Source organism: Gossypium arboreum, chromosome 11, assembly GCF_025698485.1.
Source record: "Gossypium arboreum isolate Shixiya-1 chromosome 11, ASM2569848v2, whole genome shotgun sequence".
In the NCBI taxonomy this organism is placed as follows: Eukaryota; Viridiplantae; Streptophyta; class Magnoliopsida; order Malvales; family Malvaceae; genus Gossypium; species Gossypium arboreum.
In genome coordinates this window covers 98922719-98994807 of record NC_069080.1, presented here as the reverse complement: position 1 = coordinate 98994807, position 72089 = coordinate 98922719, and the positions used below count along the sequence as shown (strand labels likewise).

The following is a 72089-nucleotide window of genomic DNA, read 5'->3' as shown; positions in this document are numbered from 1 at the left end:
CATGTGGTGTTTGGCGATCTCCTCTCCAAAAGGTGTGTAATTGTATACCCAATTGTGCTACTGTCAAAACACTGCATAAAGGTGTGCATTCACACCACTATGTTACTGTGAATTGGAAAAAGCTGAAAAGCCGAAACTCTGACATTTGACGCCTCACAAGTGTGCAATCACTCGTGGGGTAAACTGTGCCCATAGATCATGGGCGACAGATTGTAGAGGCCACTACGAGCGTTCTTATGGGCTTGGGTCGTTATGGGCCTCGTTAAGTCGAGATGGGCCTTGTGGGCCCAATGGGCTCATGGGCCCCACACGGATAACCTATTCAGTAAGTGAAAAATAATGGAGCAGACCATGGGATTCGCATAGCCGCGACTAAAATTGGGTTGTTTGGGGCATACGAGCGTCTGAGCCCAATTGGGCCGAGTAATGGGTTTTGGGCCTATTACACCATTTTATCCATACGGGTTATCTGAGTCGTTCAAGATGACTATAGACCATTTGAAGGGTCATTATCTGTACCGAGACCCTAAAATTAGTTAAATGACCAAAATATCCCTAAGGGGTAAAATTACTATTTTACCCTAATGGGTGGAAAAGAAAATTATGCCCTAGGGGTAGGTTGATTGATGAGTGTATGATATACATATAATTGTATCTGAATATGAAACCTTGCATACACGTAATATTATGACATGACATTCTGCACTGAGGTTGGGATAATGATTTGGAGGAAGTACTACACTAGTGGATTTGCCTTGTTCTTTCTATTCTGGTGACTTAGTCAAGTATTCTGATATTAGTGGGTACACCACGTTTACTGTTATTAGCACCTTCACTGCGATATTGGTGTGTTGGTTGGGTGGGTTGATTTAATCCCCACATGGTGTGTTGGCTGGTACAGGTGGTGTGCTGGTTGGATTGGGATGGGTTGCATATCTGCACTGTACTAATACTGTTTTGGGCTTAGGCTCGTACTGTCACTATATAGGGCTAAGGCCCAGACTTTACTATTACTGAATAGGGCTCAGGCCCAGACCGTTATTGTATGCACTTTTTACACTTTTTACTGTATGTCTGATAGAGGATTACACACTGAGTTTTCGTAAACTCACCTTTTCTTTTAACTATACAGGTAATCCCTAGCCTTAGACGATTTGGAGCCACGAGGGACTCAGAGGTGGCCACACGATCGTAGATGATTTAATTATGACTTAATTTATTCAAAGATTTAATATTTGGGTTTTAATTATGTAATAAGTCCATTTAGGGAATTTTTAACTTTTGTTGGTCATTTAATTTCGTATTTTAAACTGCTAGAGTAGGAACATCGAGTTTTCAAAATAATAACGGTTTCAAAGAAAAACATGCATTTTAACTTTAAGGTTTTCAACTAGAGAAGTTTTCGCGGTTTTAATTGATTTAAGAAATCAATGATATCAAATGCTTTGATAAGTAATTTCAGCTGTAATAATGAAATTTACTAAGTTTTCTCAAACATTAAAAGCCAAATGAGTTTTAACTGAAAACGGGTTTTCACCAACAATTTCAAAGATTTGGACCGCACATCGAAGTAACACGTCAGATTCGGCTGTAACATCTAGGCCAGGTTTAGAGTGTTACATGGACACATACCTGTGTGGCTAAGCCATGTGGCCCCAAAATTCACCCAAAACCCTAATTCCCAAACCCACACACCCGTGTACCTAAGGGACTTGACCGTGTGAAGGAAATTCGACAAAAATTCCCAAATCGCACCCAAATTTTACCTAAAACCCTAATTCCCAAGTCCACACGGCCATATGCCATGCCACACGCCCGTGTGGCTGTCGGAGAGGTAACGAAACCACTCTAAAATATCTTTGAAACCACCATTTTAACCACCAAACTTGTCCCTAACCTTTGCCCTATCAATAACCACCAAAAAATGATAATTTCTTATCACTTCCATCGACTAAAAACCCAAAATCAATGGGTTAGCATTCAATCAAGAAAAGCCAAAAATAAATGTTGGCAAACAAAATAAATAGAAAAGTAAACTGTAAACAAGGTTCAAATCCCACACCTGCTATGTGATTGAAGATGAAGACAGAGAAGTGAAATTCCACAATCAGTCAGCAACCGATTTCATAGAAAACAAAGAGAGCCAAAAAGAGAAAATCGAAGAAAAAGAACAAAAATAGAAAAGAACGTGAAAAAAATAGAAAAAGCAAAATAAAAATAAAAACATATAATAATAAACCCATAACAAGATAATTATTTAACTTAAAAACAAAAAGAAATAAATAAAATGTTTTTCCAAAATGCCCATATAAAGATTCGAACTCAGAACCTTGAGGTATGCTAACACTTACTCAACCACCAAACCAGCAAGCCTATTATGCCACTTAAATGCGAGCTAAACTCATACGTACAGCCTCCTCACTGTCCCTATGCTCAAATCCCAAAACTTTTAGGGCTAAAATTCGAAGTGTTACAACTCACCCCTCCTTAAAGAAATTTCGTCCCCGAAATTTCCAAGTAATAGAATAGTGGTATAACACGAATTGCACCACTACGCTCCTGCTGCGCACTCTACTCCCAAAACACTACCATACCAAACTTGAATTTAGACCATCAGACACACACCCAAAACACCTAACCACTGAAGCAGATACACATACTATATACACAATTCCTATACTTAAATCAATGCATCTAAACATACCTGACTCAAAATCACAGAGGACAATCTCGAACCTGATGATCTTTAGATCTGTACCTAGAGACACGCTCCTGACTTCCTGCAACAGTCGCCTGCATAACTCCTCTTTCTATGCTCGCAAGACGGTACATTCACACCACTACCAGAACCACCAGTACTATCACTCAGACGCGTCTTAACACACTTTGCAGAATAAGGCTTCAACCTTAGAGAACTGTGATCTCTCTTCTTTCCACAATCCACGCATCTAGTCTGAAGTGTTTCACTGATCTCTCCTATCCTAGCCTCAAACACTCCTTTTAGCACTTCCTTTACTAATCGGGTCAGTGCCTCAGTACCAAGTTCTAGGTTATCGCCACCCAAAGTCGGCGGACTCACACTGTCTTCTAACTCCTAAAAAGTCACGCATTCCGGAGGAGCAGAAGACTCATCATGATCACGCGCACCTTCGAAAGTCATATCTAGCATAAGGCTAACTTAGGAGACTTACAATATTAGAACATAAAAACAACTGTAATAACAAAGTCTAAATTTCTAATTACACAGTTCCAAATTTTACTTGGACCAGCATCGGGGTCTCAGACAGTTCACATTTTCAAAACATTTTCAAAAGCACACTGATTAAACTTTTTGTGGTAAAGTTTTTTCCAAAATTTCTTTTTAAACCAACACGTACACACATGAAAACGTAGGAGCATAGGCTAAGTTTTTGTAAACTTGGCTCTGATACTACTAATATAACACCTCAAACCCAGCCTAGAAGTTTAGACCGAATTCGGAATGCTACATTGATCACCAAAGTGATCGTGAGAAAATCTTACAAAAATCAGTCACTCTTAATTCAATTTTTGAAAACATTAATATAAAGTATTTAAAACCAGGATAATTAAAACAATTAAATCTTAAAGCCAAAATAGTACCATAGAATTAAAACTACACATTTCAACTGAATAACAAAATAAAAATTTGAAATCACAAACTAATGGCTTATACTACTTGAGTCCTCCGCATACCGAGCCCGGCATCCAAAATTCTGAAATGCACCTGAAAGGGGAAATAGAAGAGGGGGTAAGCTATACGACCTTAGTGTGAGATTAAACCAACTAGCTATCGAGGTAGAAACAGATACAGTAAACTTGAAAACGTTCAGCAGTGAACCGTACTTACAGAGCGACTATAACAAAATAGACCATATGGAACTTTACAGTTATATGGCTCTGTTAGACCTAATAATGGTAATTTTCAGTAGTCACAAACAGGGCCTAAGCACTTTTCTAGAATCAGAATCGATTGGGCCTTAGCCTATCACAAAAGGTTCCTTTAGACAGAAGTGTCTTTCAGTCAAACAATACAATCAGGCTTCTCAGTCAATCAGACAGTTAAATATTTTAGTCAAATAGTGAACAGATACTACAGTCACAGAATCACACAGATGCATATGAGTGCAAATGAGTTATAAAATAACCCACCCATCCAACCAACACACCATATCCGTCCAACCCTACTCATCCCATGGGGATTTAATCGACCCACCTATCCCTGCACTCTGAATAGGACCTTGAAAAGCCCATCCAACCTTAAACACCACAGAACGTCATCCCGAGTTACCTGACAATGATGATCATCAACATTGTCCTTGACCCTTAGGGAATTGGGACTGCCCACTGATCGCGTGATTTCGTGATAAGTTTTAAATATTTATAATTACTCGTTCTTGAACTAACTATTATGGCGATGTAGGCAAGTGTACCTATTGAACAGTAGTATAGTTTTAGCAAGACCGGATTGTCGAACCCAAAGGAACTAAAAGTACTAGTAATGACTGTCTTTTTATTATCTAGCCTAAGAATAAAGAGGTTTTGTTTTAATTGACTAATTATCTAAACTAAGAATGCACAGAGAAAACAATTGGAGAATTGCTTTTGGGAAAATTCGATTGACTTAAGACAATACCTAAGGAAAAATCCACCTAGACTTTACTTGTTATTCTGGCTTCGAATCAGACTATTTATTCATTCAAGTTATTCTATAGAGATCCCTAAGTTATGTTATTATCCCTATTCAAGACTAATAACGTCTAATCCCTATATTGAATAACTGAGACTTTTCTCTAATTAACACTCTAGGGTTGTATTAACTCGATTTATGGATCCCCTTATTAGGTTTCACCCTAATCTGGCAAAATCTTATCACCCTACGTCTAGGCGCGCAATCAACTATGCTTAATTATGACAAATGTACTCTTAACCATGGTCTATTCCTCCTCTGAATAAGAGCATGTCTTGAATCAGTATCCTGGGATATCAAAACAAGAATTAAGAACACATAATTAAGAACAAGTTAAATATTTATCATACGATTCAGAAAATAATAACAAGATTCGTCTTAGGTTTTATTCCCCTTAGGTATTTAGGGGTTTTAGTTCATAACTAAATAAGAAAAAATCTCGAAGAATAAAGAATACAAAACATAAAGAAAACCCAAAACTCCGAAGGGAAATTGAGGAGAGATCTTCACCTTGATGATGAATCCGCTCGAGATGGATTAATCGGCTTTCTTGGAGTAATTCCTTACTCCCTTTCCACCGCCTCCTTTTCTTCCTCCTCTAGGGTGTATTTATAGGCTTTGGAATGCCTAAAAACCCTCAAAATTGGCCTTTTCTGAATTGGACTCAATTTGGGCTCGGCAGGGACATGCCTGTGGCACACGCCCGTGTTTGATTACTTTAGGCCGTGTTCGAGTCGCTAAATTGACACTAGTGTGGTCTGCCCGTGTGAGGAGATCCAGGCTATGTTGATTTCGTACTTTGGCCCATTTTCTTTGTTGTTGGCCCGTTTCTCGTTCCTTTCGCTCTCTTATGCTCTCTTAAGTATAAAACATGTAATTAAAGCATTAGGAACATCGAATTCACCAATTCTAATGAGAAATCCTCCATAAAATGCATTAAACATGGGGTAAAAATATGTATAATTTACGGTTTATCAAATACCCCCACACTTAAGCATTTGCTTGTCCTCAAGCAAAAATTTTCATCTCATAATCAAAATAAATTCTTCTCAACTTATAATTTCTTTCGATAATATCTCACATTAATCCATAAGTAATCATACATTGAGAATTTAACTAAAAGAACATAAAAGTTCCAAACATTCCAAGTTGAGCATTTTGTTCATGCAAACATAGGTGTATCCCCTCATTTAAGTAATTACCTTTGATTCAGAATATCATAGATTTTTACATCCTCGCTAAAGGTTCACTCAAATCACTCGAGGTGTTTAAGAACAATAAATGAAGCACTCAATAGTCAATAATGAAAAGTCATTACCATAGGCTTGCATGAAAATCAAATCTCCACCACTATAATTTAAGATGATACATCAATCAAAAGGTCTTTAGAGGGTTGTAATGAGGCTTAGTTAAGGGGTGTGGTCACAAGCTGAAAGAAAGGGTTAGAATCGAGATTGAATTGAAAAATTACCTAACTAGAAAAAGAGTTAATCATTACTTACGTACAACAGAGCTTCTTCTCAGGCTATGGAATTTAACTTTTGAAGCTTGCAAATAGAAGATCACTACTAATATGTATACATTTTTTTTAAGAACAAGTTAAATAATCAAACAAGACATAGCTAATCAATTTCTTCAACTCAAATCTTGAAAAAAATGGGAATCAAATTAATTTAAGGGATTTCAACAATAATGGGTTAAGGGTTAATATTGAGGTTAATACAAGGAATGGCTTGTTGGCTTAAGGGGGTTTACTAAGGGTTAATCGTGGAGGTAGGCTTTTCATGGAATAAGTGGGTTAATCCTAAGCGCCTTAATCATTTTGACATATCAAATCAAATGGTGTGGTCTCGACATGCATAATCAAGCAAGTTCTAGAATAACAGTTCAATACTGACGCACTCAAAGCAATAATAAAAGTGAGCATGAAAGAATTAATAGATGCTCGAAAGGCTCAAAAATCTCACAAAAATTATGGATTTTTGATGTTAAGACTTGTGAATTCTAATTCAAAGTAATACCTAGACTTGGGGAAACAACCTATAATTTTAAATTCTTAAAAATCAACTTATCATGCTTGATTCTCTAATGTCTTAAAGTTTAAACAATCAATGCATAAACCCCTATGTTTTAATTCAAGATATATCAATCAAAATAATAAATTAATTAAAATTTAGCCTAAATATGAAATGAAAGCTTTTCAAGAGAACAAGGCAATCATTCAGGGATTTTTCTTGATAATGAAATAAATACCCCCTACACTTAAGATGTACATTGCCCTCAATGTACAAAGATGATATTAGAGTATAAAAAATTAAGATAGGGAGAGAAGTGAAGTTTCTGTATTAAGAACGGATGATATTCTTGGATTGACGAGATCGAGTATTCGAGATAACTTTGGATGGCAAGCTTGACTCTGAAGGTAAGCCAATTTTTAAACGGAAAACAAATGAATATTAAAAACAAATGAATCTTAAAAACTTAATGAAAGAAAAATAAAATAAGATAATTATTCTAATTTTTCAAGTGGCATGGCCGGTGCATATGCCCTTGTGGTTCGTGTCCCATCCGTGTTCGTCGCGAATTGTGATGTCGTCACACGGCCTTCTCACACGCCCGTGTGTATAGGCCGTGTGGCTACATGATTGTGTCGCACGACAGTGTCTGACATGGTTCGCTTCTCCCACGATCGTATAGGTTTTCGCACGCCCGTGTCATTTTGATAGTGTTGTCCACGGGCGCTAGACACGAGCATGTTGCACGCCCGTGTTTATTTGGCAGATTCGACCACGGCCATGTGGTAAGGCCGTCGCGTTTTATCGTAGCCCATGTTTGGGGAAACCTTCTACCCTATTTTCACACGGCCATAAGCACGCCCGTGTGCTGGGCCGTGTCTCTATGAAAACACCTATATTCAAGATTTCCATTAGTAAGTTAGGAGTTAAAAACCAAAATTTAAAGAAATTAATATTGTTAGTGCTCGGGTTGCCTCCCGAGAAGCGCTTATTTATAGTCTAAGCTCTACTTACCTCTCCAGTGAATGGTCATGGTGGTTTAAGGAGTTTATACTCCTCATTCCTACTATCAATCTCATAAAAATAAGGTTTTAATCAGGTGTTGTCTACCTTAAAAGTGCCAAACTTGGGATGACTCACCTCCACCGTAAATATTGAGTACCGTAAGAGGGATTTCCTCATTCGGTGTGGTACTGACAATGTGGGGATCTGCGGCATCTAATAAGACCTTATCCCTAACCTTAAGTTGATTTGGAGAGGTATCGGGCTTGTTTTGGCGTAGTTTTAGTTTGTCGGGTGTTCTTGGTTTGTGTTTCCGCCATTCATCGAGTTCCTCGATTTGTAGTCTTCAATCTTCATGAACAGGTCCTTTACTATTGCTTGAGAATAACTTGAGTGCTTCCTTCAGACTCATTTTCTGCAAAGTAGGTTGCCCCATATTGTTAGTTTCAGTAGAATGATTTAAATGATCACCTTCAATTCCTGATGTGTTGCGAAAATTGCGAGCTTGAAGGGTGATTGTTTCGTCTCCCACCTGGAGTGTGAGTTCACCTGTGCCAACATCAATGATGGTTTTCGCAGTTGCTAAAAAGGGCCTTCTTAGAATTAAGGGAGTGTTGCTATCCTATTCTATTTCTAGAACAATAAAGTGAATGAGAAATAAAAATTTATCGATTTTAACTAGCACATCTTCAATAATACCTCTAGGGAATCTTATAGTTTTATCAGCTAATTGAATGCTCATCCTAGTCTGTTTAGGTTTCCTGAGACCTAGTTGTTTAAACATTTTGTAAGGCATGACGTTGATACTAGCCCCTAGATCAGCTAATGGATGATTAATATCTAAACTACCAATTAAACAAGGAGTAGTAAAACTCCTTGGGTCTTTTAGTTTGTTGGGTAGTTTATTTTGGAGAATGGCCAAGCAAACTGCGTTTAGCTCCACATGTGACCCCTCTTTCGACCTCCACTTATTTGCTAAAAACTCTTTTAAGAATTTCATTGCGTTCGGCATCTGCGATAGAGCTTCAATAAATAGTAAGTTAATATGTAATTTTTTTAAGAGTTTAAGGAATTTACCAAATTGTTCACCGGAGTGGTCTTTCCTTGTTGTGTTGGGGTATGGTACAAGAGGTTTATATTCAACATTTACTAATTTGTTTGTATTTTGATCTACCTCACCTTGACCTTTGCTTACCACAGTTTCTTGTCACGGTTCTGGTTCAGGTCCTTCGTCATCTTGAATATTAATTGTGTTGAGTTGTTCCCTTGGTTTAGGTTCAGTATTACTTGGCAAACTACTATGTGGTCATTTGGAGATTAGTTTGGAAAGCTGGCCTATCTGAGTTTTGAGCCCTTAGATTAACGCTTGTTGATTTTTAAGTGCTGTCTCAGTGTTCTAAAAATGGGTTTCTAACACTAATATAAACTTTGAGAGCATCTCTTCAAGGTTTGGCTTCTTTTCCTGTTTGTAGGGTGGTTGTTGGTAGCCTAGAGGATGTTGTGGTCTTTGATTTCCTTGACTACCCCACGAGAAATTGGGGTGGTTCCTCCAACCTGCATTATAAGTGTTACTATATGGATTTTTTTGAGGTCGAGGATTATTACCCATGTAGTTTAATTGCTCGTTATCCATGTTGTAGCCATAAGGTTGATATTCCAAATGGTTTGTTCCACCCCCACTTGCTTCGCACTACATTACTGGGTGAACCTGTGAAGAATTAAGAAAACCACCAATCTTTTTATTTTTGAGTTCTACTTGATTAGAGAGCATGGTAACCGAATCGACGTTATAAACGTCGGCTGTTTTTGTTGGCTTTATTCTCATGACTTGCCATTGATAGTTATTCAGTGACATCTCCTCTATAAACTCATAGGCATCTTTCGGTGTTTTATTGTTGATGGTTCTGCCAGCAGCTGTATCAACCATTTTTCGAGTCGAAGGATTCAAACCATTGTGAAATGTTTGTACTTGGAGCCAAAGCGGTAACCCATGGTGGGGGCACCCTCTCAAGAGGTCCTTGTATCTTTCCCATGCATCGTAGAGTGTTTCTAAATCTATCTGCATAAAAGAAGAGATATCATTACGTAAATTTATCCGTTTTAGCCGGCGAAAAATATTTTAGTAAAAATTTTTTGGTCATTTGTTCCCAAGTAGTAATTGACCCTCATGGTAACAAGTTTAACCACAATTTAGCTTTGTTCCTCAATGAAAAAGGGAATAACCGAAGACAAATGGCATCATCAGAAATGCCATTGATTTTACATGTATCGCAAAATTCCAGAAAGTTTGCTAAGTGAGCGTTGGGATCTTCATCCTGCAAACCATCGAACTGAACAAATTGTTGTATCATCTGAATAGTGTTAGGTTTTAATTCAAAAGTATTTGCAGCTACAGCAGGTCTAACTATGCTAGATTCAGTTCCTGTTAAAGAAGGTTTAGCATAATCATACATAGTGCGTGGAGTAGGATTTTGATTAACTGCAATTGCAGGAGGTAGCTAATTGCCTTGGTTTTTAGCCATCTCTTCAGTTGGGGGTTGAGTATCGTCTTCTTGCTCGTTCTCTGTGTATTGTAAGCTCCCTTTTATTTCTCTTTGATTTCTGTGATCTATATGATCGATTTCTTCGTCAAAAAGTAATGGTCCCAACGGGTTTCTTCTAGTCATAAACTATAAAAACCTGCCAAGAGAAAGAAAGAGTAGGTTAATAAATAATAATAAAAAAATTAAATTGCAAGAAAAATAAATGGCTAAAGTACTAAAAATTAAGCGCTCCTAATATCTTAGTTCCCCGATAATGGCGCCAAAAACCTGATCGCGTGATTTCGTGATAGGTTTTAAATATTTATAATTACTCGTTCTTGAACTAACTATTATCGTGATGTAGGCAAGTGTACCTATCGAACAGTAGTATAGTTTTAGCAAGACCGGATTGTCGAACCCAAAGGAACTAAAAGTACTAGTAATGACTGTCTTTTTATTATCTAGCCTAAGAATAAAGAGGTTTTGTTTTAATTGACTAATTATCTAAACTAAGAACGCATAGAGAAAAGAATTGGGGAATTGCTTTTGGGAAAAATCGATTAACTTAAGACAATACCTAAAGAAAAATCCACCTAGACTTTACTTGTTATTCTGGCTCCGAATCGGATGATTTATTCATTCAACTTGCTCCATAGAGATCCCTAAGTTATGTTATTATCTCTATTCAAGACTAATAACGTCTAATCCCTAGATTGAATAACCGAGACTTTTCTCTAATTAACACTCTAGGGTTGCATTAACTCAATCTATAGATCCCCTTATTAGGGTTCACCCTAACACCTTGTCACCCTATGTCTAGGCGAGCAATCAACTCCACTTAATTATGACAAATGTACTCTTAGACAGGGTCTATTCCTCCTCTGAATAAGAGTATGTCTTGAATCAGTATCTAGAATTAAGAACACATAATTAAGAACAAGTTAAATATTTATCATACGATTCAGAAAATAATAACAAGATTCGTCTTAGGTTTTATTCCCCTTAGGTATTTAGGGGTTTTAGTTCATAACTAAATAAGAAAAAATCTCAGAAGAATAAAGAATACAAAACATAAAGAAAACCCAAAACTCCTGAAGGGAAATTGAGGAGAGATCTTCAGCCTTGATGATGAATCCGGCTTCTGAGATGGATTAATCGGCTTTCTTGGAGTAATTCCTTACTCCCTTTCCACCGTCTCCCTTTTCTTCCTCCTCTAGGGTGTATTTATAGGCTTTGGAATGCCTAAAAACCCTCAAAATTGGCCTTTTCTGAATTGGACTCAATTTGGGCTCGGCAGGGACATGCCTGTGGCACACGCCCGTGTTTGATTACTTTAGGCCGTGTTCGAGCCTGCCAAATTGACACGGCCGTGTGGTCTGCCCGTGTGAGGAGATCCAGACTATGTTGATTTCGTACTTTGGCCCATTTTCTTTGTTGTTGGCCCGTTTCTCGTTCCTTTCGCTCTCCTATGCTCTCCTAAGTATAAAACATGTAATTAAAGCATTAGGAACATCGAATTCACCAATTCTAATGAGAAATCCTCCATAAAATGCATTAAACATGGGGTAAAAATATGTATAATTTACGGTTTATCACCCACGACCCTCTTGGTATTAGGACTATCAGTAAGCTATACGGTGTCGTGTAGAAGACCATGGTACAGACATGCACTATAACTGCCAGATCAGATAAGTTACGTAGCAATGTTAGCGTATAAGTTGTACTATGCTATACGGTGAACCGCGGTACAGATGTGCAGTATAACTGCCAGATCAGATAATGGTACATAGCGTAGCTAACGTACACGCAGTACAGTACAAGGCGGTAAACCGCTATACCGTAATCAGTAATGTCTACAACCCTTAGGGTATTGGGAGCGCCCATGACCCTCTGGGTATTAGGGGCTATCAGAATGCAGATAAACTGCCAAATCATAAATCTCCCTTCTCTTCAACATCCCACCCCAAAAGCTTTGTATGCAGATGTATGTAAAAGGACGCTCCAACTCAGAATACCAGTTCCAGAGATTTAATCAGAACAACCATTCACATTCAGTCAGTCAATACAGAATCAGGCATGTGCACACACTCATAACTCGAATTCAGTATCAAGCTTGTCACACAACCAATCACATATGACACACATATCAAGTCCAGATCAGAGTCATAATTACCTTCAGTAAAGCTTAGTCGAGGGTTGGCACCCACAGAGTCACAATTACACTTAAATCAACATAATACAATAATTTCGCAAGTTAGAACCATATGGCCGTGTGCCTCGGCCGTGTGGAATTGCCTACGCCGTGTAGGGGTCTACACGCTCATGTGGAGGCCTCACACGCCCGTGTGAAGGCCCCATATGCCAGTGTGGAGGGGGTACACGCCCGTGTGAACAGCCCATGTAACTCACTGTCCAAAAATGCTAAAAGTTAAAAACAGAGGAGACACGACCTTGTGGAGTTCTCACACGCCCGTGTGGCCTCAAAATTCTCCCAAAACCCTAATTCCCAAACCCACACTGTCGTTTACCCAAGGGACATGGCCGTGTGAAGGAAATTCGACGAAAATCCCCAAATTGTACCCAAATTTTACCTGAAACCCTAATTCCCAAATCCACACGGCCGTGTGCCATGGCACACGCCCGTGTGGCCATCGAGAAGGTCACGAAACCACCCCAAAATAGCCCCGAGACGACTGTTTTAGCCACCAAACTTGTCTCTAACCTTTTCCCTATCAAAAACCACCAAAAAGTGATGATTTCTCATCACTTTCATCGACTAAAAACTCAAAATCAATGGGTTAGCATTCAATTATGAAAAGCCGAAAACAAATTCAAACAAAATAAACAGAAAAGGAAACTGTAAACAAGGTTCAAATCCCACACCTGATATGTGATCGAAGATAACGACAGAGTAGCGAAATTCCACAATAAGTCAGCAACTCATTTCATAGAAAACAAAGAGAGCCAAAAAGAAAAAATCGAAGAAGAAGAACAAAAAAAGAAAAAAAACATGAAAAAAATGGAAAAATAAAAATAAAAATAAAAAATATAATAATAAACCAATAACATGATAATTGTTTTACTTGAAAACAAAAACAAAAAAATAAAATGTTTTTCCAAAATGCCCATACAAAGACTCGAACTCAGAACCTTTAGGTATGCTAACATTTTCTCAACCACCAGACTAGCAGGCCTATTCTGCCACTTAAATGCTTAGCCAAACTCATACGTGCAGCCTCCTCACTGTCTATATGCTCAAATCCCAAAACTTCTAGGCCTAAAATTTGGGGCGTTACATAGCAATGTTGAACATAACTCAAATAGACCAAAGATACTTTCGTCTATTAGCATGTTTAGCTTATGTTCTCATACGATAAGAATTCCTTCTAAAATTTAACAGTCACATATACTTCTAAGGATAAATATGCACATAGAATGTCCAGAAGAAGTCATAGTAACTACCCGACTATAAACACTGCACTTAGCCATTAGTATAATTCAAACATTATTCAACTGTCTAATTCTATCATTATTAAGTCAATATTATCCCGTCAATAACAAAAATCAATTCAAAAGAACTTTCAGTTAATACCTTTCTTTAGATATCATACCTGAATATTTTTATTTCATCGAATTCAACTTATTCGTTAACAGCGACTTTACCTAATTTGAATAGTCTTCAGAACTTTTCAATATCTTTTTTATTACTATCTTCATTTGCTAGTTCATTCACTTCTCTAACCACATTATTAATCTTTCGAACACGGACTTCTGTAATTCCACACTCATAGGCTTATTCAACCCAAATCTTACAGATTTCATTGTAACATTTTACAGATAAGGGGTTGAGGGTAGTAAAGCCCCCATTTTAACTCTCTTATACATGCACTTAACACATACTATCACAAGTAGTCAGTTCATTTCTAATTTCACATTCTCAAAACATTTAATAAACATTTACTTTTAATCACTTTTGTTTTTAACACATAGTTCATATGCCAACACAAATCACTAATTCATAATCAAAGCATTTCATATAATAATCATAATCCAAATATCATTACCCATATGCTCATATAATTATAACATTTATCAATAACAATATGTCATACTCTTTGATCCATACCTTTATGAGTTTCAACTCATAATAAACACATTTCCATTCAAACATTTGAGTACACATTCTGTACTATCAGAATTAACTCAGTTGGAAAGCTTATCTATCTCATCAAAACAATTTTCATCAGAGCTGGGAGATATCACACTATCGCAGGTTAAATGTGGCATGTATTGCTAAACTCACATAAGCTATGTTAGTCCTAGAACCAACTAAATTGTAGCTCTGAAACCAACCAAATGTAACACCCCTCACTTGTATCCATCGTCGGACTAGGGTTAATAGGCATTACTGGACATATCGGAACATCTTGCAAACATTTTGCAATCAAAAGTCATGCATTGTCATATCATAGTCAAACATCAACATTAAGCCCCTTTCTTAGGTCAATGAGACCATAACATACATTAGGAAGAGGTTGGGACTAAATCGAACACATACAATTTTTTTTTGAAATTTAACAATTTTTCTAAGTTACGAAGGTCATACACCCGTGTGAGCAAATCGTGTGCCTCACATGGCATTAGACACGCCCGTGTTTCTAGGTCGTGGTAAAACAGGGCATACATACTGACTTATCCACACGGCCACAAGACATGCCCGTGTGTTTAGCCCGTGGTCGAAACTGACTTGGCCACACGCCTGGAACACGCCTGTGTGTGCGACTGTATGGTCTACTCAGGCTCATTACGAAATGACCCTCAAGCAACATGGCAGAGACACACGCCCGTGTAGGCAAAAAATAAGCCATTTACAAGGCCAATATGCTACCAATTTGGGTCCTCCCTACTATTCCAAAATCAAGCATCATATATGCAACATTTTCAGTCAAATTCAACTCCAAACATGTAACAATGAATTCATAATATCATCAACCAATTTCATGCTCATTCTCTATATCAAAGCATACTAAAATCACATGCTAAACATTACCAAATTTCCAACTATAAACCTAACAAAATGATCATTTCACTTGGCCATATACATATATATATCTCTAAACATATCACATTATTTGCCTTTTCAAACTGTATTCAAATAACTAATGCATCATCAATGTTATACTCATCATTTTACCTATAGGAATATGAACCATAAGTCGAAAATACATCTAATATTTCACCTCAATGTTCAAGCCAAATCATATAACAAATTACACCATACATACAACCCATGAATCATACTTCCCAAAATGAACTCAATACATAACCAAATATACACAATATTAGCATCATAATTAAACCATTTTCGCATGGCTATATATATACTCAACTCACAATAATCCATATCAAAACTAGCCTATACATGTCACATAACCAAAACTCAAAGCTTTTATTTACCGAAGCAATAACCGGATAGTATGATGACATCTCCTACAACTTCCAGCCCGAGCAAGTTTTTGAAACTCTATAGATATAGAAAAAAACACACAGAGTAAGCGTTGAATGCTTAGTAAGCAATAAGCAAATAAATCATTTTAATAATATCTATAAACCAATGTCACTAAACTGAATTTATCAAATCACAATCATATATACATTTATTGTACTCGTAAATTCATATAACCACATTAAATAACTCTGCTTGTCTTATTTATCAATGAACGCATAACCATGCTTTCAAATTCGAAAAACAACTGTTAACTTAATCATATAAGTCAGACTTGCATATATTCATGACATCACCAATCAAACTATGTTCATTTGTTACAAATGATACATAAGATTATATCAACTTCTTTATAAACACTTCTAAACTCGAACATCCATAATTCCCTTATTCACATAAACCAAATTTGCATATATGAACCATGTAGCCAACTCAACCATTTTAATTTCATTAACTGTTCAAGTTTTCGAACCAAGAAATCATACATCAAAGCCATGTTTCATATTTTATATATCTCATATCCGAAACATAGAACCACAATTTCATATAACGAGCATATATAAGACATCATTGATTTATATCCATTCCTGTCATTTGTTGTCATATATTTCAAATATGGTCATATGATATATACTCACCTTTCTTTTTTGAATTTCATAACAAATCCCACTTACCTAAATCAGATACAATTTCACATGGTTATTCATTTCTCGGAATGCCCGTTGAACCGTTCGAAATCAATAAGGATACTCAGATAACTCATAAGATCATACAATGCCAAAGTCCCAGATGTGGTCTTACATGTAATCAAATATCGATGTCACTGTCCCAGATAGGGTCTTACACGAAATCATATACGATGCTAATGTCCCAGACATGGTCTTACGCGTAAATCACAAATCGATGCCAACATCCTAGAGGTGGTCTTACATAATAACGCATATCGAAATCCTATGTCGTGACATATGTATCCTAACTATTCCTATGGTTCATACGGGGCTTTTCAGACATTGTCACATTATCAGAACTTTCTCCGATCCAAATTCTATTTCCTCATTTCTTGATCTAATTCAATGCAAATTATACTTATTTAATCATATACTCAATCAAATTCATCCAAAAACACATAAATGGGATAATTACACTTTTGTCCGTGACATTTCACATTTTTCGCAATTTAGTCCCTATTTCACAAAACACAAAATATTCAAAATTTGATCACACCCATACTTGGCCGAATTTCACTAAGGTCCCTAGCAGCCCATATCTTTCATTTATTTCACATTTTGACCCCTAAATTTATAAAATTTACAATTTAATCCCAAATAGGCATTTTTACTAAAAATCACTTAATTAAATATGAAAATCTATTAACACATATTTATTTGTCATCATCAAACACAAAAACCTCAAGCTATCAACAATGGATAATCACAAATTCTTCATAAATTCTAAAAAATAAAGCATGGGCTAGCTAATTTACGAAGCAACGATCTTAAAAACATAAAATTATCAAAAACCGAGTAAAATACATACTGAAATTGAGCTTCAAAAGTGCCAAACATTCAAAGTTTCATCCATGGCTTTATTTTTTCCAACATTCAGCCAAAAATATGACAATGCGTGGCCAATTTATGAATTGTTTTATTTAATCACATATTAATACATAATTTACTATTCTAACCTTTATATTGAAAACAAATTTCAACAATACCAAGTCCCATAAATGTCCACTAACAATTAAATGGTATAATTACCATTTGAGTACTCAAGCAATTAAAATCTATAGTCATTTAATGCATTTAACTTATAGAATTCAACTTTTATGCTTTACGCGATTAAGTCCTTTTTATAAAATCGAGCACACAAACGATAAAATTTTCATTCGAAAATTTCACACATAACAATTCACATACTTTAAGCATGGAATATAATATTAAAATATTTTTCTAACTCGAATTCGTGGTCCCAAAACCACTGTTCCGACTAGGGTCTAAATTGGGCTGTTACAAGAAGCGTTGGAGAAAAGGAATAGTGGGCCTATAGGTTGCTTCCATTGTGATGACCCACATATGATTAATGACTGTCCAAAGAAGGTCACACTCTCTGCTATGGAAGCAAAAATGGAGTCAAATGCAGAGGATAACAATCTGGGTTTGGTACTAGGGGATGTCGAAGATAAGACGAGTCATGGGTTGATGTTTGTAGGCATCATTGTGGTTGGCAGAAAATTGGATGTGCTTGTAACAACCCGTTTTCAGTGAAATCAGAATAGTGGTTTTGGGATCACAAATCTCAGGTCAAATAATTTATTTTAATATTATTTTGTGATCAGCATGATAGTATTATAGTATAAAAATTTCGTTAAAAAAATTTACCGTTTGTATGCTCGATTTGATAAAAAAGACTAAATCGAGTGAAGTGAAAAAGCTGTGTTCTATTAGTTAAAGGTATTAAATAGCTATAGAAATTTAAAGTGGAAGTCCTTATATGGCAATTAGTCCATTAAATGTGATAGTGAAAGATGTTGGCTTGACAATTGTGTATTACTAAATTATGTAAAGGGTCTTTGGTATTTAAGAATATAAAGACAAAATTTAATAAATGAAAGCAAAGTTATCATCTTTTCTTTCTTTCTTCAACTGACTGTGAAGAGGAAAGAAGCCATTTTTGGCTGAGCAGCATTCGGCCAAGCTTCTACTGTCCCATTAGTTATGATTTTTGTCCTGTTTTTGATAATTTTTATGTTTTTAAGATCGTTGCAACTAGACCTAGCTAGCCCGTACATTTGATTTTGAAACTATTAAAGTATTTGAGTTTTTCCATTGATGAATATGTTAAGGTTTTGAAGTTTAATGGTAGAAAAATAATGGTTGTTGTTAGATAAACAACATTTGTAAAGAAATTTTTGATGAAATTATTAATTGGGGATTAAATTGAGAAATATGAAAATTATGTGTTAAATAAGTGAAATTATGAAATTTATGGGCTGTTGTAGGCTTATAAGATATTTGGCTAGGCTTGAGTGATTAAATTTAATGAATTTCATTTTACGAGCCTATGGACTAAATTGCAAAGAATTAAAAGTATAGGGGTAAAATGGTAGTTTTACCAAAAAGTGTGTTGTACTAAATTGAATGTGTTTTGTATTGAATTGAGTTAAATTCATTCGTTTAGATCTGGTTAGACATCATACGGAGTAAGATCGAGGCAAAACGAAAATCTTGGATTTAATTACTTTCAAATCTACGTAAACTAATTGAGGTAGGTTTGTATAACTAAATTTCGTATTATATGCTTTACTTGAAATGCATGTATGTGAATGATTTAATTACTACTTATAATTATTGAACGAATAATTGATGTTGTACGAAAAATACCGAGCCTCGTTTGAACCTTAAGAATTCGTAGGATACAAATGACAATGTCATTAGAGTTACCGATTTGGTTGAGGTCCTGCATATATTGCGGACTCACCACAGCTCACATGAGCTTATCGTTATTCAGCTCAAAGGAGCTTACCGATTATCGCTCTTATGAGCATATACAAATAAGACTATAACTGGCTTATGGCACTGTGAACGTAAGACCATGGTTGGACCATGGTAGTGTTTATATTTAAAACCATAGCTTGCTATGGCATTCTGATGATAAGACCACAACTAGGTTGTGGCACAACAAATGTCAAAGATGAATTGATGGATTATAGTTCAATACGTTTACTGTGTACTACCCGAGTATCTTACGATATTCTAAGTGGTTCAAATGGCAATGTTCTGATATGATCTAACATGAGTTCAATACGAACTATTTCAGGTATAGATATGGATTATATGGAAAATGGTATATATATATATATGAGACACGGATATACGATATGTATGTTACATGTACATGGAACTTAATAATTGTTAAATTCATACACAATTCTATTACGAATGTAATGGCCTAAATTCAAAGTTATCAGAACAGTGGTTTTGTAACCACAAATCCGACTTAAAGAGAAATTTATTTCAATATTTTTGCATAAAAAATTGATATGATAGGAAAATCATATGAAAATATTGATAGAAAAATTTTACCGATTTAGTGGTTAGTTAGAAAAATAAATTATTGAAGAAATTGGGTAAAAATAAGGTATCGGGACCTTTATTTAGTAAAACAGAGTCGAAAATAATTTTATAAATATTTATGAAATGTTAGTAATGTGGTATTAAAATTTCGTTAGGAAATTTTAATGTTTGGGTAGTTAATTAAATAAAAAGGACTAAATTGTAATAGGTGTAAAAGTTGCTAGAATGATTAAATAGCTTAAGAGTCTAATGAGAAAGGATTTAAAAGGAAATTAGACCCAAAATTTATTTGGGCTGGACGGCAAGGGCATGAAATCAGCAGGAAAATTGATAAATTAAGGGTAAAATTGGAATAGTGCAAAATTAACTAAATAAAACTAGGACTAAATAGGAAATATCTAGATTTCTCTTCATTTCTCTTCAATTCCAGCAGCTAAAAATGCCATAGAAGGGTTCTCTAAGCTGGTATTTCATAATTTTGGACCAAGTGAGTTAATCCTTTCCTTTTTCTTGTAATGTTTGTGTTTCTAAGACTTTTACAACTAGGTCCTACTATTAAATTCATTAGTTTTTGATTTCATGGATGAAATTGAAAGTCACCATGGTTGAGTGCTGTAATTTTATGATGAAATAGAATGAAATTAAAGCTTTAATTTGTTTATGAGATGATTTTATTAGGTAATTTCAATAGAAATTGATTTTTAGGATCTAATTGTAAAAATGCTTAGAATTAAAGTCTATTGCTGAAATTATGATTCGTAAAGGTTGTAAACAAGTTTAAGGTGATAGAATAAAATGTTAATTGAGAAAAATCAGTTCAATTCAGAGGCTAATTGAGTAGGGACAAAATTATCATTTATTAAAAACTTAGGGGAAAAATGATAATAAACAGCTTGCACAAAAACAGTTTGGACAGCAGCAGTAGACTAACTTTGAAAAATCACCATAAAAATTGAATTAGAAGATGAACAAAATATGGAATTAAAGCTTATTGAGTCTAGTTTCTCATAGAAGAAAGAGTGTAAGCAATGGATTTGTAAATTTTGAGATATAATGAATTTTGTGAGACAAGGTCAGAATGAATTTGGGTTCCCCTGTTCTGACTTTTAAAAATCATAAAAAATTGAATAAAATAATTAGGAGCTTAAATTTATATTTATAAGATCCTGAATGAGTCCATTTTTAAGATAAATAAACGAGAACATCATTTGAATTCTGTATGAAGAGATAATTAATTTTTAGTGAAGAAGGGTCAGAACTGTCAGACAGCAGAGCAGGGGTGACTTTAAAGAATAAACTATACTTATTGGCTATACCAAAAATTCTAAAAATTTTATGGTAAGAACATATATGAGTCTAGTTTTAGGGAAAATTAACGGATCTTAATTTTGAGTCCTGTAGCTCGAGTTATAAATAATTTAGTGACTATGACTCAAATAGACAGCTTTGAATAAACTATAAATAATAATAGTTGAATTATAGAGAATGTTGCATATGAACATGAAATGTATTAAATTGATAATTAAATTTATTTATTTAGATCCAGAAGATTCAAATACGAAGCTAGATCGAGGAAAGGAAAAATTTCAGAATTAGTAGTTTTTTTTTTGTTTACAAACAAGTATAAATGTAAGTTTATGTAACTTGAATAATATTCTTAAATGCTTGAAATGCATGTTTTTGATATGAATATGATTTGAATATTCATTATATGGAAATTTATGAAACATTGATATATTTGATAAAAGGGGAAGAAATCCCGGTTGAATGAAAAGAAAATTCGATGGATCTTTGAAAAGGAATTGACAGTAAAAAAGGATCTAGCAGGACGGGTGATCCTATCTGATATAGCCCTCCGAAGAATATATGTAAAATGGATTTAGCCGGACGGGTAATCCGAATTAGGGTCTCAATTTAGCCTGGTGGTAATTCGGATCCAAGCTTATTAGAGTAATTGTCGTTGCAGGAGATTTAGCTCGGATGGTAATCCATTGCAAGGTTGAAGTTTGCGGGAGTGTGCTCTCTGAAATGGAAATGTACGCACATGAATATGAATTGACGGACCCGGAATTGTACACTAAAAGTGTACCTCTGAAAATCCATCAAAATTCTGATAAATTCAATGGGATAAATATGGAAAAATAACAAGGAAATGGAAATCATGGTATTGATGAGCTCATCAATCATCATATATATTATTGACACATGGAAATTATTGTACTAACTTGAATGTTGAGTTTGTGCATATTAGGGTAATAATGCATTGAATGGATATATGAATGTTTATTGTATTGTATTGAAAATATTAGGTAAGTATAATTCTTGTTACATGAGCTTACTAAGCACAAAGTACTTACCCTGTTTCCTTTTCCCCTGTTTTGTAGTGTTAAGAGCTCAGAGGTCGAATTTGGTCGGAGACACATCACACTATCAACCTCAGGATTTCGGCATATAAAGAAACTTTATTTTGGAAATCAATGGCATGTATAAGCTAATAAAGTAAATGATTCTGTGAAATGAATGTAAAGTTAGCCATTGGTATGGTTAACAAACCTGGTTTTGGGTATGTGGTGACGTTATTTTATAAATATGCATGAATTTATCTTGAAAATATGTTGAATTGGATTGGTTGATGTGGATTGTTTTTGTTTTAAAATTTTAGGGAAGGTTAGATATCTATAAAGGGGTTATATTGAGTTAAAAAAAATTATTAGTAAACTCCGGTAATACTTCGTACCCTATTCCAGCAATGAATATTGGTAGGGGTATTACAACGAATTTATATGAGTTTGACATGGTCTAGCACAGGTATTTACAGAATATACATGGAAATGATTTTACATGACGAATTGATACATGATATGGAAATTTAACTATTTGTTGAGTTCATCCATGATTGTTGATTCATAGGTGAATTTACATGACTAACATAGTTAGTGTATATGTGCTTAGGCTTTGACTAAGTTATGGTTGGATTATACCACATTAAACATATAAGTTATACACTGAAATGGTAAATTCCTAAATGGAAATATAATGGTGATATTGAAAAGGAGATTTTTGGTTTTATATGAATACATGGCTATATTGATTAATGATTATATGTTATTTTGAGTCAAATTGAGTTGTGATGTATCTTGTTTCACTTACTTCATTTGTGGTTAAATGGGTGTGTGAAGAATGAAAGATCGGTAAATGCTTTTATTAGAATTACTATGGTAGTATGGAATGGTATGAGATTTTTGGATGATTGGAATATGTTTAGCCATATGTTGGAATTATAAATGCACGTAATTAGGGGATACTTTTGTTATGATGTTTTGTGGTATATTGGCTTGATAATGTCATATTTAACCTTGAGAGGTTATTGTTGTTTAGGCTAAGGCCAAGACACGTTGGATTGAATTAAATGGATTATGTTTATAAATTGAAGCGGTGAACTTAATTTTTAAGTTGCGAACTTACTAAGCTTAATTGCTTACTCTATTTATTTTTCTGTGATTTATAGATATCGAAAGCTCGTTCAGGTTGGAAGTTTTCGGAGATTTCATCACACTATCTATCGGCTATTCTGGTACTTATGGTTTATAATTGTGGTTATAATGGCATGTATAAGTTGTTCGGCTGGTGTAGCCTATATGGTTTGGTCAAGTATTTAGCCATTTAATTTAGCTTGTTTTGATACAATTTGTTATGTATATATAAGTGAATGGCCTTGTTATATTGATATATGTATTTCATGTAAGTGTTTGATCTTTTACGCATATTTAAACTACTTAGTTTGGATGATCATGGATGGTCTATTAAGGTGCTTAAGAGTATCATGGTTGTGTATGCTATTATAAGACGTTGTAAGCTTGATATTGGTTGGCTATGAATTCCTAATTATGCCATAGTTATATGCAAATTGTTGTATTTAGGTTTCTACCAATTTGGGTGAGAAATATGGCTTGGAAAATGGCTTATTTTTTCCACACAGGCAAAGACACGAGCGTGTGTCTCAGCCATGTGTGACACACATCCAAGTGATACTGCCGTGTGTCCCCTATAACTTTTTTTGAAACCAAGTCAGTATCTTCACATGGCTTAGCACACAGGTGTGTAGCTTGCTTGTGTGGTACAAGTTAGTATACCCTCTAGGTTTCACACGGCCTACCATACAGCTTGGCACATAGGCGTGTGAGGCCATTTCGATTGACACACGGCCTAGCACAGGAGCATGTGGCTTAGCCGTGTGACCTAAGTCAGAGAGTTGCATGAGGTTAGACACGGGCTGGGGCACGACCATGTGATCCCATTTCGAATGCCCACACGGCCTGTCCACACGGGCATGTGTCCCCTATGCTTTGAAAATTTTCAATGTTTTCTTAAAAATTTCTTGAGTTTTGAACCGCTTTTAATGTCTATTTGTAGCCTCGAGGGCTCATATCAGGCACTGTATGGATGTATTTGGATGTTTTTTGAATTGAATGATTTGTCAATATAAAATGTTTGATGTTTGAGTTATAAGTTCGATAATGCTCCGTAACCCTATTTCTGCATCCGATAATGGTTAGGGGTGTTACAACGCTTGTCGACACAAGTGCTTCTGATTTGTTCATATCTGAATAGGCTACTTGTAAACTTGGCCTCAAGATAGAGAATGAGTCAGGTCGGATCAAAACAGTGAACTAAGAAAGTGTTCCAATCAAAGGGGTTACAAAGGGAGTGGATCTCCAACTTGGCAATTGGACCGACAAGGTATCCATTAAGGTAATACCACTTGATGATTATGATTTTGTGGTTGGATTAAGTTTCCTTGATTGGGTTAATGCTCTTATTGTTCCTTCGAGTAATTACATGGTGATTTTGGGTTCGAACCATCAATGCATGGTGAGAATGAGAAGGAAAACAAGCTTGGAGGGGAAAACATTGTCAGTAATTCAATTTGTTAAATGAGTACATAGAGATGAAGTTTCCTATTTATCCACCTTAAAGATCGAGGAGACCGTTAAGTCCGTTGGTGAGATCCCTAAAGAAGTGGGCCAATTGTTGCCTCTTTTGGGGATGTGATGCCTGCTTAGTTGCCCAAAAGTTTGCCACCTAAGAGGGAGGTGGACCACAAGATCGAGTTCGTGTCCAACATGGTGCCACCAGCAAGGGCCCCCTATCGTAAGTCTCTGCCAGAATTAGAAGAGTTGCGGAAACAATTGAAGGAACTTTTAGATACGGGATTCATTAAGCTATCTAAATCTCCAAATGGTGCGCCAGTGTTGTTTCAAAAGAAACATGATGGGTCATTGAGAATGTGCTTCGATTATCGAGCTCTAAACAAGATCACTGTGAAGAACAGTTACCCTATTCCTCTTATTGCGGATTTATTTGATCAACTTGGTAGTACGAGATGGTTTACCAAGTTGGATTTGAGATCGGGATATGTAAATTGAAAAATATATAGGATTTTTCCTATGTAATTTATCACTTGTTTACTTAAATTCGTTGTTAAAACTAAGTAATTATTTAATAAATTAATGAAATATGTGAAAATATGAAATTAGGACATAGAAATTATTAAAATGTGATTTTATGCTTTATTATATAGTTTTCATGCATAAAATGACTTATTTTATATTGATTTGAACATATTATATTTTTATGATATAAAATGGGTCATGCATGATTAAATTAAATAATTAAATATAAAATTATATTTAATAATTCATTTTAAAATATTTCATTAATAATTTGGGCTTTAATTAATTATTTAAATTGGATAAATTTTACTCTTTGGTCCTTTAATTTATTGATTTATTTTGGACAGGTGTGATAGCTTTGTTGGATTACAAAAACTGTCCAAATTGAATACCAAGACAACCCAAATTTGGTTACACATGGTTGTCCACATAAACCACTTTTTGGTTTAATTACACAAGGTCTTTGCAATTTTGAAGAAATTAGAGATTTGTATGAAGATTTACATTTGACCGAGTCTCAGTCCTGAGTTGTTATGGCAGTTGAATTGCTTAAAAATCAAGCAAAATTCAACTCAAAATCAACTAATCATGGCCGGCCACTCATTGAAGAAACTTGAAGAGACTAGACCCCGCTATTTTTAGCAAACTACCCCCTCCCTTCACTTATAAATAAGACCCCCTCATTCCCTTATCCCTCATTCCTCATCCCTCATCCTTCATCATTCTCTCTTTTCTCTCAGTTCTCCAGAGTATTTTACATTCCCCATGCCTAGCATCATCTCTTCATAGAGATTTTAGAAATTAAGCCTCTTAAAGAGCCCTTAGTCGGCCACCTTGGACAACCATCAGCAAAGGAACTAAGCAAAGGAGCAAAGAAGCCTAGTCAATCAGAGTCTTGGGTGGCAGCCACTTTGATTTGGGTTTAATCTTTCCTTTCTTTGAATTAATCTGAAAATGTTTGCCATGTGTTCTTTGTTCTTACTTACAACAATGTTAGCTTAATTTTATTTAAGCTAGGATGATTGCTTTGATTAAATAATAGTTATTTGATTCATGCTTATAATGTTTGTGCCTCAATCGATCATGTTTTTAATTAAAATCAAGTCTGTATTTCGTTCATATGTGATTGAAATGCACCTAAATTAGTTGAGTGATCCTAACCAGACGATGGATAGTGAACACATAATTGAAATGTGAATGCTCAATTTAGATCCTAACTCGATTAAATTGCAGGTTGCATAACAACTCTAACCAAGCTCTGTTATCTGTATAGTTTTTAGATTTGTGTGATTAAACTGCACACTAATGCTAAGAAACACTTAGTAAATAAGGATCATAAAATGCATATTTACTAAGTAAAGGATTCCAAAAGGACCTAATGTGGTTTCCAAACTCATGAAAGATCGAGTTGCCATAGAATGTATTTCTGAATATTATTAAGCATGCTTGTAACAAATTAAGTTTAATTAAATTAATTGTCTTAGTTTATTTTTATTATAATTGTTGCAAATTGTGTTTAATTTTGCTAAAATCTATTTCATTCATATAGTTTGCATATTAGGATAATTTCTGTAACACCCCTCACCCGTATCCAACACCAGGACAGGGCTCGAGGCATTACTGGAACTTTACTGTAACACCCCTAACTCGTGACCGACGCCGGTGTCGGACACGAGGGGTTAACGAGACAAATCCTCTTAAAGTACCGACCAATTTGGCATTTCTGGACAGGCTGGAAAACTGCGTCACCGTCGCCTTAAAAATCATATCTCGAGTTCCAAAACTCGGAAACTGGTTTTGTAAATTTTCCCTGAATTTAGACTCATATATCCATCCATGGATTTATTTTTAGAATTTTTGGTTGGGCCAATTGGTACAGTTTATTAGTTAAAGTCACCCATGTTACAGGGATCGACTGCTCTGACCTCCGCGCGTTACAACTTGAATATCTTTCTGTACAGGGCTTTAATACTGGTGCCGTTTGTTTCTAATGAAACTAGACTCGAAATGGAATCTGTACATATAAGGCATGACTCCTAATTCTTTCTGGATAATTTATGGTAAATTTTCAAAGTCACGACAGGGGACCCAGAAATCGTTCTGGCCCTGTCTCACGAGAACTTTAATATCTCCCAGTATACTGCTCATATGGTCGTTTCGTTTCATCCATATAAAAATAGATTCATCAAGGATCAGTTTCATAATTTACTCACTATTTAATTCTACTTATACTATTTTTAGTGATTTTTCAATCTCATCTCACTGCTGCTGTCCGCAACAGTTACTGCAGTAGACTATGCCAATTTCATGAATTTTTCCTTGGCCTTAATCATCCATCATACATGACACAAATTATGGCCACCTTAACAAAATTTGAGTTTCTAAGACTCGTGGCTATAGGTTCTAGCATCCCACTCGACGACCACATAGGCCATTTTCACATGGCTTAAAGTTTACAACCCACAATTCGACAAAATATAATAGCCTATACATGCCAAATGTTCTTCAACAACAAAAAACAATACCACAAGATTTCAGCGGTGTGATGACTTCAACGACGGTTCCGAGCACGCAACAATACGAGTCCAAGAGACCTAAAATGGGTGACAAGAAAACACCGAGTGAGTTTACAACTCAGTAAGTCATAAGCATTCGTCAATCCACTGATAAAGTTACTACTACATGTACAACAAATGAGGCTAGGTACTCGTCCATATCGAATCTATACCATAATACCTCGGACCTTTTGGTCCAATCTCGTACCAATTCATACATCCACATTTCATATTCTACACAACAAGATAATCAAGCATTTTACACATTAACTCATTTTCCAGCACAACCATACAATTTCAATCATCACATAGATTTAAGGCTTACCAAATTCAACCCCAAGCATGAACGTATTACCTATTCGTCATGAGCTCAAGGTACTTACCCGATCCGCTGTCCATACTCACTCGATGGAGACACACCCTCCATATAATTGTTCGATTGGAGATATTTATATATATATAGAGTACGCACACACAGTGCTTAATACTCGATTTCGCACACTTAGTGCCATGCGATTTAGGCCCCACACACAGTGCCATGCCCTTGAGCTCGCACACTTAGTGCCATATATTTCCAGCATGCACACTTAGTGCCATATATTTCCAGCACGCACACTTAGTGCCAATCTCGTCACCGTACACACGTATTGCCCGACACTTAGTGCCGAAAGCAAACTTTCTACACATTTCACTATTTCTTTTACATTCAACAATTGTCATCACTCCATACACATACATTTTCATTTATATATATATATCATCCCATTAAACACAATTGCATAAATTTTACAATCATTTAAGCAATATCAAATACGTGCTTAATGACTTACCTCGTGTTGGGTAAAATAGTTCCAAGTCGGCTACTCGATGACCTTCGTCTTTCCCTTGCTTGATTCTCCTTCTTTAACTCCTTGAGCTTAATCAATAAATCACTAGTTTAACCATCTTGCTAAACATTCATAATTCAACTACACATGCATATGTATGCTTGTATATTCGGCAACCATTCTTACTAATCGTCCATTTGGTCGATTATACACCTAACCGAATATGCACCAAAAACTTGATTCAACATTACCTACATACTCACTTTAATGGCGAATATATATATATATGTACAATGTCAACTAACATCTTTTAATCACCTAATTTCATCTCATGAACATTTAATCAAATTTTCCCAATCTAGCATATTTTCACATCCATTTGTAACATCATGTACAAACACATATACACATATATCAAAACACAAATTTTTACCTATCATGCAACAAGCATAAATCGCACTTATGAGCATGCCATGGCGAATACATCCCACACCATCCCCTTTCAATTTTTGGTCATGGTTAAACAAAGAAAACTCCATGTCTTACTCAAGAATGCTAAAAGAAATTTCAAGAGTAGTCAATCCATCATTACATGTATCATCAACAAGCTTCACATTTAGCATGCAATGGCTTTAACACAATATCAACCTTGGCCAAATACCATTTCCATGGCATAACAAGGATTTGAACCATGGGCTAACATGAACATCAAGTTAGCAACTAAAACATGCATGAATCTCATGACACAACCTCAAACATACCTTAATCTTGACACAAGTATGACCAAATCTCCTTCTAGTTCTCTTCTAAACCAAGCATGAAGCAAAAATCCTTCCTTTTTCCCTTAGTATTTTCAGCCAAGATTTTGAGAATGGATGAACAATTTTTTTTTCCTTTCTTTTTCCTCTACTCACGGCAACAAAGGGGGGCATCCATGCTCATTTTTTTTCATTTCTTTATTTTTCTACATAATCCACTAACTAAACATGTTGGAAACATGTTCCCTTGCCCATATTCTTGTCATGGCTGGCCACTCACCTTAGGAAGTGGGTTATTTGACATGCAAGGACAACTATTTTCCCACATGTATTAATAGGCCACCTTACAATTGCCTAGCACATTTCTAAATTTTCTCACATAAGTCCTATTTGATAAAAATTCACTTACTATTAACAAAATCCAAACACGAAATTTTCACACATGCATATATACATATAATGAGCATCAATTATGATGGTTAATTATTATTATGACTCGGTTTGGTGGTCCGAAACCACTTTCCGACTAGGGTCGATTTAGGGATGTCACAACTCTCCCCACTTAGAAATTTTCGTCCCGAAAATCTTACCGTAAATAGGCTCGGGTATCGCTCTTTCATAGAGTCCTCAAGTTCCCAAGTGGCTTCTTCCATTCCGTGTTTATGCCACAACACCTTCACTAACGGGATTTTCCTATTGCGCAACTCTTTTACTTCACGCCTCATAATGCGAACGGTTCCTCTTCATAGCTCAAATTAGGCTGAATCTCAATCTCAGATGGAGCAATTACGTGCGATGGATCAGACCTATATCGTCGAAGCATCGAGACATGAAAACGTTGTGAATCCTTTCGAGCTCAAGGGCAAAATTAATCGATATGCGACTGGCCCAACTCGTTCGGATACTTCATATGGCCCGATAAACCTCGGACTCAATTTGCCCTTACGACCAAATCTAAGCACCTTCTTCCAAGGTGAAACTTTGAGAAAGACCTTGTCTCCAACCTGATATTCAATATCTTTTCTTTTCAAATCCGCATACGACTTTTGGCGATCCGAGCGACTTTCAAACTTTCACGAATTACTCGAACTTTTGCTCGGCATCCTTAACCAAATCAACTCGAAGAATTTACCTTCACTAAGTTCAGTCAGAATAATGGGGTACGGCATTTACGACCGTATAAAGCCTCGTAAGGCGCCATCTTAATACTTGATTGAAAGCTATTGTTGTGGCGAATTCAATCAAAGGTAAATACCGTTCCCATGAACCACTAAACTCAAGGATGCAACATCTCAACATATCCTCGAGTATTTGAATTATCCGTTCGGGTTGACCATCGGTTTGGGGATGAAAAGCGGTGCTAAATGCGACTTGGTACCCAAAGCATCTTGCAATTTCTTCCAAAATCGCGACGTAAATCTTGGGTCTCTATCCGACACGATAGAAATAGGCACCCGTGTAATCTCACAATCGAAAGCGTACAATTCCGCTAATTTGTCCATTGAAAAATCCGTGCGCACGGGGATAAAGTGAGCCGACTTAGTTAGTCTATCGACAACGACCCAAATCGCATCCTTCTTACTCACGACAATGGCGGTCCGGATACAAAGTCCATTGTGACTCGATCCCATTTCCATTCGGGTATCATGATCGGTGAAGTAATCCCGATGGCACTTGATGTTCCGCTTTCACTTGTTGACATATCGACACCTTGAAACAAATTGAAATGTCTCGTTTCATACGGGCCACCAAAATTGGCGTTTGGTCATTGTACATTTTAGTACTACCCGGGTGGATTGACATTCGACTACAATGGGCTTCATTTAGAATTATCGAAATAAGTTCAATTCTTTGGAACACACAGACGACTTCTAAACCTTAAACAATCGTCATCATCAATTTGAAACTCGATTCCTTGCTCGAACACACTCGGCCCGTTTTGCAAGCAACTCCTCATCAACTTTACGAGCTTCCGAATTTGATGAGCCAACAATGGTTTGGCCTTCAATTCGGCTACTAACACATTGTCGGGTAGAATAGACAAGTGTACATTCATCGCTCGTAAAGCAAGCAAAGTGATTTCGACTTAAGGCATCCGCAACCACATTGGCCCTTCGGGTGATAATCAATAACGAGTTCATAATCTTTTAACAACTCGAGCCATCGTCTTTGTCGCAGATTTAAGTCTCTTTGAGTCATCAAATATTTGAGACTTTTGTGATCTGAATACACATGGCACTTCTCACCAAATAAGTAATGTCGCCATATCTTTAAAGGCGAATCGATGGCGACCAATTCGAGATCATGGGTCGGATAATTTTTCTCATGTGGCTTTAATTGTCTCGGCGCATAGGCCACAACTCGCCCTTCTTGCATCAATACGCAACCCAACCCAAGTAGGGATGCGTCACTATAAATGACAAACTCTTTGCCCGATTCGGGTTGCACTAGAATTGGGGCTTCATCAAATAAGCTTTCAGTTGATCGAAACTTTTCGACATTTCTCCGTCCATTCGAACTTAACATCCTTTTGGAGTAAGCCGTCATTGGCGTGGCTATCATCGAGAAACCTTTACAAATCGTCGGTAATAACCGCAAGCCCCAAAAAGCTCCTAACCGGTAACATTCCTTGGTGGTTTCCAATCGACTATGGTCGAAATTTTGTTCGGGTCCACCACGACACCGATCACGGACATCACGTGCCCCAAAAGCTAACCTCTTTCAACCAAAATTCACATTCTTGAACTTTGCGTATAATCGCTTATCTCGTAAGATTTGCAACACTAGCCTCGGTGTTCAAAGATGTTCGGTTTCATCTCTCGAATAGACCAAAATGTCATCGATAAATACAACTACTGAACCGATCCAAGTATGGCTGAAAATTCTATTCATTAAATCCATAAACACCGCAGGGCATTAGTGAGCCCAAACGGCATCACCAAGAATTCGTAGTGACCGTACCTCGTTCTAAAAGCGGTTTTGGGTATGTCCGATTCTCGGACCCTCAACCGATAGTACCCGACCTCAAATCTATCTTTGAAAACACCGAGGCTCCCTTTAATTGATCAAACAAATCGTCAATTCGTGGCAATGGATATTTATTCTTTATCGTCACTTTATTGAGTTGACGATAGTCGATGCACAACCTCATGGTTCCGTCCTTCTTCTTCACAAACAATACAAAGTCGCCCATGGAGAAAAACTCGGTCGAGCGAAACCTCTATCCGTCAATTCTTGCAATTGAACCTTCAATTCCTTTAATTCCGTTAATGCCATACGACACGGGCTATTGAAATCGGCGTAGTACCGGTACAACCGATGCGAATTCCACTTCTCGAACCGGTGGCAATCCGGTAACTCCTCGGAAAAACATCCGAATACTCACAAACCACTGGTACCGATTCGAGTTTCCTTTCCGTCTCTTTACTCCCAAACACATACGCAAGGTATGTTTCACACCCCTTTTCACATATCTTGACGGTCATAGAAGATATTATTGTCGCACTCCCTTTAAATCGAGAGACTCGACTCGGACTACCTCATTATTTGCACTCCTCAAATTAATGGTTTTCCTTTTGCGATCCACCAACTTTGCATCATGTACGGTCACCAATCCATACCAAGAATAACATCGAATTCATGAAATGGTAGAAGCATCGGATCGGTAGGAAAAGCAGGATTCTCGAATTATTAGGGGCATCTCTTGCACACTTTATCAACAAGCACGTATTGACCCAAAGGGTTTGACACTCGAATTACGAACTCGAGAGACTCAACGGTAGAGTCTTCTTGGATGCTAAGGTTTCACATACATATGAGTGAGTAGAGCCGGGTCAATCAATGCAATCACAATAGTATCAAAGAGAGTAAAAGTACCGGTGATAACGTCGGGGAGGATGCCTCCTCTCGTATGCGGATGGCATATGCTCTAGCAGAGCACGGGTCTCGGATCGGACGGCAGTATTAGAGGCTCCTCTCGATTACCACCCCTACCTCCAGAGATTCTCGGGGCCTACCTCCAGCGTCGTTCCACTAGGTCTTGCACCTTGCGTCTTATTCCTCTCATCTAGCTCCGTGCAATCTCTAATGAAGTGGTCCTTGAACCGCATCCATAACAGCCCTATTAATGACTTACCCCAACATTCACCTAGGTGTCGTCTTCCACATTGGGGGCATTGGTCTCTCTTGACGATTATTGCCCACACTAGCTACTGAAGTAGCTCGGGAGTCCGTCAATGGTGGGGCTCTAATGGAAATTCCACAGTCGTCCTCGACTTCTTGGTGTCCTCCCGAACCTCTTTCTGGAGAACGGAGCTTTACTCGTCGATCTTTTACGGTAATCTCTTGCTTCAAATTCAGCCTTCTTCTTCTCCTCCCAAGTTCTTCCGCCTTGCAGGCTCGTTCGACTAGTGTCACGAACTCCTTTATCTCCAAAATTCCCACTAGTAACTTTAACTCTTCATTCAATCCTTCTTCAAATCTTTTGCACATCGCAACCTCATCAGCCACACACTCCCGAGCATACCGACTAAGTCTTACGAACTCATGTTCGTATTCAGAGATCTGATCATCCGGCCTTGCTTGAGTTCCAAGAATTCCTTACGCTTCGATCGATGAACCGTTGACTAATGTATTTCTTTGAAATTGGATTGGAAGAAATCCCAAGTAACTCGTTCATTTGGGACTATGGAAATTAAAGTCCTCCACCAATAGTAAGTGAGTCTCATAACAAGGATATAGCACACTTAAGACATTCGTCGGGTGTGCATGACAGTTCATCTAACACTCTAATGGTGTTATCGAGCCAGAACTCGGCCTTTTCGGCATCATCAGTAACTATGGCCTTGAACTCCTCGGCCCCACGCTTCCTAATCAAGTCCACAGGTGGTTTACTCAGCCTCACAGGATCAGTAACTGGAGGCATTGCGGAGTCTTGGGGTGGAGTATTTAAATTCGGGAATGGTTGGACAGCCGGGTTGGTTCGGGCATATTGCGCGACCCACTCATTCATCATAGTGAAGAAGGCATGTTTCGCCCCTTCATTTTGATTATTCGCGGATGACTGAGGCTCAACAGCGGTGTCCCTTGCAGGAGCAGCCGCTACACTTTCAACGTCATCCGCCAAGGTCTCTCTACCCGGGTTCCATCGCTAATCAAAACAAAAATTTCAACCGTCAGAAGTCATCACATTATTAAGCACTATCAATTTGGCATGTATAGCTAGACTCACACGCGCTATGGTAGTCCTAGAACCGACTAAACCATAGCTCTGATACCAATAAAATTGTAACACCTAACTCGTGACCGACGCCGATTGTCGGACACGAGGGGTTAACGAGACAAATCCTCTTAAAGTACCGACCAATTTGGCATTTCTGGACAGGCTGGAAAACTGCGTCACCGTCGCCTTAAAATCATATCTCGAGTTCCAAAACTCGGAAACTGGTTTTGTAAATTTTCCTGAATTTAGACTCATATATCCATCCATGGATTTATTTTAGAATTTTGGTTGGGCCAATTGGTACAGTTTATTAGTTAAAGTCACCCATGTTACAGGGATTGACTGCTCTGACCTCCGCGCGTTACAACTTGAATATCTTTCTGTACAGGGCTTTAATACTGGTGCCGTTTCTTTCTAATGAAACTAGACTCGAAATGGAATCTGTACATATAAGGCATGACTCCTAATTCTTTCTGGATAATTTATGGTAAATTTTCAAAGTCACGACAGGGGACCCAGAAATCGTTCTGGCCCTGTCTCACGAGAACTTTAATATCTCCCAGTATACTGCTCATATGGTCGTTTCGTTTCATCCATATAAAAATAGATTCATCAAGGATCAGTTTCATAATTTACTCACTATTTAATTCTACTTATACTATTTTTAGTGATTTTTCAATCTCATCTCACTGCTGCTGTCCGCAACAGTTACTGCAGTAGACTATGCCAATTTCATGAATTTTTCCTTGGCCTTAATCATCCATCATACATGACACAAATTATGGCCACCTTAACAAAATTTGAGTTTCTAAGACTCGTGGCTATAGGTTCTAGCATCCCACTCGACGACCACATAGGCCATTTTCACATGGCTTAAAGTTTACAACCCACAATTCGACAAAATATAATAGCCTATACATGCCAAATGTTCTTCAACAACAAAAAACAATACCACAAGATTTCAGCCGGTGTGATGACTTCAACGACGGTTCCGAGCACGCAACAACACGAGTCCAAGAGACCTAAAATGGGTGACAAGAAAACACCGAGTGAGTTTACAACTCAGTAAGTCATAAGCATTCGTCAATCCACTGATAAAGTTACTACTACATGTACAACAAATGAGGCTAGGTACTCGTCCATATCGAATCTATACCATAATACCTCGGACCTTTTGGTCCAATCTCGTACCAATTCATACATCCACATTTCATATTCTACACAACAAGATAATCAAGCATTTTTACACATTAACTCATTTTCCAGCACAACCATACAATTTCAATCATCACATAGATTTAAGGCTTACCAAATTCAACCCCAAGCATGAGCGTATTACCTATTCGTCATGAGCTCAAGGTACTTACCGATCCGCTGTCCATACTCACTCGATGGAGACACACCCTCCATATAATTGTTCGATTGGAGATATTTATATATATATAGAGTATGCACACACAGTGCTTAATACTCGATTTCGCACACTTAGTGCCATGCGATTTAGGCCCGCACACACAGTGCCATGCCCTTCGAGCTCGCACACTTAGTGCCATATATTTCCAGCATGCACACTTAGTGCCATATATTTCCAGCACGCACACTTAGTGCCAATCTCGTCACCGTATACACGTATTGCCCAAGACACTTAGTGCCGAAAGCAAACTTTCTACACATTTCACTATTTCTTTTACATTCAACAATTGTCATCACTCCATACACATACATTTTCATTTATATATATATATCATCCCATTAAACACAATTGCATAAATTTTACAATCATTTAAGCAATATCAAATACGTGCTTAATGACTTACCTCGTGTTGGGTAAAATAGTTCCAAGTCGGCTACTCGATGACCTTCGTCTTTCCCTTGCTTGATTCTCCTTCTTTAACTCCTTGAGCTTAATCAATAAATCACTAGTTTAACCATCTTGCTAAACATTCATAATTCAACTACACATGCATATGTATGCTTGTATATTCGCAACCATTCTTACTAATCGTCCATTTGGTCGATTATACACCTAACCGAATATGCACCAAAACTTGATTCAACATTACCTACATACTCACTTTAATGGCGAATATATATATATATGTACAATGTCAACTAACATCTTTTAATCACCTAATTTCATCTCATGAACATTTAATCAAATTTTCCCAATCTAGCATATTTTCACATCCATTTGTAACATCATGTACAAACACATATACACATATATCAAAACACAAATTTTTACCTATCATGCAACAAGCATAAATCGCACTTATGAGCATGCCATGGCGAATACATCCCACACCATCCCCTTTCAATTTTTGGTCATGGTTAAACAAAGAAAACTCCATGTCTTACTCAAGAATGCTAAAAGAAATTTCAAGAGTAGTCAATCCATCATTACATGTATCATCAACAAGCTTCACATTTAGCATGCAATGGCTTTAACACAATATCAACCTTGGCCAAATACCATTTCCATGGCATAACAAGGATTTGAACCATGGGCTAACATGAACATCAAGTTAGCAACTAAAACATGCATGAATCTCATGACACAACCTCAAACATACCTTAATCTTGACACAAGTATGACCAAATCTCCTTCTAGTTCTCTTCTAAACCAAGCATGAAGCAAAAATCCTTCCTTTTCCCTTAGTATTTTCAGCCAAGATTTTGAGAATGGATGAACAATTTTTTCCTTTCTTTTCCTCTACTCACGGCAACAAAGGGGGGCATCCATGCTCATTTTTTTCATTTCTTTATTTTTCTACATAATCCACTAACTAAACATGTTGGAAACATGTTCCTTGCCCATATTCTTGTCATGGCTGGCCACTCACCTTAGGAAGTGGGTTATTTGACATGCAAGGACAACTATTTTCCCACATGTATTAATAGGCCACCTTACAATTGCCTAGCACATTTCTAAATTTTCTCACATAAGTCCTATTTGATAAAAATTCACTTACTATTAACAAAATCCAAACACGAAATTTTCACACATGCATATATACATATAATGAGCATCAATTATGATGGTTAATTATTATTATGACTCGGTTTGGTGGTCCCGAAACCACTTTCCGACTAGGGTCGATTTAGGGATGTCACATTTACACTTTCAGTATACTAACTCGGGTCACAAAATTTCACTTGAATTTAAAACTTTTCAATCATGAACATCTTGTCCCTTGTATAGGCCTTCGAGACCTATAACCTATCAAGATGCAGTGTGCGACGAATACGGGCGCGTTCGATTAACCTTAGGCTTCTCAGAAAAATTCCTTGTCATGAAGTGTCACACACCCATGTGGCTTAGAGCATGCCCATGCCCTTCAACCGTTGGCAATATTGACTTATTAAAACGGCCATGGCACACACCCGTGCTGCCAACCCGTGGACGACACTGTCATTTTAACACGGCCACGACACACGCCTGTGTGGCCTACCCGTGTACAACTTGGAGCTAAAATTTTGAGTGCAGGGGGAACATGACCATAGCACACACCCATGGGAGAGAACCGTGTATCACACACGGCCTAGACACACTTCTGTGTGTCCAGCCATGTGGACTCTAATAGGCTATTTTCCAAGCCTAAAGTTACCCCTTTCTACCTCATATTCTTAGTAGTTACCAAGTTTGAGGGAAAACATGATTTTACACTTGTTAATAATCTTAATAGAAATAGTTGTATAGAAACCTCATATCATTGGTTTCATACATAAATGGTTAATTTCCATTTAGTGTTATGGGTTCCCATGTTACTTTAATTCATCAGAAATTGGCTCTTTCATGTGACTCATTGCCAATTAGTAGCAACCCATCATTTGTAAATAAAACCATGTATAAGTTGTAGGTCATAGCCTACTTCAACTTAGCCATTTTTCATGGCATATACAAAAAGATAAACATATTTTACATGCCCTCACTTGGCAAGTCAAATGACACATATAACAAAATACTCAAAAATACAATACATGTCATTGAGCAAAATGAACAAAGTCTCTATACCAAAGCTGGTCTAGTTGATAGTGTGTTGACTCTCCAATTGTCTTCCAGTCCTTATGAGTCTGCGAGCTCTGTGAGACATGGAAAAAGAGAAGGGATAAGCATTTTCATGCTTAGTAAGCTCGAATAACCAGAAAGTAAACATACCGAGCAACTAGCATACATTCATGCTTTAATCATGAAATCATCCATTACGAAATGATTTCCTATCACATGCACTCAATCAATGAGTTAGTCACATAATCATGTATCATGTAATTTAACTAGATGAGTTCATCATTCAACATTTCATTCATACATGTATCCCACGTTAATCTCGTTGAGTTTCTAGGAAATCTCGATGGAATACCCATTATCCATCAATTCATTCAAATGATCTTTCCATATATGCACTCCTGCTAACCTCAAATCATATGGCGAGATTACCAGTCCAGGCTAAATTCCCCATTATATGAACTTGTAAGGTGATGTCGGGATTACCAGTCTAGGCTAAATCCCTTATAACGACAAACACGCTTAATGAGCTTGGATCTGAATTACCAGTCCAGGCTAAATTCAGATCCTAATCAGATTAACCGTTGGGGCTAAATCTATAATGCAACATATTCTTCGGGAGGCTTGATCATTAAAGGAACACCTGTCTGGGCTAGATTCCTTTCTATACTCGAGATCATAGATTACCCGTCCGGGTTAAATCCTTACAGCAACACATGCAGGATCTCATTACACATGTAAAACATGGTTTATCATCGAATTCCCTTTTAACGTCAACCGAGACGGTTATCAACATTTCATTATCAAAGATGCATTTCATGCATTTTCATGCCATCAATAAATGCAAATATCATGCATTCATAAATCATGCAATTATACATATTAGGGGTTTACTTTAAGTTATCTGAACTTACCTGGTATTCTTTTCGGGATTGTATTTCAGTTATTCCGAAACCTTGCGTTTACCACGATCGACCTCCAGAATTTGTTCCTCGGGGTCTATAACAGTAAAATTAACTCATTAATACCCCACATTATACATTTCAAGTTTAATATCTACCCCTGTCCAAATGACCGTTTTGCCGCTAACTTTTGACATTTTTACGATTTAGTCGTTAGGCTCGTATAATGAGACACATGCAATTTCTATCTCACCCAAGCCTAGTTGAACATTTTTCTCTCTTATGGCAGCCTACATTTTCCATTAATTTCTCATTTTTACCCCACATTTACATCTTTTGCAAAATGGTCCCTATAAGGGTTTTTCAAGAAAATCAACTAGGAAAAGATGTTTAACACACATTGATCTTTCATATTGCTCCATAATCCATCAAAATTCAAGCAACTCATGCATGGGTAAATTTTTAAACATGAACCCTAGCATGAAATATGGGTAGAAATGGAAAGAGCAAGCTATTAAGATTTGAAAAATACAAAGAATATGAAAAACGGGGCTTGGGAGCACTTACTATTGAGCTTGGAAAGCTTGAAATCCTTAGCTATGGAAACCCTAGAAATTTCGACAGCATGGAGAAGAAGAATGGCTGATTTTTGGTTCATTTTTCCCATTTTATTTCACTTAAAAGCTAAATGACCAAAATGTCTTTAAGCCCTTTCTTTGAAATTTCATCCATGCAAGCCCATTTTTCTCCAAAAATTTAGAATTTGAGAAAATTGCTCTCCAAGACCTTCTAATTCATAATCTAAAGCAATTTCATAGAAATTGCTTCTAGAATCCAAGTTTTTCAATTTATTCAATTTAGTCCCTAATTTTTAATTGGACACCTTATACTTAGAATTTCTTCATGAAACTTTAACACATGCATATACTCATATTCTAGGCCTCATAATAATCATAAAATAAATATTTTGATATCAGATTTGTGGTCCTGAAACACTATTCTGACTAGACCCTAATTTCGGATGTTATATTTATCCCCCCTTAGGGACTTTCGTCCTTGAAAGTCTTACCAGAAAATAGATTCGGATATTGGCTTCTCATGGTTTCTTCTGGTTCCCATGTAGCCTCTTCAACACCATGTTGATGCCATAAAACTTTTACAAGAACCACATTTTTTTTCTTAACTGTTGAACTTCACGAGCCAATATCTTAACCGGTTCTTCTCTAATGTCTGGTTGAATTTCAATCTTAGTCGGTGAAATTACATGAGAGGGGTCTGATTGATATCTCCTCAACATGGATACATGAAACACGTCATGAATCCTTTCTAGTTCGGGTGGCAATGCCAAACGATAGGCTAACGGTCCAACTCTTTCAGTGATCTCATACGGTCCTATAAATCGTGGACTCAGTTTACCTTTCCAACCAAATCTTAATACCTTTTTCCATGGAGATACTTTCAAGAATACTATATCTCCGACTTGAAATTCAATTTCCTTTATTTTTAGATCAGCATAAGACTTTTGCCTATCTGATGCTACTTTTAAACAATCCCGTATCAATTTAACTTTTTCTTTAGTTTCTTTGATCAAATCAACTCCATGAATTTGATTTTCCTTGAGTTATGTCCAGTACAACGGAGTTCGACACTTCCTACCATACAAAGCCTCATAAGGTGCCATCTTCAAACTTGTTCGAAAACTATTATTGTAGGAAAATTCTACTAATGGTAGGTATTTTTTCCCAACTACCCTGAAATTCAAAGATGCAACATCGCAACATGTCCTCGAGAATCTGAATCATTCGCTTAGACTAACCATCGGTCTGAGGGTGAAAAGCTGTACTAAAGCTCAATTTTGAACCCAAGGCTTTTTTTAACTTCTTTAAGAATCTCGAAGTGAACCTCGGGTCTCTGTCTGAAATAATTGACAGTGGTACTCCGTGTAATCTTACTATTACAGAAATGTACAAATCGACCAATCTATCAAGTGAATAATCTGTCCTTACCGGAATAAAATGGGCCGAATTTGTCAATTTGTCCACTATAACTCATATAACATCTTTCTTTTTCTGAGTCAAAGGTAATCCTTTCACAAAGTCCATGGTAACTCCATCCCACTTCCATTCGGGGACCATTACAGGCTGTAACAAACCTGAAGGCACTTGATGTTCAGCTTTAACTTGCTGACATACCAGGCATTTCGATACAAATTCAAAAACATCTCTTTTCATACCATTCCACCAGTACATCTTCTTTAAATCGTTGTACATCTTGGTACTTCCCGGGTGAACAGATAAATGACTGTTATGTGCTTCTTGCAAAATCTTTGGAATAAGTTCATTGTCATTGGGTACACAAACCCTATCTCTGAACAGGACTAGCTCAAAAATTTGATTCAACACCAGACTCACATTGAGTCCTTTTTGCTTGCAAGTCATCATTATTAAGCTGAGCATCATGAATTTCCTGCAGAAATGTCGGCCTAGCCTCCAGCTCAGCCAAAACTGAACCATCGTCAAGCAATGTAAAATGAGCATCCATAGCTCTCAAGATATACAGGGATTTCCTACTCAATGTATCGGCTATCACATTCGCCTTTCCCGGGGTGACAGTCGATAATCAAATCATAATCCTTAATTAGTTCTAACCATCTTTGCTGTCTCAAATTTAACTCTTTCTGAGTCATTAAGTATTTCAAACTCTTGTGGTCCGTGAATGTATGGCAAGTCTCGTCATACAAATAATCCTCTAAATTTTCAAGGCAAAAACAATAGCAGCAAGCTCTAAGTCATGGGTTGGATAATTCTTCTCATGAGGCTTCAATTGTCGTGAAGCATAGGCTATCACCTTGCCATATTGCATAAGCACACAACCCAATCCATTTAAGGATGCATCACTATAGACCAAATTCTTTTCCCGATTCAGGTAGCACTAAAATAGGAGTTTCAGTTAGCAATGTCTTTAACTTTTCAAAACTTTGCTGACACTTCTTCGTCTATTCAAACTTAACGTCTTTTTGTAGAAACTTCGTCATCGGAGTCGCTATCATGGAAAATCCTTTTACAAACCTTCAATAGTAACCAGCTAATCCCAAAAAGCTTCTAACCTCGGTTACATTCTTAGGTGATTTTCATTCAACAATTACAAAAATCTTACTTTGATCAACTCGGATGCCTTCACTCGAAACTATATGACCTAAAAATCCAACTTCCTGGAGCCAAAACTCACTCTTACTAAACTTAGCATACAGTTGCTTTTCCCGCAAGGTCCGCAACACAATTCTCAGGTGCTTCGTATGCTCTGACTCATCTTTAGAGTAAATCAAAATGTCATTAATAAACACAATGACAAACTTATCCAAATATGGCCGAAAGATCCTATTCATTAGGTCCATAAACACAGCTGGTGAATTCGTTAGCCCAAATGACATGACAAGAAATTCATAATGGCCATACCTCGTTCTGAAAGCTGTCTTAGGTACATCTGAGTCTTTAACTCGCAGCTGATAATAGCCAGACCTTAAGTCTATCTTAGAGAATATGGTGGCTCCTCTTAACTGGTCAAACAAATCATCAATTCTTGGCAAATGATACTTATTCTTGATAGTCACCTTGTTCAGTTCCCGATATTCGATAGATAACCTCATCGTACCAACTTTCTTCTTTACAAACAACACAGGGGCACTCCAAGGTGAAAAACTTGGCCTAGTAAATCCTTTATCCGTCAGCTTTTGCAACTGCGCTTTTAACTCCTTCAGCTCTGTAGGTGCTATTCTGTGCGAGGAAATAGAAATGGGAGTCGTCCCTGGCACCAACTCAATACCAAACTCCATCTCCCTTTCAGGAGGTAATCTAGGTAATTCCTCTGGAAACACATCTAGGTACTCACATACTATCGGCACAGACTCAATCTTCAGTTCAGTTTCCTTAGTGTTCATCACAAACGCAAGGTAAGCTTTGTATCCTTTCTTCATATATCTCTGAGCAACCATTACCGTGATTACAACTGGCGACAAACCCAGTTCTCTTGATTCGACCCGTAGAATCTTACCATCCGGGCATTTCAACTTAATATACTTACTACCACAATTCATAATTACATCATGAAGGGCTAACCAATCCATACCCAGTATTACATCAAATTCATCAAATGGTAACAACATAAGGTTAGCCGGGAAACAACGAGCTTGAATCATCAAAGGACAATTCTTATAGATTTTATCAACTAGAACTGACTTGCCTAGTAGGTTCGACACTCTAATAATATCTTTCGTATGCTCAATAGGTATGTTCATATTAGATGCCAATCTCATGTAGATATATGAATACGTCGATCCCGGGTCAATTAAAGCAATAACACTTATATTAAAAAGAGAGAAGGTACCCGTAATAACATAAGGAGCAGCAGCTTCCTCTCGGGCACGTATCACATACATTCTTTCCGGGGCTCGAACCTCTGATTTTCCGCGTCTTTAGTCACAACTCGACTGCCACTAGCACTCCCATGATATCTCGGAGGTCTACCTCATGGAATGGGAGTACTCAACTTTAGAGCTATTTCCATTACTTTTTTAGCTCGTTTTGGACAGTCTCTGAGAAAGTGATTGAAAGAACCACATCTGAAACATGCGCCGCTATTCATTCAGCACTCTCCGAAGTGAAATTTATTGCAGCTCTTACACTTCAGTTTTTGATCATCTACACTTCCGACACTAGCTACCATTAGGGAGGAAGATTGTTGACCTCGTCATTTAAAGCTTCTTGATCTACCCGAATATCCCACTAACGAAGTAGAGCGTTCGTGTTGGGTCCTGGCTTTCTTCGCGTAGAACGAGAGGGTTCTACCGTTAGGCCTCTTGCTCGCAACTCGAGCCTCTCTCTTAGCTTGTTTTCATTCATTACTAAGTTTCTCGGCCTTCTTAGCTCGACCAGTTAATGCGGCGAACTCCCATATTTTCAAGATCCCAATCAACAACTTGATGTCCTCATTCAAGCCTTCCTCGAGCGTTTACACATTTTTGATTCAGTTTGGACCTATTCAGTTGCGTACTAACTTAATCATATGAACTCTCTCTCGTATTCTGCTACAGTCTTATTCCCTTGTTTGAGTTCCAGAAACTCCTTTCGTTTCGAGTCCAAAAACAATTGGCTAATGTATTTCTTCCTAAATTCTGCTTGGAAGAAATCCCAAGTAATATTCTCTTTCGGCAATACCAAGGATAAAGTCTTCCACCAATTGTATGCAGTGTCCTTCAAAAGGGACACAGTGCACTTCAAACATTTTTCCTTTCATTTCAAGTCCAAAAACCATTGGCTAATGTATTTCTTCCTAAATTCTGCTTGAAAGAAATCCGAAGTAATATTCTCTTTTGACACTACTAAGGATATAGTCTTCCACCAATTGTATACAGTGTCCTCCAAAAGGGACACAGCACACTTCAAAAATTCTTTGGGTGTGCAAGATAAATCATCTAGCACCCTCGTAGTATTTTTGAGCTAGAACTCGGCTCTCTCAGTGTCATTCGCTCTAAATTCCTCAGCCCCATACTTTCTAAGATTATTAACAGGGGCTTTACCGATTCTCATCGGTGCCATTCCTCGTGGCACATCCTCATCAGGTTGGTTAGGGGGTGGGGGTGGTTTTGGTATATTGGGGCGATTTCTTTGACAATCCCTAAACCATTCATCCATCATATCAAAGAAGGTAGCTCGGGCCTCTTATCGGCCTTCTGACATCAGCCTTCTACTACTACTAGATACAGCTCACAGTACAGAAGTCGGAGCATGGCTCTTGGCTCCCTTGGACTCATCTTGTACTCGATTGGAAGACATTTACTATATTTAAAATAATTTAAACAATTAGGAGACGTCACACTATCAACATTTGAATAATGGAATGTATAGCGAACTTTTGACATCCCCTATGGTAGTCCTAGCTAACTAAACCGTAACTCTGATACCAATAAATGTAACACCCCTCACCCGTATCCAACATCAGGACAGGGCTCGAGGCATTACCGAAACTTTACACTTTTAGTATACTAACTCGAGTCACAAAATTTCATTGAATTTAAAACTTTTCAATCATGAACATCTCGTCCCTTGTATAGGCCTTCGAGACCTATAACCTATCAAGAGGCAGTGGGGGATGAATATGGGCACGTTCTGTTAACCTAGGCTTCTCAGAAAAATTCCTTGTCATAAAGTGTCACATGCCTGTGTAGGTGGGCCGTGTGGACTCATACGCCCGTGTGGCTTAGGGCACACCCATGCCCTTCAACCATGGGCAACACTGACTTATTAACATGGCCATGGCACACACCCGTGCTGGCAACCCATGGACGACACTGTCATTTTAATATGGCCATGGTGCATGCCCATGTGGCCTACCTGTGTACAACTTGGAGCTAAAATTTTGAGTGCAGGGGACACATGGCCATAGCACACGCCCATGGGAGAGAACCGTGTGTTACCCACGGCCTAGACACATGCCCGTGTGTGCAGCCATGTGGACTCTAATAGGCTATTTTCCAAGCCTAAAGTCACCCCTTTCTACCTCATATGCTTAGTAGTTACCAAGTTTGAGAGAAAACATGATTTTACACTTGTTAATAATCTTAATAAAAATAGTTGTATGGAAACCTCATATCATTGGTTTCATACATAAATGGTTAATTTCCATTTAGTCCTATGGGTTCCCATGTTACTTTAATTCATCCAAAATTGGCTCGTTTATGTAACTCATTGCCAATTAGTAGCAACCCATCATTTGTAAATAAAACCATGCATAAATCGTAGGTCATAACCTACTTCAACTTAGCCAATTTTCATGGCATATACTAAAAGATAAACATATTTTACATGCCTTCACTTGGCAAATCAAATGACACATATAACAAAATACTCAAAAATACTATACATGCCATTGAGCAAAATGAACAAAGTCTCTATACCAAAGCTGGTGTAGTTGATAGTATGTTGACTCTCCAATTGTCTTTCAGTCCTTATGAGTCTGCGAGCTCTGCGAGACAAGGAAAAAGAGAAGGGGGTAAGCATTTTCATGCTTAGTAAGCTCGAATAACCGGAAAGTAAACATACCGAGCAACTAGCATACATTCATGCTTTAATCATGAAATCATCCATTATGAAATGATTTCCTATCACATACACTCAATCAATGAGTTAGTCACATAATCATGTTTTAGTCACATAATCATGTATCATGTAATTTAACTAGATGAGCTCATCATTCAACATTTCATTCATACATGTATCCCATGTTAATCTTATTGAGTTTCTAGGAAATCTCGATGGAATACCCATTATCCGTCAATTCATTCAAATGATCTTTCCAAAAATGCACTCCCGCGAACCTCACATCATATGGCGAGATTACCAGTCCAGGCTAAATCCCCCATTATATGAACTCATAAGGTGATGTCGGGATTACCAGTCCAGGCTCAATCCCTTATAACGACAAACACCCTTAATGAGCTCTGATCTGAACACTACAGGAAAACAGGGCTTTAGCGGCGTTTTATCAAATAACGCCACAAAAAATGTAAAACATAGAGCAATAGCGGTGTTTTACCAAAAATGCCGCTAAAAACAGAGCAATAGCGGCGTTTTTTGTTAAAACGCCGCTAAAAACTGGAGCATTAGCGGCGCTTTTTGTAAAACACCGCTAAAAACCGAATCATTAGCGATGCTTTTGGTAAAAGGCCGCTAAAAACCGGATCATTAGCGGCACTTTTGGTAAAACGCCGCTAAAAACCGGAGCATTAGCGGGGCTTTGGGTAAAACGCCGCTAAAAACCGAAGCATTAGCGGCGCTTTTGGTAAAACGCCGCTAAAAGTCATATAACCCCTAAAAACATAAACCCACAAAAAAATCATAAACACTAATCTATAATCCTTAAAACACTAAACTCCCAAACCTTAAAAAATCTTAAACCGTAAACTATAACCCTTAAAATACTAAACCCCAAAAACATCACATGGATGTTGATGTACATCATATGTTAAATATTTTCTTATATAATTGTAAAAGAGATAGTATTAATTTTAAAATATTGAACTAATTATCATTATAGTTTAAGGTTTATGATTTAGGGCATATGGTTATACAATAATCATAAACACTAATCTATAACCCTTAAAACAATAATTGTTAAAATTTATGGTTATACAATATATTAAATATTTTCTTATATAATCGTAAAAGAGATAGTATTGAATTTAAAATATTAAATTAATTATCATTATAGTTTAAGGTTTATGGTTTAAGCTATATGGGTTTAAGGTTTATGAGTTAACTATGGTTTAAAGGTGGGTTAAGGGTTGGGTTTAAGGTTAGGTGTTAGGGGTTAAGGGTGAGGGGTTTAGGGTTTAGGGTTTAATGTTTAGGGATTAAGAGTTTAGGGTTTAGATTAGTTAGTGTTTTTAATTATATGATAAATATTTTCTTATATAATTATAAAAGAGATAGTATTAATTTTAAAATATTGAATTAATTATCATTATAATTTAGGGTTTAGGGTTTAGAGTTTAGAGTTTAAAGTGCATGAGTTATTATTTTAAGGTTTATGGATTATGGGTTTAGGGTTTATGATTTATAGTTATGTAAGAGGTAATTTCCCCATTTTCCCTAATCCAAATCTTTAAAATAATCACCCCTTTTTCCCCAATTCAAAATCCAAAATCCCCGGTAAATGTTTCTTTTTCTAACAATGGTTTAGTGTGCAATTGTATACTCATGCACTTTACCATTGTTAAGGTTAATCCATATTTCGATTAAAAAATCAATATTCAAAATTTAAAAAATAAAATTCCAAAAATAATAATCTCAACACAAAAATTTTAAAAGAAAAAAATAGAAAAAAAATATATGTTAAAATGAAAAAAATAAAATTTAACAATAGTGGCGGTTTTTGGAAAAAAACGCCGCAAAAAATTGAGATACACTTTCCATATAAACGCTCGTTTTATTTTCACCCCCTCCCCTAAATCCCAAATTTTGCGCTGTTAAAAACCCTGATTCTATTCCCTTTGTTTTCACTGATCAAAATCCCCTTCTTATAAATTTTCTCTCTTGATGGAAGAGACGCGATGTGCAATTTGACTGTTCCAATTTCCTTTTCAACGTTCAATTTAAACCCTAGCCTTTTCCTTTTGCTTCTATGGGGGGGGGGGAAGGAATCATGTCTTTCGATCTCATATGCTGAAGTCGTCCTGCAGCTGCTTTGGATCCTCCCAAGATCTGTACGGCTGAGGACCAAAAGAAGAAAGATGATGAGGATTTGGTGAGTGGCTGTTCGGGATTTCGCCCTCGCTGGTTCTCTACACCGCAAATCCGTACGCTATTCCTTTTTTTTATTTTATTTCCTTTTGAAAAATAAATTTTTAAATCTATATTCAAATCTTAATTCTTTTTATTCTAATATAAATTATTTAATTTCTTGTTTATCTTCGTCTTCAATTTTGGTGTACGTATATAAAATTATTATGGATTTCTCTTTATTTTTAATTTTTTTTAATCTTTGGTGCTTTAGTTTCAGTAATTGATTTGCAGTTCTTATTAAATTCAATGGCGTTTTTAATTGCTTGTTCCTTCGATTAGTTTGTTTGATTTAGTTAAGGTTTGATCTCTTTTATGTTATAAGTTTCGATAATTATGCCATTTAAGTTATTAACGGACCTTTCTAGTCTTAGATATCTTGTATTTTAAAGTTGAATTTGTAATTGTAACTACGAATTTTGCATTGAATGAGATCCATCTTATAATTTTCATTTCAATTCGAGCACTGAATGTTGATTATTCATTTTATTGCAGGAATCATTTCAACTTTTACCGTATTCCCCGAAGCTTTTGAATGGTTATGTCCTGAGAATCAGATTGATTATGTCCTGTTATTTGCCTAGGGCTTCCTTTATATGTCAAGATCATTCGTATAGAATATATGTCATGGTTGTGCATTTCCTTTTTGCTTACTATAATAACAAGAATATTAACTTTGAAAAATAACCTTTTGTCTTATTTATATGTAGTATTGGCTATACCATGCTTATGGAAGGTGGTAAATAAACTCAGCTTGAATGAACAGCTTTTATTGATGTTTACTAGTTTATTTTTAAGTTTGATTGTGTTTGTTAAGAATTCCAAAGTTACACTTGTTTTTGTATGTTTGTGTTCATTCGTTTAAATAAATGAACTTATTCGTGAACTTAATATAAGTAAATATGTCGACAAACAATTAAAAATCTGTTCATGAATAGTAAACCGACAAACCATAAATAAACATATTTCTTATTATTTAGATATGAAATAATCAAATATAAATATTATTTTATTTTATTATAATCAAACAATAAACAAGTTCTCAGTAAGGCGACTAATAGTTTAGTTCGTCTTTTGTAGATGCTATTCACGTCTTTGCTCACCTTTGCGATTGCTCTTCTCAGCCTCTTCTCACAATCCCTGAAGGTATTCCCAACTTTTATTTCTATTTTGCTTTTGATTGTTAGCTTATGCTTGAAATTTCTGTCTTTGAATATGAAATTTTGAATATTACTCAGATATTAGCAACATATCTTAACTGACCAAATGTAGTATAAAGATTTCTGTATTAAGAGTTGAATTATATTTTGTGTCTTTTATTTAAAAAATAGATAAATTAATTTCTATTAAAAAATTCATTTATTTTTACCATTAAAACTGTCGTGGATGATGAAATAACCAGAGCGATTACGGTAGCATATAAGGACCCATTTTTAATAGTAAAAATGTACAAAATTCTTAATTAAAATATCAATTTACTTTTTAATCTAATATATAAAAATCAATTTACGGATAGTTTGTTGGTAACATTTATGGCTGATCCGGATGCCATCATTATTCATTTCTAAGTGCCAATAAGAAATCAGAGCCAGTAGGGGATGGTTGATTAATTTCAGTTCCATGGTCAGCCTTTGCTAGTTGATTTGACCTATGCCAAAGCTACTTTCGTGCTCCAAATGCAAAATTGAATGTTTATAGATAAAAGTTACAGACTACTTCTAAGTTCTAACCATGCCATGCTGAAATCTTGTGTTAATATTAGTTTTGTCAGGGCATGCTAGTTTTGAAAAAAGTCAAATTAAATTAAAAGTTTTGAACTTTTTCTATGAATCGATCAATTTTGAATTTCAATTATATAGTTTATGAGTTGAATCACATCATTTTATTTTCAAATTCAAGCTGTTGGTTTTTAATGAACAAATCAAATTAAATTAATTCAAATTTAGATTTGTTGATACCAAGTTAAGATTATGGTAGCTAATGACAGTTACCTCACTAAATGGGCAAATAGCTGTAAGATATGTTGCTAATATTCAAATTATAAGATAGCTGAAAATTTGAAATGGTCCTGAAATTCAATTTATAATTTGTTGCTAATATTCTTTAATTTTTAGCTGAATTAACTGACCAAATTTGATTTGTTGGTTAACCATAAAAAATTCAGTTTGGTTAACAGGAGAGATTTTGAGAAAATTTGATATTTGAATGTTATTTTGGTTATTAGTTAGGATTAATCCTGTTAAGTTTTTATACCTTCATTTTATTTGTTTTGAACTTTTAGTATGTGTTAATTTAACATCTGATGGTGATTAATATCTTTATTGTATTGTGCTTCTAGATTTTGATTTGTTCTGATATTTTGGTTGGATACATGTATATGTTCTTTTATAAAATTTTCTTGTGTAAAAATATATTACTTTTATGTTTTGGAATCTATCCTTCATGTTGCGGTGGACTGATAATTATGTGTGGGTTTTTTGGGTCTTCCAAATAAGTTCCGTGTTATATCAACTCGTGAATTTAAGTTCTGTGCTATATCAACTCGTGAATTTTGATCATGATGTCAACAAAAGTATTGGTGTCCGAATAAATGCATCCATCGGGAAAATACAGTTGATGAAAATAAGAGGTACATGTGTAATTTTGATATAGATTCTAGGGTATTGGTGAATTATTTTTTACCCTTTTTCTTATAGATAATTTATAAATGCTTTAACTTTTGTTCCTGTTTGACATTGAAGGCCTACTTTATATTGGATGAACTCTTGATTGCCGGTGAACGTCTTTATGTTTGTCCGAATTTGACTCAATCCAAATTATAGGTTTAAAATTTTATTCAATTCTATTTCATATTTTTAAATGATTAACTTAATCTCGTTTTAGACTTATTCAGATTTATAAAGAAATATATTTTAGTTTAATATTTAATATTTTAGATTTTTATTAAAATTTTAAATATAGCCAATATATTTTTCATATCGTTACTTTATTTGCGGGTTAATAGCTTTCGATATTGGGTTTAAAAGCTTTATAAATGCTTGATGAATATTTTCGTGCGATATTTCTTTTTACTCATTTTAATCCCATGCTGTATTTGATTTATGCTGGACATGTTTTGTTGCTAAATTACTTAACTTATTTCTATGCATTTTTGCTTTAACTTACTTAAGAAATACAATTTTTTTTACTCCAGCCTCTGTTTGCTTGTTGAAATTATTAAGGTACGTTTTAGTTCAAAATTCGCATAAATAATAGTTTCATCATGATGATTTTGAAAAAAAATCGTTTTACTTAGATATATGATTTGGTATGAAGTAATGATGAGTATGGTTTATAATTAGCTCATCTTGGTAAGATTGTTAATTGGTATGATATGCATTTGTGGTTGTTATAATTCGGCTCAAGTGAATTAAGTATGGTTGTTGGATGTGTTTTGGGTATGGTTTATTATTGAATTACATTTTGACTGTAATTTGTTTATTTATTAGTTTGGGAAATGGCAGTGATGAGCCGTTATATTTGGTTGATGATAGATAAATGATACATATGTACTTATGTCATGAATTTTGGTGATTTGGGATGTAAAGGTCAAATTGTTATATATATATATATATGTTATTGTATGTTCGGCTATGATATTTGACAATTTATGTTTGGTTTACGATGGCAAGAATGAATATGTTTTAACTGTTATATTGAAGTCATATTAAATGACCGAATATATATAAATTGATTTACTTGTGTATATGAAATTTCAGCATGATTTATAGCATATGAAATTGACATGTTTTGATTTGGCTAAATGACATGAAAAATGATTAATGTTAGTCAAGTGAGCAATGTATGAATTGGTTATGTTGCAAGCGAAATTTGGTTATTTAGATATGCTTGTATGTGATTGTAAAATTTTGCTTACTTAACCATGAGGTATAGTTCAGATACAAGCTAGCACAGATGAGCAAATTTCTCAACTTAGAGCGGAGGCAACAATGAGGGAGGCAGAGGCGGAATGAGGAGGCGAGGCGAGCAGAAAATACAATGAACTCCAGCTACAGCTTCAGTCTATGATGACTATGTTCCAGCAATTTCAAAATCCGCCATCTTAAACATTTGTTTTATTGTAACTTTTAACATTATTTTAAGAATATTTTGAATATTCATTTACAATTTATATAATATATTTTTCGTATAATTTTGTATTATTTAAATTTGCGGGTTTTGGTTGGATTTCATTGTACATTTGTTGTTTTTGTTTGAGTTTCTTGCAGGAGGGTTGGATATAGGTGGAAAAACATATATAGCAAAACTTGGCAACTTAGCGGCGTTTTTTAAAAAAGTGCCGCGAAAGGACCTGATCTTTAGTGGCGTTTTTTATAAAAGCACCGCAAAAAGTCCTGATCTTTAGCGGCGTTTTTTAAAAAAGCGCCGCAAAAGGTCCTGGTCTTTAGCGGCGTTTTTATAAAAGCGCCGCGAAAAGTCCTGGTCTTTAGCGGCGTTTTTATAAAAGCGCCGCGAAAAGTCTTGGTCTTTAGCGGCGTTTTTTAAAAAAGCGCCGCTAAAGGTCCTGGTCTTTAGCGGCGTTTTTTTCTAAACAACGCCACGAATTTTTACGGCGGTGTATATAGCGACTTTTTTTCGGCGCTTGGGAAAGCGCCGCTAAAAGTATTAGTGGCGCTTAAAAACGTCGCTAAAGGAAAAAAAACGCCGCTAAAAGTCTGTTTTCCTGTAGTGGAATTACTAGTCCAGGCTAAATTCCGATCCTAATCAGATTACCCGTCCGGGCTAAATCCATAATGCACACATATTCTTCGGGAGGCTTGATCATTCAAGGAACACTCGTCCGGGCTAGATTCCTTTCCATACTCGAGATCGCGGATTACCCGTCTGGGTTAAATCCTTACTGCAACACATGCAGGATCTCATTACACAAGTAAAACATGGTTTATCCATCGAATTCCCTTTTAACCTCAACCGAGACAGTTATCAACAATTCATTATTAAAGATGCATTTCATGCATTTTCATGCCATCAATAAATGAAAAAATCATGCATTCATAAATCATACAATTATGCATATTAGGAGTTTACTTTAAGTTATCCGAACTTACCTGGTATTCTTTTCGGGATTGTTATTCGGTTATTCTGAAACCTTGCATTTACCACAATCGGCCTCTGAAATTTGTTCCACGAGGTCTATAATAGCAAAATTAACTCATTAATTCCCCACATTATACATTTCAAGTTTAATATCTACCCTAGGTCCAAATGACTGCTTTGCCCATAACCTTTGACATTTTTGCGATTGAGTCCTTAGGCTCGTATAATGAGACACATGCAATTTCTATCTCACACAAGCCTAGCCGAACATTTTTCTCTCTTATGGTAGCCCACATTTTCCATTAATTTCTCATTTCTAACCCACATTTACATCTTTTGCAAAATGGTCCTTATAAGGGTTTTTCAAGAAAATCAACTAGGAAAAGATGTTTAACACACGTTAATCTTTCATATTGCTCCATAATCCATCTAAATTCAAGAAACTCATGCATGGGTAAATTTTTAAACATGAACCCTGGCATGAAATATGGGTAGAAATGGAAAGAGCAAGCTACTAAGATTTTAAAAATACAAAGAACATGAAAAATAGGGCTTGGGAGCACTTACTATTGAGCTTGGAAAGTTTAAAATCCTTAGCTATGGAAACCCTAGAAATTTCGGTAGCACGGAGAAGAAGAATGGCTGATTTTTGTTCATTTTCCCATAAAGCCAAATGACCAAAATGCCCTTAAGCCCTTTATTTGAAATTTCATCAATGCAAGCCCATTTTTGTCCAAAAAATTAGAATTTGAGAAAATTGCTCTCCAAGACCTTCTAATTCATAATCTAAAGCAATTTCATACAATTTACTTCTAGAATACATGTTTTGCAATTTATTCAATTTAGTCCCTAATTTTCAATTGGACACCTTATACTTATAATTTCTTCATGAAACTTTAACACATGCATATACTCATATTCTAGGCCTCATAATAATCATAAAATAAATATTTTGATGTCGGATTTGTGGTCTCGAAACCACTATTCTGACTAGGCCCTAACTCAGGATGTTACAATTTGTATTAGGGATCATTGCATTTAGTTTAATATATTTAGCTTTAACCATCACTTTCCAATCATATTGTGTTATTATTTACCAAGTTGTTAATATAATTTTACAAATTAAGTGACTTAGCACAAATATAATCCCTATGAGAAGATAATTTGATACTTTCTTATTACTTGATAATGACTGTGTACACTTGCACAAGCTTACGCGTTACAAGTTTTTGGCGTTGTTACCAGGGATTGTTAATTGTTGCCATAGTCTTTTTTTGTGAAATTATTTACTTCCAATTTGGTTTATTTCTAAAATTATTAACTTATTCTTTTAATTTTGTGATTTTCTTTTCAAGTGTTTATTAGCATAGATCAAATTATTTATTCACTCCTTATAAACCCTAAAATTGAGAAAACTTTCAAACATAAAAGAGGTGAATGAATAGCTCAAAGACAATTCGAGATGGACCTTGGAAATCAAAATCAAGACCAAGGTAATGAAGTCTATCATGTACAAAATCCCATCCTCATTGCCTATGATAGGGATGTATGCATCGGACAATATGCTGTGCCACTTTTCAGTGAGTTAAATCCAGAAACTAGAAGGCAAGATATTGAGGCAACGCAATTTGAATTGAAACCAGTGATGTTTCAAATGCTTCAAACGGTTGGCCGATTTAGTGGTATGCCTACAAAAGATCCATATCTCCACCTTCGATTGTTTATGGAGGTGAGTGATTCATTCAAAATAGCCGATGTGACTGAAGATGCATTGAGGTTGAAGGTGTTCCCGTACTTTTTATGAGATCGAGCACGAGCATGGCTCTTCTATATGGCATGAATTAGCAGAGAGATTTTTGGTTAAGTATTTTTCGCCTAGCAAAAATGCTAAGTTGAGAAGCGAGATCACAACTTTCCAACAATTGGATAACGAGTCTTTGTATGAGGCTTGGGAGTGACTCAAGGAGTTTCTTTGTAAGTGTCATCATCATGGGATTCCTCATTGTATCCAGTTGAAGAAATTCTATAATGGTCTCAATGCACATACAAGATTGATGGTAGATGCTTCTACGAATGGTGAAATTTTGTCTAAGTCTTATAATGAGGCTTATGAGATCATCGAGAGGATCGCTAGTAATAACAATCAATGGGAAACAAATCGAACAACTTCAGGAAGACGTGTAGCCGGAGTTCATGAAGTTGACGCCCTCACTTCGTTATCAGCGTAGGTGTCATCTATTTGCTATATGTTAAAATAGTTACTGTTAATAGTGCTAATAATTTTGTAGCTCAGCCACCAAGTCCTTTGAAGTAGTTTCTTGTGTGTACTAGGGGGAAGGTCATTCTTTTGAGAATTGTCCATCAAATCCCAAGTCAGTGTACTATGTGGGGAACCAACATCAAAATAGGAGCGGATAAGGACCCTAGTCCAACTTTTACAATCCTTCATGGCGTAATCATCCTCACTTTTCTTGGAGTAACTAAGAAAATGGACCAAACAACAACTTATTGCAGCATAGACCCAACCAATATCAAGGGTTTAATCAGCAAGTTCCAAAACCATCTCAAGCTAAGGCATCAAATAGTTTAGAGAACTTGTTGAACATGTACATGGAAAAGAATGACGTTTTGACCCAAAGCCAAGCAACAACATTGAAAAATTTGGAAAACCAAGTAGGTCAGTTAGCTACAGAGCTTCGTAATAGACCACAAGGAACCTTGCCCAGCAATACTGAGAATTTAAGAAATTTGGATAAAGAACTTATCAAGGTAGTGGCATTGTGAAGTGGTAAAAGTATGGAACCTCGATTGATTGATGTCAGAGATAAGCCCATTGAGAAGAATCAACAAGCTATTGAAATTCCTACACTAAAGGAATTAGAATCTACAAACACTGACAAGGTAAATTCTAACTTAGTAAATTCAGATACTTTAACATCTTCTTTGGATTTAGATTTACCTACTCAGAGGAGTTATTTGGTTCAACATAAATTTCCATCTCCTCCATATCCGTAAAGATTACAGCAAAACAAGCAGAAAGAGGAGGTGTAATTCAAGAAGTTTTTAGATGATTTGAAGTAGTTACACATCAATATTCCTTTGGTGGAAGCTTTAAAACAAATGTCAAATTATGTGAAGTTTATGAAGGATATACTGTCCAAGAAGAAACGACTAAGTGAGTATGAGACTATTGGCTTGATAAAGGAATGTAATACGTTCTTGCCAAATAAACTGCCACTAAAATTGAAAGACCCAGGAAACTTTACTCTACCCTGTAACATTGGTGAATCTTACTGTAGTAAAGCTTGTGTAATTTAGGAATGAGTATTAACTTGATGCCTAAGTCTATTTTCAAGATGCTAGGGATAGATGAAGTAAGATCTACAATTGTTACCCTTTAACTAGTGGATCGATCTTTAGTGTATCCCAAGGGAAAGATCGAGGATGTTTTGGTAAAAGTCGATAAATTTAGTTTTCCTGCTGATTTCATTGTCTTAGATTTTGAAGCAGATTAGGAAGTGCCGATCATCCTTGGGAGACCTTTCTTATCCACGGGAAGAACGTTAATTGATGTACAGAAAGGTGAACTCACCATACGAGTTTAAGACGATCAGGTAATCTTTAACATTCTCAAAGCGATGAAATTTCTCGATCTGACAGAACTGTGTTTAGTTATGGAAGAGATAGAAACCTTGGTTTCTATGGAAATCAATTTTGAACAAGATCCATTGGAAAAAGTATTAGGTCTTAACCCTTTGGAGGATGAAGAAGGTGAAGAAAACATGGCTTTGATGGAAGCCAATCCGAGAATTTTATTCAATCCATACAGTTTGAATCATTGGAGTTAGAAGTCAGAAAATTTGTACAACCCAGGTTGTCAATTGAAGAACCACCTAAACTCAAACTAAATGTACTTCCTTCCCATTTGAAATACATTAATTTAGGTGACTGTTTTACTTTGCTTATGATTATTTCAGTAGAACTGATGAAAGATCAAGATGAGCAACTAATTATTGTTCTAAAGAAATTTAAGAAAGCAATTGGTTGGATCATAGGTGATATTCGGGGCATAAGCCCTTCTTTTTGTATGCATAAAATTATTTTAAAAGAAGGTGAAAGAGCTTGAATTGATGGGAAAAGGAGGCTCAGTCCTATGATAAAAAAAAAGTTATGAGAAAAAATGTGATCAAATGGTTAGATGCAAGAATCATATACCCTATTTCAGGTAGTTCGTGGGTAAGTCTGGTGCAGTGTGTGCCAAAGAAGGTGGAATAACGATTGTTGAAAATGAGCATAATGAGTTGATTCCAACGAGAACTATTACTGGTTGGAGAATTTGTATTGATTACAGAAAGTCAAATAAAGCCACTTAGAAAGACCATTTTCTGTTGCCTTTTATGGATCAGATGTTAGATCGAATGGAAGGTGATGAATTCTATTAAGTTTTAGATGGCTATTCGGAATATAAAATGACCTTCACTATCCATACAGTACATTTACTTTTAGGCAAATGCCTTTTGGTTTACACAATGTACCTGCAACATTTCAACGATGCATAATGGCAATACTCACTAATATGGTTGAAAATTTTGTTGACATTTTCATGAATGATTTTTCTGTTTTTGGTAACACTTATGATATTTGTTTAAGTAATTTGGCTAAGGTACTGAAGAGATGTGAAGAGACAAATCTTGTCCTTAACTAGGAAAAATGCCATTTTATGGTTAAGGAAGGGATTGTCTTAGGGCATAAAATCTCAAAAAGAGGAATTGAAGTTGATAAAGCAAAGGTGGATGTAATTGAAAGATTACTGACCCCAATTAATATGAAAGGAGTCAGAAGTTTCTTAGGCCATACCTATTTTTACTGAAGGTTTATCAAATATTTCTCAAAAATTTCTAAACCATTATGTTTGTTGTTAGAGAAAGATACAATGTTTGATTTCAACAAAGCATGTTTGGAAGCTTTTGAAGATCTAAAAAAAGGTTAATCTTAGCCCCAATAATCGTTACAATGATTGGAGCTCACCTGTTGAGTTAATGTGTGATGCATGTGATTATGCCATTGGAGCTATGATGGTCAAAAAAGAAACAAAGTGTTTCACCTTATTTACTATGCAAGTAGAACTTTGACAGGAGCCCAACTCAATTATACGGTAACTGAAAAGGAACTCTTTGCTATAGTTTTTGCTTTTGACAAATTCCCCTCATATCTTATACGTACCAAAGTTATAGTATTTACTGACCATGCGACCATTAAATACTTGCTCATGAAGAAAGATGCGAAACTGAGGCTAATTCGTTGGATAGTTTTACTCCAAGAATTTGACCTTGAGATCCAAGGCAGAAAGGATGTCAAAAATCAAATAGCTGATCATCAGTCGAGGTTGGAGAAAGATGAGGTAACTCGATCATGTGTGCCTATCAATGAGAATTTCCCAGATGAACACTTATTTGAGGTAAGTCGAATTCATGAAACACCTTAGTTTGCTAATTTTTCCAATTATCTTGCATGTGGAATAATTCCACAAAAAAAGGCATACCAACAAAGGAAAAAATTCCTTCATGATAGTCGGTATTATTTTTGGAGGATCCATTTTTGTTTAAACATTGTGCAAATAATATAATCTGAAAGTATATAGCTGAAAGTGAGATTGTTGAGATCTTGTATCATTGCCATTCACCTCCAAGTGAGGGACACTTTGGTGGTTCACGTACTACAACAAAGATTTTGCAAGCAGGTTTCTTTTAGCCTATACTATTTGAAGATGCTTATACTTATGTGAAGAACTGTGATAAGTGCCAAAGGAGCAAAAATATATCAAGGAGGAATGAGATGCCCTTGACAAACATTTTGGAGATTGAATTAGTCGACGTATGGGGTATTGACTTCTTAGGCCCGTTTCCTTCTCCATACGGGAATAAATACATCATAGTTACTGTGGACTTTGTATCCAAGTGGGTTGAAGTTTAAGCATACCCTACAAATGATGCTAAGGTAGTCATGCGATTCCTACGTAAGCATGTGTTTACACGATTTGGGGCACCAAGAGCTATTATTAGTGATGAAGGTTCTCATTTTGTGAACAAATGACTTAAGTGGTTGCTTGAAAAATATGATGTGAAGCACAAGGTTGCTACTGCCTATCACCCCCAATGGGCAAGTTGAAAGAGTGAACCGTGAAATCAAAGGTATCCTTGAAAGGGTAGTACGCCCTAACAGAAAAGATTGGTCTCGAAGGCTTGATGATGCATTATGGCCTATCGAACAACATTTAAGACACCATAAGGAATGACTCTTTATCAGTTAGTCTTTGGAAGGCATGCCATTTGCCATTAAAGTTGGAGAATAGAGCTTACTAGGCTTTGAAGTAGTTTAACTTTGATCTTAAGCAAGCTGGTGAGAGAAGGATGTTACAACTTGATGAGTTGGAAGAGCTGAGGTTGTTTTTCTATGAGAATGCCAAAATGTGTACTGAAAGATCAAAGAGATGGCATGATAGTCATATACAACCTCGCGAGTTTAGAGAAGGTCAGAAGGTTTTGTTGTTTAATTCAAGGTTGAAGTTATTTCTTGGGAAGCTTAAATCTCGATGGAAAGGACCCTATGCTATCTACCGAGTTTATCCTTACGGAGCTATTGAATTGTATGATAATTACGGAGGTATGTTTAAAGTTAATGGTCAGCATCTCAAACACTATTGGGATGGTGAAGTTAAGCAAGTTAAATCCTTGTTCAAATTAACAGACCCTTGATTTTTCATGAACTCGTTTTGTAAATAAATAAATAATTAGAACTTATTTTCTTAACTTATTACATTTAATTAATTCTATGTAACGAGATTGGAACTAAAGCGGGACCGCTGAAACCCCTCCAAACTTTCTTGGGAATTAATTTAATGTAATTTGTTAAGAAGAAATTTTCTAATTAAGATTTAAAATTTTTAAGTTTCATTTGTTTTGTTTAAGTTTTAAATTTTTATGTTAATAAAGGGGGTCAAATTTGGCCCAAGTACTAATCAGTTTTTTTGTTTGAGTAAGTTTGTAAATATAGTTTGAGTTTGAGGCCCAAGACAACAAAAATAAGGGAAAAATCCATACTTTGCCGCTCCCATTACTTGCCACCCAAGTAACCTAATGTAGCTAATTTTTCGCTATATGTTGCCCTATTCTTCACTATATGAACTCCTCTTCATTCTACTATTTTTCATATCCCTAAATCTCCCCCTTATGCCGCTAGGCTCAAATCCCAAAAGAAACCCTAGTTTCTCTTCCCTTTTTTGTCAAAATCACCTATTGTTGCTCCAAAAAGATTGCCAAAGCACCAACTTTACTGCCGTAATCGCCTTTTTCACTGCCGTACACCGCCATTGCTATCCCACACTATCATCGCACCATCCTTATTGTCGTAAGATTTTCGTCGCAGCAAGTACTTTTTTGTCCCTTGGGCAAAATTTTTTCCAAATTCTAAAAGATTCCATGTCTCACAAAAGAACTAGATCTTCAAATACTACTCCTGAAAACCCGATTTTAATCGTTGTAGAAGTGAAAGAGAGATTTGATTCAATCTTCAAGCAACAACCTATGATGTCAGAAAAAGGTTTTAACTTGAAGGGTAATGATTTGATGGTTGTTCTTAAATCGATTAGAAAGAAAATCAATACTTTCAAGTGGGAACAATTTTGTGATGCTCGTTCACTTCCCGATGATGAACTAGTTCAAGAATTCTATGCTAGTTTGACTATAAAAGGTGCTATTGAGGTCATCGTTCAAAAGAAAAAGGTACCTCTTACTTCTAAATTCATCAATAATTTGTTTAACTTACCTGATGTTGAAGAAGATGAGTACTACCCTATGATGAACAATATCAATTGGGATTTTCTTCAACACGTGCTTGATGTTGTTACAAATCTGGGATCCCAATAGATTATAAAAAAGTTTGAGAGCCATTCTTGCCTAAGGGAATACGTAAAACTAGTAGCAAAGGTATGGTTTTATTTCGTTCGCTATAGTTTTATATCTATCTCACATAGGTTCACCATCTCGATGGAATGGATGCTCCTGTTATACGCAATTTTGATAGAAAAGTCCATTAATGTTGGGAAACATTATTCTCAAGGAGATTCATGATTATGCTGAAAAGAAGACAAGAAGTTCTTATTTCCCATCATTAATCACTTCATTTTACTTAAGGGCCAATGTTAAAACACAATCTGAAGGGGTGATATGTTCAAGGGTGCATTACAAATCATGATCTTGAAATGTTAGTAGAGAAGGTGCATGAGCTGAATCAAGGCGAGCAAGAAGAGCCAACTGAGCCATATACCGATGAGTCAAAAAATGAAACTGAAATTGAAGCTAATTCAGTTACTGACACTGAAGAAGAAGAAGAAGAATCTGATAAGGAACAGAACAATCATAAACCAGTTGAAGGATCTACAAATCCTAAACCAAAAGATAAGCTAGAAGAAGAAATAGTCAAGCTAAGAGTTGAACTTGAATCTACAACTCCTATGCTGACTTCTGCAAGTGCTTCAAAGAAATTGGAGTTGTCAATTATGATGAAAATGTGCAAGTTCATGCACACTCAACAACAAACTTACTGGAAATATACAAAAATTAGAGATGACTCAATTGGAAATATTTTTAAGAATATCTCTAATACTTTTGTTCTTGAATTCCTAGATGCTATCTATGAGACATGGAAGGAAGATATTGACTATGCAAGCGGAGATGGAGCTAATGAAGATAAGGGGAATGAGTCAGAAAAATAAAAGGGGGATTCTTTTCTTGTAACCGCTCGTTTTTAGCTAAATTGGAACAGTGGTTTCAGAACCACAAATATGAGGTCAAAAAATTATTTTAATATTATATTTGGTGTTTATAGCATGTGATTATATCTGTGTGAAAATTTTGTGAGCTAATTTTATTGTTTAATAGCTCAATTTGAGTAAAAGGATTAAATCGCGTAAAACACAAAAGTAGCATGCTATAAGTTAAAAGTGCTTAATTGCTATGGTTCATTAAACCAAATGTCCTTATGACGTTATTATGCCACTGATAAGGTTAATGGACATTAATGGCCTTATAGTTGATGAATAAATAGTTTATTAACCAAGGGTAAAATGGTAAACTATTATTAATGTTAATATTACATAAAAAAAGCTAAAATCATTTTATTTCCTTCATCTTTCAACTGAATATCAAAGGAAAAGAAAGGGTTTTGAAGCTTTTTAATTTTTGGCACTTGCATAGCTTGATTAAGGTATGAAATTTATTCGGTTTTTGATGATTTCTACTTTTTTGTGATTGTTACTTTGAGTACTAGCTAGCCTGTGTCTTAATTTTTGAAACTGTTAAAGATTGTGAAAGTTTCCATTGATGATTTCTTGTATTCTTTGGTATTTGATGATGAAATATGATTTTTTGATGATAAATTATCATGTTTTGTAAAGTAATTTTTAGTGAAATTGTATAAAAGGGATTAATTTGTGAAAAGTGTAAAATGTGGGGTTAAAAGTGTAAATAAATGTGAAATATGGGCTGCTAGGGACTCATGTATAAATCAGCTAAGCATGGGTCTTATTGAATTTTGTGAATTTTTTGTAAATAAGGACTAAATTGTAAGAAATGTAAAAGTTTAGGGCCAAAGTGAAAATTGCTTAAATATGTGTTTTTGGATTGAATTGAGTGAATCAATGATTAAATGAGTTAATTTTGAATACATATAGATCAAGAAAGAAAGATTTCAGAATTTGATAGGGGAAAAAACAAGCTTATCGAGTAATTTACTCATTTAGCCGTTCTCATACCCGAGGTAAGTTCGTACGTGGTAATTTCATTATAAATGCATGCTAATTGCTTTGATATCATATAAATTGTGAATATGAGATTTTGGATAATGTTTGAATTGTGATTACGACTCTACGAAGGTGTTTGACAATGAAATCAACAAGTAAAGCTTCCCGGTTGAACATTAGGAATAGTTAGAATGCTAATAACATGTCATTAGGTTAATGTATTGGCTTCGAGCCATGATATCGGCACTTTGGGTGTGAATAATACCTTGATTTTGATATGGACTGTGGTAAAGGTATTTAGAGAGGAGTTACCTTGATTTGGTTATAAGCCTTGATATAAGTACTCCAGGATAAGTTACCTTGATTTGGTTCCAGATCATGGTATAGGTGCTTATCGATTGAGATCCTTGAGTATTCTACTTCTATTATGAATGGTTAAACGGGTAAAAGAATGACATAGTTGAGAAATATGTTAGTATGATGTGATACAAGTATGTACGGAACCTACTCGAGTATTTATTTTTTCATGTTTTGAGACATAAGAAAGGTTTGTGTGAATGTGATGTTGATTTGGTAATGTGTAAGTGCTTGTATTATATTTATTTGATGAATTGAGTTACTCATTTACGAGCTTACTAAGCTATGAAGCTTACTGTGTGTTATTTGTCTATGTTTTTTAGATAATCAAAGCTAGTTCGGACTCAGGGATCGTCAGGAGCATCATCACACTATCAATCATGTTTGTTGGTACTTTTGAAGCCTTGTATATATAGTATATGGCATGTATAGGCTAGTGTCATTATGGTATATTTTGTGTTATGAAATTATAGCCATGAGATTTGACTTGTAAATGTTGGTGTGTATTTGGCCATTTAAGTTGGCTTAAGTTATGTTTTTGATAGGTGATATATGTGATGTATATAATGCCTTATATGTTGGCTTGGCTTGGTATGTTTGCCATAGTTGTTAATATAGCTAAGTGATTATTCATTTGGTTACATATTAGTTGATGTATTAATGCTTAGAAGTTGGCATATTGTGATTTTATCTTGAGATGATAATAGGGTGTGTTTTATGACATGAAATAGATGATAATGTGATGAGTAAATGCATTTAGAAGTTATGTAAGATTTGATGATTTTGGCATAATGATTTGGTATGTTTTGAATATAGAATTGAGTAGTTGAAGTGGTTGATAATAGATGGCATGAATTATATATGAATTGACATGTTTTGGCTACCTATAAATGTAATGAAATGGTACCATTTTGGTTGCTAGGTGTGCATGTGAAAAGGGAGGCAAATTGGCTGTAACAGCCTGATTTTAGGTCTAGTCAGAACAGTGGTTTCGGGACCACAAATCTGACATAGTAAAGTTTATTTTTATTATATTTTTATGGCCTATGATTTTATGGAATTTTTTTGTGAAAATTTTGTTCAAAACTTTTGACGTTTGGGCACTCAATTTAATCAAAAGGACTAAATTGTAAAATGTGCAAAAGTTGAGTTCTACATGCTAGAGGTGTCCAATTGTTATGAAATTTTAAATTGGAGGAAAAAAATGGACATGGTTAGGCATGTTTCCATATTTTTCATTAAGGGTATTTTGGTCATTTAGTTATTAAAATGAATTAAAAACAAAATTAAAAGCCATTTTTTGTCCATCTTTAACCCTTTGGACGAATTTCACATGAGGAAAACATAGCTAGGGTTTTTTGAGCTTCTAAGCTCGATTGTAAGTTTGTTTTAGCCTTGTTTTTAATGTTCTTTACATTTTTGAAATCCTCGTAGCTCGATTTAGCTATTTCCACCATTATTTTGTGCTAGGGTTTGTGTTTAAAAATTTACCCATGGATGACTTGCGTGTGTTTTGATGTTTTATGGAAGAATATAAAATTTTGGGGTGTGAAAAACAACTTTTACCAAGTGATTTTTAATGAAATTTTATAAAAGGACCTATTTGTAAAAGTTGTAAAATTATGTGTAGAAAATGTGATTTAGTGAAAAATGTGAGCTACTATAAGAGGGAATATGAATCGGCTAGGCTTAGGATTTGAGAAAAATAAGTGCTTTTCATCTTACGAGCCTAGGGGCAAAAATGTAACTTTTTCATAGTGTGATTTTTGGACTAAATTGAATAATGTGAGTATTGAATGAGTTAAATGTGTTATTATATATCAAGAAAGACGAGGAATTGACCTTGATCGGGGAAAAGAAAAGGTTGTGGACTAAATTGCAAATTCGTCATATTTTTCACTAAGGTAAGTTTGTATGTAAGTAATGCATTGTTTTTACTTACGTTATCACATTGTATTATGTTTTATGAAATGTGATATATTGAATGAAATTGACAAGTATTAAAAAGTGAGAAATTTCCCAGTTGAACATTAGGAACAGAATAGGATACAAGTGACATGTCATTAGTGACTCAGGTGTGGTACTATGTGAATGCCACTTTGAGAAGAGATAGTTTGGTCACAAGTGTGGTACTATGTGAAGGCCACTTTGTGAAGAAAGATAGCTTTGGTCACAAGTGTGGTACTATGTGAACGTCACTTTGTGAAGAAGGTAGCCTTGAGTACAAGGGTGGTACTATGTGCAGGCCATCGGGTATCCGTTATTATTCCGATGTGTTCAACGGGAAATGACTAGGTGTAAACTTATGAACAATGTGCTCCATATGTGATTGAACTTTGGTAAGATTGATATGGAGAAAGTGTTACAATGAAAGTTACTACAAAGAAAACATGAAAGAGTGAAATTTAGTAATAAAATAGTTTTGGATAGCAGCAATTGTGTGACTTTGAAAAATCACCAAAAATGGTGGAAATCAAATTAGAGGTTGAATAAGATATGAAATTAAAGCTTATTGAGTCTATTTTCATATAAAGGAAACGGTGTAAGAAAAATTATTTCATAGCATGAGATATTTGAACTTTTGTGAGACAGAGTCAAAATGATTTTGGAATCCCTTATTCTGATTTGGGAAAATCATTAAACATTGTACAAAATTATAGGTTATATTTTATATGCTTAAAATCCTTGATGAGTCTATTTTTAAAATAAACAAACAAGAAAATCATCCAAATCCTGTATGAGGAGATAAATAATTTTTAGTAAAGAGGAGTCAGAACTGTCAGACACCGAAATAGGGGTGACTTTAAAGAATAAATTGTACTTATTGGCTAAACCAAAAAATCTGAAATTTTATGGTAAGAATATATGCGAGTATAGTTTCTGAAAAAATTAGCGTATCTTAATTTGGAGTTCCATAGCTCCAGATATAAATAATTTAGTGATTGTGACTTGAATAGACAGCTTGTTTTGAACTTGAGTAAATAGTGGATTTATGTGTAGTTATGATGGTATTATTTTGAAAACATATTTTGAGGATTTATAAAAGCATGTTAATAATTTTTTATTATTTACAAACCTACTTACTAAGCTATATGCTTACTCCCTTCTCTTTTCCCTTGTTTTATAGTGTCACCAAGCTAGCTCAGGGTGCGGAGATCGTCAGAGATCAATCCAGACTATCATCATTCTTTTGGTATTTTGAAATTTATATTTTGAATTATGACGAGTATGGAGGACTTGGTTATTTTGTTACATGTCATAATTGATTTGGCCTGAAATGTTGGCTTTTAATATTTGATAACTCATTTTGTATAAGGACATCGGTGTTGGCTAATATTAGTTAAGTTATATGTTATGATGATGCATTTTGTGAGAGGCATGAGTTGGTTGAATGAGTGTACAATGACTAAGTATGGAAAATGTGGCATGTGAATGGTTGTGTGAAGGACACAGCCTTGGACACGGGCGTATGCCCATATTTTCAAGATATTTTCCAATGTTTTCCAAAGTTCTTGATTTAATCTCGAATCACTTCCATAGTATGTTTTGGCCCTGTTAGATCCATATCAGGGACTTAGTGATGAAAATTGAAAGGTTTAATTTGGATGTAAAAATTATGTCTCGTTTTTGTACGATTACATGTGTATGTTCCGATAATGCCTCGTACCCTATTCTGGCGTCGAACATGGGTAAGGGGTGTTACATTGGCTTTACAAATAGCTTATTTTTGTCTACATAGGCAAAGACACGGGCGTGTGTGTTAGCCGTGTGCGACACACGGTCATGCTACATGGCCGTGTATCCCCTAGGGTAGCCCTACGTATTAAGTCAGTATACCCTACAAGTTTGGCACGGCTTAGACACACGGGCGTGTCTACTGGCCGTGTGTGACATACGGGCTCACACATAGGCATGTGTGGCCATTTCGAAAGGTACACGGGCTAGACACATGGGCGTGTGGTTGGCAGTGTAACCCAAATCAGTAACCCCTCTAGATTTCACACGGCTTGGCACATGGGCGTGTCCTCAGTCGTGTGGTGCAAGTCAGTATGTATGCCCTATTTTCACATAGCCTGTGACACGGACGTGTCTGGTAGCCGTGTGAGGCACATGTCCTGTTCACACGAGTGTGTGACCCTTAAATGCATGATAATTTTCTAAGTTTTCTGAAAATTTTATATGTGATCAGTTTAGTCCCGAACCTCTTTTAAGCATGTTTTAAGGTCTCGTAGACCTATTTAAGGGACATTGTCTATGTGAATAAATCATATGTGATAATGAATGTTTAATGAGTTGTGAAATGTTAGATAAGTGTTGTGTTTGATCGATAATACCTCTTAACCCTAATCCATCAACGGACACGGGCTAGGGGAGTTACATTCAATTAGTATCAGAGCTACGGTTTAGTTGATTCTAAGACTAACGTAGCATGTGAGAGTCTAGCTATACATGTCATATATATAAACTGCGATAGTGTGATGATTCCTGACAGTTAAAGTGTGTTTTTATATAGTGAATGGATCCCGATTGAGCATTAGCTGATGATGTAGAAAGTAACGTGCCCGCTCCTGCAAGAGAGCCAGTGCCGTCAGACTCTAGACCTATATCCAGTAGCCATAAGGGATAGGCTAAACAAGCCTTTTTCTAGATGATGAATGAGTGGTTCACGGAGTTCGTTCGAACGAATCTGGCTGCTCAACAACCTCCACCCCCACCTGTTACATAAAAAATTCCTATTAATCATTAAGTTATAGATCCGATAAGGTTGAATAAGCCACCAGTGGATAAGATACGTAAACATAGTCCTGAGGAGTTCCGGGCTACAATTGATGATGATGCTGAAGAGCTGAGTTCTGGCTTGAGAACACTATCCGAGTATTTGATGAATTATCCTGTGCTCCTGATAAATGTATCAAATGTGTAGTATCTTTGCTAATAGACAATGCATACCATTGGTGGAGAATGTTGACATCGGTGGTTCCTAAAGAATGGGTTACTTAGGAGTTCTTCCAATTTGAATTCTGAAAGAAGTACATAAGTCAAGAATTTCTTGATCTAAAACATAAAGAATTTCTAGAATTGAAACAAGGCAGGATGATGGCGATCAAGTACGAAAGAGAATTTGTACGATTGAGCAAGTATGCTCGGGAATATGTTTCTATCGAAGAGATTATGTGTAAACAATTTGTAAATGGATTGAATAAAGATATAAAACTTCTAGTTGGAATTCTGGAAATCAAAGAGTTCATTGTTTTAGTTGAAAGGGCTTGTAAAGCCGAAGATCTCAGCAAAGAAAAGAGGAAAATAGAATCAAAGGCTAGAGGCATTAGAAAAATATCGACGAGTAAGCCGTATCAATCTTCATCAAAGAAATCTAGAGATTCGTATACTTGCCTAAATGCTTCGAATGGATATCCGAACAAAGATCGTGCTAAACAACACCCTGGTTCTAAAGTACAAGCTACATTAGTAGCTAGTGTTAGCAGTGTAAGAAACAACAAACCCAAATGTCAGCAGTGTGGGAGATGACATTTTGGAGAATGCTGGAATAAAAGAAATAAAGCCTGTTACAAATGTGGATCGTTGGATCATTTTATGCGACATTGCCCAGAGTTGATGGAAAAAGATGATGTTCAGAACATGAGGCCAAGTAACACTGTAAACAGGGGTAGACCACCTAGAAACATAAGAAATGTGAGTGCTAGTCAGAGAGCGACTAAAGACTCTGCTATGGGGTCCAAAGCGAGAGCACCTACTAGAGCCTATGTTATTCGCGCTTGCGAAGAAACGTCATCTTCAGATGTTATCACATGTACTTTTAATCTCCATGATACTAAAATTATTGCATTGGCAGATCTAGGATCAACTCATTCGTATATAGGTGTGAATTTAGTATCCAGTAAGACTTTGCCTATAGAGTCTACTGAATTTGTAATTAGAGTATCGAACCCCTTAGGCAAGTGTGTATTGGTTGATAAAGTGTGCAAGAACAGTCCATTGATGATTTTGGGTATTTGTTTTTCAACTGATCTGATGTTGTTGCCATTTTGACGAATTTGATATGATTCTAGGTATGGATTGGCCAACATTGCATGATCCTGTTGTGAATTGCAAACGAAAGACGATTGATTTGAGATGTTAGAATAATGATATTCTCCAGATTGAGTCAGACAATTTGAATGGTTTACTAGCAGTGTTAGAATAATGTGCTTGATACGAAAGTGACTGGAAAGAAGATCAAATCAATGCCAGGAACAACACCGATATCGATAGCTCCATACAGAATGGCTTCGATAAAGTTAAAAGAATTGAAATCTCAATTACAAGAGTTGACTGATAAGGGATTTATACGACCGAGTTTCTCGTCTCAGGGTGCTCCTGTATTGTTTGTGAAAAAACAAGATGACACGAAGAGAATCTGTATAGACTACCAACAGCTCAACAAAGTGACAATCAAGAACAAATACCCTTTGCCTAGAATAAATGATTTGTTTGTTCTGTTGAAATGGGCTACAGTGTTCGCAAAGATTTATTTGAGATCGGGTTATTATCAATTGCGAGTTAAAGACTCTGATGTGTCAAAGACTACATTCAGAACAAGGTACGAACACTATGAATTTTTAGTTATGCCTTTCGGACTAACTAATGCACCTGTTGTCTTTATGGATTTAATGAATCGGATTTTTAGAGTGTACCTAGATCGATTTGTCATTGTATTCATTGATGACATTTTGATTTATTCACGTGATGAATCTAAATAAGCCAAGCATCTGAGAATTGTGTTGTAAACTTTCAGCAAATGTGAATTCTTGTTACGTGAGGTTGGTTTTCTAGGATATATTGTTTCAGTTGATGGTATCTGAGTTAACCCGAGTAAGATATCTGCGATTATGGATTGGAAGCCTCTGAGAAATGTTTTTGAGGTTTGCATTTTCTAGGATTAGCGAGATATTATAGATGGTTTGTAAAAGGCTTTTCAATTATTGCAACTCTGATGAAAAGATTGCTTCAAAAAGATGTTAAGTTTGAGTGGTCAGATAAATGTCAGAAAAGTTTCAATCAGTTGAAAGCCATATTTACTAAAGCTCCAGTGTTAGTTCAACCAGAATCGGGTAAAGAATTTTTGATATATAGTGATGCATCGTTGAATGGTCTGGGCTATGTTTTGATGCATGAAGGCAAAGTCATAGCTTATGCCTCGAAACAGTTGAAACCACATGAAAAGAATTACCCGACTCATGATTTAGAGTTAACAACCATTGTGTTCGCATTGAAGATTTGGCGTGATTATCTATTTGGTGAAAAATGCCATATTTATTCAGATCACAAGAGTTTGAAATATTTGATGACTCAGATATACTTAATTTTGCGACAGCGGAGATGGCTAAAATTGCTAAAAGATTACGAACTAGTGATTAACTACCATCTGGGAAAAGCAAATGTTGTTGCTGATGCATTAAGCCAAAAATCTTTGTTTGCTCTTCGTAGAATGAATACTCAATTGGCTATCTCTGATAACGGATCAATTGTAGCTAAGTTGAAAGAAAGACCATTATTTTTACAGTAGATTTGTGAAGCTCAGAAAGTTGATAATGAAATATTAGTAAAACGAGCTCAACGTGAATTGAACATTGATTCAGATATTCAAGTTGATTCAAATGACTGTCTAGGATTCAATGGCCGAATATTTGTTCCAAGAAATTCAGAGTTGATTCAAATGATTTTGAATGAAGCCTATAGTAGTTATTTATCTGCTCATCTAGGAAGCACGAAAATGTACAATGACTTGAAATAGCTTTATTGGTGGCTTGGCATGAAACGTGATATTTCGAAATTTGTTTCAAAATGTTTGATTTGCCAACAAGTCAAAGCTGAACATCAAGTATCGTTAGGTTTATTACAGCCTATAATGATTCCTGAGTGGAAATGGGATAGAGTGACTATCGGTTTTGT

General features: G+C 35.9%; 1 long non-coding RNA gene and 2 other non-coding genes across 3 annotated transcripts; 2 read left to right on the top strand and 1 right to left on the bottom strand.

The window, feature by feature from the left end:
* Positions 1–9710: 9710 nt before the first annotated feature.
* LOC128284996 (small nucleolar RNA R71) lies at positions 9711–9818 on the top strand. Its single transcript, XR_008275412.1, has one exon. It is a non-coding gene; the product is annotated as a small nucleolar RNA R71 (small nucleolar RNA).
* Positions 9819–48549: 38731 nt separating this feature from the next.
* Positions 48550–52893, top strand: LOC108473161 (uncharacterized). Its single transcript, XR_001869670.2, has 4 exons — positions 48550–48900; positions 49379–49421; positions 49964–50029; positions 52822–52893. It is a non-coding gene; the product is annotated as an uncharacterized LOC108473161 (long non-coding RNA).
* A 2976-nt stretch (positions 52894–55869) lies between these two features.
* LOC128284926 (small nucleolar RNA R71) lies at positions 55870–55976 on the bottom strand. Its single transcript, XR_008275345.1, has one exon. It is a non-coding gene; the product is annotated as a small nucleolar RNA R71 (small nucleolar RNA).
* Positions 55977–72089: the final 16113 nt, after the last annotated feature.